Here is a 71,328-nt window from a genome sequence, read left to right on the forward strand (position 1 = left end):
GACTTCCACTAGACCTTGAGCTTCAGTATACGCTCACATCAGCAAGCTAAATGACACACCCACAGGCGCCATGACAGTTCCAAGATCAACCATAAGGATCAAAAAGTGGGCGGTGGCCCAATCCCCGGAAATCCCCGCCCCTTCCTGAAATAGCTGGAATGCTCCGCCCACTCATTAGCCTATGAAATTACCCACCACTATAAAAACTGACAACCCCCATACCCTGCTGCCTTTCTCACCTTCTGAGGTGGCCCACACTCTGTCTGTGGCGTGTGTTTCTCCCAAGGCCACTCTCGCCTTCTGAGATGGCCCATAATCTGTCTGTGGAGTATGTTTCTCTCTAAATAAATCCATTTCTTACCTATCACTTTGTCTCTCACTGAATTCTTTCTACAATGAGACATCAAGAATCTCAGCTTCGGGCTTCCCTGGTGGCGCAGCGGTTGAGAGCCCGCCTGCCGATGCAGAGGACACGGGTTCGTGCCCCGGTCCGGGAAGATCCCACGTGCCGCGGATCGGCTGATCCCATGAGCCATGGCCGCTGAGCTTGTGCATCCAGAGCCTGTGCTCCACACTGGGAGAGGCCACAACAGTGAGAGGCCTTCGTACTGAAAAAAAAAAAAAAAAAAGAACCTGAGCTTCATTAAGCCCTGAAACTGATCTCAGTTAGAAGGCTGTGGGTTTTGGCCAGGTTCAAGTCTTGGCTGTGTGGGTTCAGGTCCCAATCTGAGGTGCACGGTTTCAGAAAGTTTGACACTGTTGTCTGCTGTAATGCCAAAAAGTAGGAAACATACCTCATAAACATGATGATCTGACCAACCTGCCTCTAGTAAAATACAAAGAAGAGAGAGAAGCTAAAAAAAGGAACTTTTTTGGTTTTCAAGCAGAACGCAGAGGTTATGTAAAAGCCAGTGGTTTCTGGGTTTGAAAATAAAACTACTCACTCCCAGCTTCTCCAGAGGGCAAACTATTCTCAAATTAAAATGGTTTTCCAGCAAAGGATGAGCATTGCATCTTTTGTTAAGAGCTCAGAGAGGTTTAAGAAGGTACCTCATTAACCATTCCAAACAGACAAAATCCTTCTAAAGAGCTTAAGGGTGTGCCTTCCTATCTCCATAAACAACAGGATTTCTGAGATTCTTAAGGGCACTGTCCCACAGTGGTTTTGAAAAGGCATCCAAGGTAGAAAAGGACTTACAGGAGCCAAAAAGATTTGTGTCATGGTTTTTTTCCCCATGCAAGGAACTCCAGTAAAAATCATAAAAATCCTCAAAGTTTTTTTAGAATCAGTTTGAACGAAAAGAGAAGGAGATACATAACAATCTGATACATAGCTGTGAGTGCTGTAGGAACTAAGGCCCCCCACCCAGATGGCGGATGGTAACTACATGCTAAGACCCCAGGCTGGTCAGAACCTAAGGAATGATAATATTGACCTTTCCTGACCCTCGTGACTTCAATCAACTCAAGCTCTGTCAACCTTTGCCCCAATTCTAGGCTGAATTCTCTGCTCAAGCCCCTTCATGAATATGTATATACCCTTAGCTTAAAACTTCCCCAGTTTTGCCTTGGGGAAGATCCCAGGTGTTCTCCTTGCTTACTGCAAGTAATAAATCCTTCCTTCTCCCACTCTTTGACTTGGTTGTGTCATTTGGCTTCCACATCCACCAAGAGGTAAACCCAGTTTGCGGGTAACAGGCAGAGCTGCAGAGAAACATTGACTAGAACTGGACCCTAATCAAGGAACCCACAATACATTTACTGCAGCATTCAGATGCCTAGCCCACAGATGGATGTTAGGTATGGAAGACAGATAAGTTATCTTTTTACTTCACAGATACTCAGATCAATACTCATTCCTGGGCTTCCCCGTGGTACAGTGGTTAAGAATATGCCTGCCAATGCAGGGGACACGGGTTTGAGCCCTGGTCTGGGAAGATCCCACATGCCACAGAGCAACTAAGCCCATGAGCCACAACTACTGAGCCTGCATGCCACAACTACTGCAGCCTGTGCGCCTAGAGCCCGTGCTCCGAAACAAGAGGAGCCACTGCAATGAGAAGCCCACGCACCGCAACGAAGAGTAGCCCCTGCTCGCCACAACTGGAGAAAGCCCGCGCGCAGCAGCGAAGACCCAATGCAGCCAAAAATAAATAAATTATTTTTCTTAATTCATAAAAAAAAAAAGACTCATTCTTGAAGAGCTGTAACTAAGAAACCACACTCAAGGCACCTCCAGTCATACCTGGAAATGATACCAAAGACGAGATCCTGGACTTCAAGCCTGAACCTGATGGCATGAGAAGTTTGGGAGCATCTCGTGATGGAACAAGTTCATTTTGCTGAAAGAGGAAAAGAAATAATTTGTGGTCAGAAGCAGACTGGCAGTTTTTAAATATGGCCTCCAAATTCTTTGACGTTCATGGAATGTCTCCTTCCCCTCAATCTTGGCTTGATCCATAGAAAATAGCAGAAGTGGCCCTGTGCCCGTTTCTGGCCCAGGCCTTTAGAGATGAGCAGCTTCTACTTCCTTCCGTTTCCTTTTGGATCCCACCTATCACACTTTGAGGGAGCCCAGGCCACAGGGAGAGGCCAAGTGTATGTGTTCCAGCAGATAGTCCCAGGAAGATCCCAGTCAGCCTCAGGGGCCAGGCCTGAGGGTAAGAAACGCTTTAAGATGACTCCAGCCCTAGCTGATATCTGACCACAACCAGATGACAGACAGTGGGGGAGACACAACTAGCTGAGCCCAGTCAAGTCCCAGAACCACGTGAGGTAACAATTAAATGAATGTTTTGGAGTGATTTGTTACACAGCAATCGATAACCAGAACAAATACTTTCAGTAGTTTATATAATCTCAAATTGTTGGAATGTGTGACAATGAGCATAAATAACTTTAAAAATTATAAGGAGTCACTAAAATAAAAAAATAAATTAAAATTTACTATTAAAATGACACAAGGCTTTGGAATCAGCAAGAACTATGTTCAAATCCTGTTCGGCATCCGATGAGTTATATGACATTAGATAAGCTACCTAGCCTCTCTGATTCCCAGTTCCTTTCTCATTAAAATAGTTAGTTAAGAACACCTATCATATAAGGTTATTGTGAGGTTTAAAATCAGAGAATAAACATAAATCCCTTAGCCCAGTGCCTGGTAGTTGCTCAATAAACAGCTCTCATCATTGTTGCCAACATGATGGCTAGCAAGGTCTCTGGTGATGAACAGCCCACCTCTCATGTAAGAGCACTAAGAGCTCTTTTAAGCAGGCTGACCAAGTGCCAGTTTGCCTTGTGCAACACTGGCTGGATGACTGTGGAAATACGCATTCCAAATAGGGCTTAGGCATTTGTTTGGTTCCAGATGGAAATCCCTCTAGTACAGTTGCTGTTGGAAATAGGCTCACCTAGACTTGAGCATCAGTGGGTATGAAGTGAGAGGTGAGAGGAGAACAAGGTAAAGGAGATAGACTTCTATACCATGGACAAGACCAGCGCTGTACACAAGCAGTCAGTTTCTGAAGAGTGGATGGAGGATCTAGTTTGATTTCATGTTAGCTAGTCAATTCAGCTAGTTGAATGTTAATTAAAAACTGGCTTTCACAAAGACCTAAAGTTCATGCCACAGAACATCCAAAGCAAGAGGCGGTGAGGCTCATGACATAAGGAAGCTTGCGATCCAGTTAAGGATGTTAATTCGGTCATTCTTACACTTCTTCACTCATTCCACTACCAGAATGTCTTCCCCGAGCTGGTCTCTTTTTTTTTTTTTTTTTTTTTTTTTGCGGTACGCGGGCCTCTCACTGTTGTGGCCTCTCCCGTTGCGGAGCACAGGCTCCGGACGCGCAGGCTCAGCGGCCATGGCTCACGGGCCCAGCCACTCCGCGGCATGTGGGATCTTCCTGGGACGAACCCACGTCCCCTGCATCGGCAGGCGGACTCTCAACCACTGCGCCAATGGGGAAGCCCTGGTCTCTTTGCCTCTAGTCCCACCTAACTGCTATCTTTACCACAGCCCAAGTAAACTTTATAAAATGTGCTTCTAATCCTGACACTCTCAGGCTTTTAAATCTTTGGTGGGTCCCTGTTGTTCTTTGAACAAAGTCCAAACTCTTTAACATGGTTCAGAAAAAAAACTTTGTCTGGTTTAAAACCCTCCAATGGTATCACATTGCTTCTAGAATGGAATCCAAACTCTTCCCTGTGCCCTACTAAGCCTTGCATGAACTGGATCCTCTCTGACCTCACCTCTCCCCATGCTCTACCTCCCCTCCCTCATTCCACTCCAGGCACGCTGGCCATCTTCTTGTTTCCCCCAGCATGCCTCAGAGCCTTTGCACTTGCTCTCGCCTCTGCTTAGAGCACTCTTTCTTGAGTTCTTCGCACAGCTGATTCCTTCTTAAACCTCCCTAACCGTCCAATCTGTTACACACACATCAAAGAGTCAGTTGACTTTCTTAACAGCCCTTATCATAAGCTGTAATTGTCTCACTTCTTTATCTGTAGGCCCCATGAAAGCAGGAATCCTATCAGCCAGGGTCACTGCAATATCCTCAACTCACAGAACAGTGCCTAGTATACAGTGTGTGCTCAAACTTTGTTTTGAATGAATGACTCTCCATTTTGCAGACTTGGAATCCAAAGCTCAGACAGCTCAGGAGACTCGCTTAAGCAGCAGAGCTGAGTCTGACTGATTTTGAAGTCCATGCTCTAGACCAGCGCTGCTCAGAGCAGCTGGTCAGAGAACTGTCTGTTACCGGTCCAAGCCTAAGGCAGTGACGGATTGCACCAAAACAGGGAAGAATACAACGCTACTTTCATTGAGCATATCTTGCTATGAAAAAAAGAGCGGCTGAACTGCAGTGTGCCTAGTGATGTCGTGGACGTATTACGTTCTGTGGCAAGCTCCCTATCGAATGGGGAGCTAACCACAAACGGGTGGTGTCGGCACTCACCTGTGCCCCACGCTTAGATTAGCATTCGTCTGGCGACCACACCGTACTCCTTACTCTTCTTCATGCCTTAGCCGATGACTTCCTGTGAAGCACCTGCTTTATTCCTGGCTCCCTCTTCCTCTCTTCTGTGGGCTGGTGCACAGGAAGTATCTGATAATTTGTATTGCAGATGAAGAGAATACTGAGAAGGTTTTTTGCTTTTTTTTTTTAATGCAGTTTTTCAAAGCCAGCAAACAAACCTATTTTTTTTTTTATTATTCCCCGGTTTTGGAATTTTCATGAGGCTCCAAGCTCCAGAAAGCTATTCTTGCTGGCTAGTTGGCTAAGCTCTCAGTCAGAGTCCTGATTTCCAAAGCAGAACTGTGCAAACTATTTTTATTATACACACTGGCCTCACAGCCTAAGGCAGTGACAGCCTGAAAAATCCTGTGATGCTGCGGCCTGTCCTTATGTGCTCTTAATCTCTAATTATACTGGTGCAGAGCTCCCTAACCGGAATCTGCCCCCATTCTCCATCACCATGGGCTTTCTATCAGTGCTTTCACTTCTAACCTCACCAAATAGCCCCCCTAACACATACACGCACACACACACACACACACACACAAATACCCCATGCCAAGATAGCATGCTAGTAAGAAAGACTTGCTCAGTCATTCAAATATTCAATGAGAGCTTTCTCTGTGTCAGGAACTGTGCTAAGAGTTAAGGATTAAAAAACACAGTCCTTGTCCTCTGGGATCTTTCTGAGCTGAGTCAGGAAGTCAGACGAAATATGACGCAAACAGTGTCACGATGAATGCTATGAACAAAAGTCCTAAAGTTTTCTAAGATGTCAAACAGGCACCTTGCATACCATACGGTAGTGAGCGCAGAAGAGACATTTAAATGGCAGCTTGAATATCAGCGTGAATGCTTTGTCTCTGCAGGAGTCACCACCCGAGCTGTCATGGCCAGCGACTGTATCAAGCACTTTAGATGCGGGAAGTCATTTCGTCTTCACAAAGGCTGAAGGCATGGGAGCCATCTTTATCCTCATTTTACAGATGAGGAAACCAAGACCCAGAGAGGAAAAAGTACCACTCCAAAGCTTCACAATCAATCAGAGATCAGGACCTAGTTCTGCTGGATTGTGATGTCTAGCTTTTAACCATTGCACTCTGCTCTAATTTGGTCAAAACCTTTAAAAATAAATACACTTGCGTAGGTGTCCCAGGGCCAGGAAGAGGTCCATCTATAATTAGAGCTGTCCCCGATTAAACATGGTGTTAGGAAATACACGATGATTCCCGGGTGCTACACTCTTCAGTGTTACGCCCATAAAGTACAATGATTCTCTCCTACTAAATTGCCTTTGTTGTCAGTAATTATTGGTTTTGGAAGTTTCTAGAAGGATGAGTTTCCAGGTTGCCTCTGAAGGACTTGAACCCAAACTCATCCAATTTAATCATTTGTGAGCCAACTTCCTGGATCAGACCCCATGCTAGACTTGCGGATACCAAACAGAATAAGTCACAACCCTAGCCCTCAAAGAGTTCATCTGGTATTGAAAGAGACAGGTGAGTAAATGGACCGCTATGTTATGATGCAATGAGTGGTAAACATAGAAGCATGTACAGGGACCAGAAGTAGCATAGAGGAAAGGAAGTCTTTCCAGAGGAGGGGATTTCTGGGTTGGGTTTTAAAGTATAAATAGGCTTTCAATGGGAACTCAAGAAGAGAGGCTTACACATGCATAAGAGGTAACAGCAATGGGCAGTAGCATGTACTCGGTTTACTATAAGCAGTTTTGTCTTATCAGAGCATATAATGAAGGGTGCAGAGAGGCAAGAGATCCGGCTAAAGAGGTTCCCAGCATCCAATCACGATGGGTCTTATGTCCCAGGATGGGATTTTATCCTGAAGACAATACTGCAGGAGAGGCATGTTTCTAAGCCCTGGAAATGATACAGTCTGGTTTGCTTTTGAGAAAACTCACTCTGGCATCGGTAAGGAGGCCAGATGGGATAAAGTCAGCCAAGAGGCAGGAAGGACCTTTAAGAGTATAAATGTCAAATGCAGAGGCTGGTGCTCAGGAGAGAGCAGTGAGGTTAGACAGGAAGGAGTAGATGCGAGGATAACAACAAGAGGACCGGGTGACTGGCTGGATGTGGACTGTGAGGGGTCGAGAGGAGGCCAGGATGACTCCCAACTTTCTGTGTTGGGCGAGTGGGTGGGTGCTGGTACCATGAGCTGAGGCAGGGCCTTTAGGAAAGTGAGTGGGCAAGAGAAGAGGGGGTGGGAGGACGACGAGCTCCTATCTGGACTAGCTGAGGTTACTGAGCCAGGAGGTGGGGATCAGCGGGCAGGGCAGAGCGCCAGAGAGAGGCTCTTCTCTGTTCCCACAGGGGAATACCTGACAGGACTCATTCCTGGGCAGGGCAGGAGTATGTGACACCCAAGCTGTGGGTGCCTCTAAAATGCAAACCGTCAACTACTGAAACAAGCTGACTGCTATAACAAAGCATGCGTTGTGTCCCGCATCTGAGGAGAGGATGGCCCTAGAGCAGGGGTCCCCAGCCCCTGGGCCAAGGACCAGTACAGGTCCAAGGCCTGTTAGGAACCGGAGGTGAGCGGCGGCTGAGTGAGCAAAGCTTCATCTGCCGCCTGGACCATCCCCCTCCCCGCCCCAAACCGTGGAAAAACTGTCTTCCACGAAACCGGTCCCTGGTGCCAACAAGATTGGGGAGCGCTGCCCTAGAGGATCAGTAAGACCAAGGCAGAACCGTTGATGTCCCGCTTATTTATTCCCCATGCTCCCCTTCTTTGTAAGTGACACTACCGTACACCCTAGAGCTCAAGCCCAAACCCTACAACTTACCCTTCAAGCCTCCCTTTCCCTCCCCCCATCCACTTCATCTAATTCATCTTCAACCACCACTCTATCTCTCAAACACCCCATCACTCGTGATCCCTCATCCTGCGTTGTTATCTTCATAAGCATTTATGCTATCTACATATACTATCTAATTTATACTACTGAATATAATACTCTACGTCGGTCTACTTGCTTGCTGACTATGTCCCCATTGGAATATAAGCTCCAAGAGGATGGGGGCTTTGTCCTGTTCTTCGTCATACCCCTCATCCCTACAACAGTGCCTGGCGCACTGTAGGAGCTCCATAAGTGTTCCTTAAAGGACGTTCTGCATCTGAGCACTTCTCTCTCTCTCTCTGCTGCCACCACACGGATTCAAGCCCTCGCACAGTTCCCGGAGTGCTCCCAGCACACACTTGGCAACTGACGGCATGTGGGCCAGGACGGAGGGGAAGGAGCCTGAGGTGACTAGTCTTTACAAGTCCTGGTACCTCTCCAATCCACCCATTTTTCACGAAGCAGCCGGAGTAGCCCTCTAAGATCAGAGATCATCTCACTCCCCTGCTTAAAATCTTCCAGTGGTCCTCAAGGCCCAGCATGCCCACCTCTGCAACTCCACCTCCGATCACTTTACCCCTTGCTCTCTACTCCCCGTGCTCTGCTTCTGTCCCTCCACCCAACTGACCTTCAGTACCAGCCACACCTCTGTCCTCCCCAGCAATCTGCAGGGATCTCCGCTCATACACCGCCTCCTCAGAGAAGCCTTCTCTGACCATCCAAGCTGAAGTGCAGCCCTCCTCCTCTCCTGCAATCCCAGGCACCCTCCAGCACGTCAACCTGGTTACTTCCTTCACATCACTTAGCACAGCCTGTTCTCATTTACTGAATTGTTGACTACTGATTATTGTTTCTCTCTTTCTTACCTCTCTCTCCCCCGGCATGTATTCCAGTGTCCAGAACAGAGTCAAGGCTCAATTATTATTTGTTGGACAGAACTGTGTTTCCACTAGCGTGATGGTGATGGTGATGATGATGACGATGCCGAGGACGCTCATACTAATGACGCTCCCCACGATGAGACGCTGGTTTGATTCTGTGGATTCAAGGACTGACTGGAGCATGTTCTCGACCATCTAATTAGAGACAGAACCCATTGTTACCAGCTTGGTCTGGGCTTTGAAGCTAGAATGTGTGTGTGTTTGTGTGTGTGTGTTTTCTTCATACCAGGAGACCTCACCGTCATCAGTAGGTACAATCTACCACCTGTCTCCAGGGAGACCCACTCAGTAAAAGCAAAATGAGCAGGTGTCAGGTCTCCTCTGTCACTCTGCAAGATGGGGCGGATTAACTGTGTTTGGTAGACAATAAATATTGAGACAGGAAGTGCTCAGATCAAGAACTTCCCTTGGACCCTTTAGATGTTCTTTGCAGCTCCTGCACTCACTCTGCCGGAAGGATTCTGAGGACATGCTAGGGAAGAGAGAAAATGCAGTTCACCAGACAGTGCTGGAGGGAGGGATTAGGGCTGATAGCCAACCGGGGCTGCAGAAGAAAGATTCTGGCCAGAAACTGAAGCATGATGCCCTGTCAGTTTCAGTAACACTGGGGAAAACTTGAACTCATCTCCTACTGCTCCTAAAAAAGAGGCATACGTTAATGAACCTCAATTCAGAGATGGAAGAAATCTCAAACAATTGTTTCATTTTACAGATGTGTAACTTGAACTCAGAGTGGAGAAAGGACTTTCCCAGGGTCATACAGAAATTCCATGACTGATCTAAGGCTAGGATTCTCACTATTTGAAGGTCAGTGTTTTTCTCACACATGACAACACAGGTGCAAGCCTAACACTGAAGCTAAATTAAACTAAGTTATCCATGTATGGCCACAGAAACTAGCAAAAGCCTGTGTCCAAAACTTACCCAAGGGAATTCCCTGGTGTGGCGGTGCGGTGGTTAGGACTCCACGCTTTCACTGCTATGGGCCCAGGTTCAATCCCTGGTCAGGGAACTAAGATCCCACAAGCCGTGCCCCGCGGCCAAAAAAACGAAAACAAAAAACTTACCCAAATTCCTATGGCTCAGGCTTCCCTGGTGGCGCAGTGGTTGAGAGTCCACCTGCCGATGCAGGGGACACGGGTTCGTGCCCCGGTCCGGGAAGATCCCACATGCCACGGAGCAGCTGGGCCCGTGAGCCATGGCCGCTGAGCCTGCGCATCCGGAGCCTGTGCTCTGCAACGGGAGAGGCCACAACAGTGAGAGGCCCGCGTACCGCAAAAAAAAAAAAAAAAAAAAAAATTCCTATGGCTCTCATTTCCAGCTCACTTTCCTCTTGGTTCATGGCCAGCCTATTACAAGGCACAGGTATCCCTTCCCCTTTGACTTCCAAGCAGATGCTACCAAATGAGGCAGGAATATCTGTTGGTAGACAACAGGGTTGCACACGAGACTTAAGCAGCGGGTGAATCATATGAGATAGTGAACACTCTTTGAAGCCAAGTCAATCAGAAGTCATGGCTCTCACTCCAAAAAAACGTGGGAAAACAGGACCATTCAAGAATATCGAGTGTTCTGTGTGGGATGGAATGACTTGGGGAAAATAAGAGGAAAAGAAAGTTAAGTCTACCGCTCAGGGTTCTAAGTTATCAGGTCACATATCTGGGAGCTCAGAAGAATGTTTCTATAAAAAATATAAATAAAAATGTATTTCTAAATAACAAATGTGGAAACTGAGATCAAAATAACAAAAGGTAAGGAACCATAAAGCACCAATCAGACCTCAGGTCCAATCCTAAATAATGACCTTGGACAAACAGTCTAGATACTTAATCTTTTTCCCTTATCTTTACAGTAAGGATAACAATGGCAATAAAAACATAGCCATCACTTACTGATCACTATCTCTACGACAGGCAACGAGGTAAGCACTTTATATGCCTTCTTTCAACTCAATCTTCATCTCAATCCCACGAGATGTAGGCATCATCGTTCCCAATGAGAATCAGAGAGATGAAGTAATTTGCCCAAATTTATAACCAAATCGCAGAACCAAGATGTGAATTCAAGTTTAAGCTCTTAATCATTATATTTCAATCATTATATTTCAAGCTAGCTCTTTGTTCATGCTCCCTAAATGATCGTTTGTGTCCCTTCCGGTTCTTATTCACAATCCTTGTCATATCCTCCACAAAGAAGGTGCAATAAGGCTCAATCCTCCATTGCCAACTCTCAAACCATCTATTGCCAAAGTCACTAAATTCCTGGTCAGCTAATTGGGGGAGGGGAGGCCAGGAGAAGAGCTCCCAGTGCTGTCCCTTCCCATTCCAGCTAGAGAACTCAGAATCTAGCAGGCACAGGGAAAGGAGGGAGAACTGTAGCACCTAATTTTCTTTTCTGGGGATCAACTTCCCCTTTGGAAGGAGGGAGCTGGGCTACAGGGCCCCTGAGGGGACCAAGGAACTGCGGCAAAGGGCATGTGTTCCCAAGTGACTTCTCAGTTCCTGTCCCATCTTCAAAAGGAGTGATAGATAATAATTGCACGCACTTCACAAAGTTACTTAATTAAATCAAATAATTCCCCAAAAGAGCTCAGCAGAGTGCCTGGGACCTGGTAAGCATTCAATAAATGTTACCTATTATTGCTATTGCCATTACTATCATCATCATTCCAACTCCAGCACTCGCGGTGTCTCTATTAAGCAAGGGGATTCCTTCGTGAATGACTTTAATTTACAAATGTATTCACTGGTCTGTCTAAAGAGCGGCTCTAGAGCCCTGTATTTACCGCTTTCCCTGGCACACTGACCAGGTTTTCTGCCTCCAAAGTCTGCGACTTGCAGAACTGCCATGATAGTACCAGCAAAGACTTGCCTTCCCCTTCTCCCTCGGCGGCGGTGCGAGGCTTCAGCTCTAGGGTTCGGGAGCCCGCCCACATCAGCCACCATTGGTAGCCCCGTCGCTGGCGTGATTAAGGCCCCGCCCCCTTCTCTCTGGGACCACTCTGAGGCCATCTCCGAAAGCGGAGGGGCCTCGGAGGAGGGCCCGCGATGCGTCCTGGGTTTTGTAGTCCATCTGTAAGGCTGCAGCCTGAGAGCTGGGCCTTGCGACCCGGGGAACTACAATCCCCAGCAGCCGGGCGGAGAGCGAAGAGAGGGGGCCCTCGCGTCACGTGGGCGCTGGACCTGGGCGGGCTGCTTCTCAGTGCGGCGGCGGCGGCTCGGGGGACCGGGGCCTTTTGTTTGGAGCGGCGGCGGGGGGCCCCGGAGCGGCGAGGCCGGAATACCTCCGGAGTCTCCGCCGCAACCCTCTGCGCGCCGTACGCGAGGCTGCCTCTCGCCCCTCAGGCCGACGCCATGAAGATCAAGGATGCCAAGAAACCCTGTAAGATGGGCGCTTGGGCTCGTCGGGTGGGAGAGCAAGTTGGGCCACATCGGGAAGCCCCTTGTTGTGGTGGCCTGCTTCGAAGCCGGTCGCTCCCAGCCGTCGCCCAGCACGGGATGGGGGCGGAGGAACCTTTGCAGCACCCGGTTCGAGGCTCCCTCCCATCCCCCTACGCTCGGTTGACGAACGCTTGCCGCCCCCTAGCCTTTCCTCCTCGAAAGCTGGGAGGTGCAAGGGGGAATTTTTGTTCTGGGGTTTGGCAGGCAAGAGACCAGAGTTATCAGCTTCCTCTGAAGTCAAGTTGAAAATGGGTTGTCACAGATGTCAAGTTGCGCGGGGACATTTACCACTTTTTTTTTTTTTTAATTTTTTTAAACTGATTTCTGAGCTTTCTGCTTGTGTCTTTGAAATCCCGGTGGGTTCCTGGGAGTTGTCTCTGTTGTTATAATTAGAACTTTTAAACACGGCATGTAACCTACCGGTGGGTAAGTGCCGTGACTTGTTTAGAATAACAACTAGTTCATGTTTGTTTTTTAAAAAACATAAAAAGATCAAAGTCATCCGTATTCCCGCCACTGAGAGCTAAGCACTATTAATCTTTTGGTGACTACCCGTAGAGATTTTTCTACGACTATATATAACCTATACTTATAAAAAAAAAAACTTTCCATACTGAAAGAGAGTAGATCAACTTTTATTTGCTTCCTTTTATTTTTAGCCTTTTAAAAACCTTTTATTCCTGTGAATGGCTTATTTAATCACTCAGCCGTTGTGATTGTGATACTTGAAGTTCATTCTTCCAGAGCGACTAGGAATGCGGGATGCATGCTTCTGTCTTAGCATTGTATTGGTGTTTTGCCATTTTGCAGTGTTGTGTGATCCTCCCAACAGTTCTAGGAAATCTCTTGCTATAGAACGGGAGCACTGATACATTCTTTTCCCGCCCGCCCGTCCGGTCGTGAAAACCTCCACGGGGAGGCAACATACCAAAGCACTCCAGAAACTGTTGTTATTTAAATGTGAGATAATTTGGTTCTCATTTTACTGCTGAGGAAAACTGAACTTACTGAGCCCCAGAGTAACTTTTACAAGGCTGCATCTTGTACAACTTGTACACCTTTTACAACTCTGCTAACTGAGGTTCAGGGCCCTAAGTCACCTGACTCATAGTCCTGTGTTCTTTCTTTTGCACCTGTAGGGCGTAGTCTAAATACTTAGAGAAGCACAAACCTTTCTGATCTGGTAGTTTTATCTGCCAGTTAAAACATTGTTTTAAACAATGATTTAAAAAAAAAAAAAAGATAGCTAAAGAGTTCTCGTTCAGGAGTCTATGAAATACTGATGTGAAGTCTTAAAATGAGAGAGTAATATAGAAATACTACTATTTTACTGTACATTTGGTGAATTAAATGAATCTTGAACAGATGCAGTAATGTAGAACAGTTGGACATCTTCCCTCAACACATAGGTTTTCTCTGCTTGTGTTGGAATTTCCATTTAGTAGAATGAGTTTAACTATGACAAGCTCATATTCTGACCCTTATGGTATTATTTTATTTTTGCCTTGACAGCGATTTGATTACTTGGATTTGGGCAAACTTATAATCAGGTGTGAATACCATCTCTGGCAAAGGTGTTTCATATCTAGTAAAGATGATAATTAAGAGTTTATAAAATAAACTTTAGGTTGAGAAATAAAAGAACATCTATTTTTTAGAAGTAATTTGTTTATTAATATATTGGGGTACACTGTGAGACCATTAATGTTAAAAGAGTTATGCTGAAAAACCAGTCAGTTAATATGATTTAGAAGTCTGAAATAACATTTCCAGTTTCCTATATGTAAAAGATGACTTTACTGTCTACTCAGCTCTTTACAGTAAAAATAAAGAACATCTTGTTCTTTTGCATGTGGGAAAGAAAGTATTTCAACTATGAACTGTCATGGAAATATATATATATATTACTGGAAAGTATTATTTCTGATGTTTCAAACCACTCAGTTTAGCTAAAGACACACTTGTTTTTGAGTTCTTGCGTAGGGTTTCTTTTTTTTATAATCATAAATTTAGTGAGCACTTTGTATGTAAGCACTATCTTTACATGCATTGCGTCATTTAATCCTTAGAGCAGCACTAGTAACTAAAAACTGTATCTCATACTAGTTACACAAGTGACTTTGGCTTCACACATTTTCTTACAGTTACTCACCCAAGTGTTAGGAAACATTGCTTTTTGATACATCACTAGTATATACCAGCCTATAAACCAAATGCCTGTATTTAACCAGAAAATAAGAAAAGGAATTGGTTTCACCCTCTAAATTGTATAACTAAAAGATGAGCATTTGAAATTATGTGTTAATTCAACTCCAGGAGAAGAATGAAGTCAAACAATCTAATGAAAATTTTTTTTCTAGAACCCAAACAGTGGCAAATGTTTGTATTACCTTTACTTGTGTTTTTCACGCTACTTAAATAATAGTAAAAATCTAAGCAGTGGTGTTCCTCAGTACCTCAACTGACATGATTTTTTAAGGTAAGGGTCAGCCTCTGTTTTGCTTACCTGTAGAGCATGTAACATGATTAATAGAGTGATAATAAAGGATTTTAAAAATATACGTATATATATTTATTCATTTGGTGCAGTGTAGGTTTGGGTGTCTGCTTTGCTAACCCAAGCAGTAAGGTATGTGAAGTTTTTGTCAAGACCAGAGAGAGGTATGTAGCATATGTGTGCCGTTTGCTTCTATGTAACTGTTTGTAAATTGAGTCATTACTTAAGAATGATCACTTCCAGTGGGTAGTAAGGTGCAGTTGGAGGTGATAGTTTCTAATATTCTCTTAGATGTAACTAATTTACCAAAGGGGGGGAAAATCTTCTGAAGTTCTTCTGAGGAATTATAACACTGAAGGTGTGAATATGGTTTATTTTCTTAGTCTGTTTTAAAACAGCATTTTTATTCGGAATGATTATTGGGAAAAGTGAACTGTCTTTTATTCGGGAACTTGAACAGTATCTGGAATTGACCATTGCACATGCTCATTTTAGAATTCTGTTCCTTAAAATAATCCACCAATGTTTCTGAACATTTTCAGCATTTGGTTTCTCTTTCTGCTCAAGAACAATTAAATTCTAGTTTGGCATAGGATCCCTTTGGGCTAAAATCTGCATGGGGCCAGTAGCAATTAAATAGCTCCTGAAAGCTTCTCCGCTACCTCTTACCAACACTTAACAAGACACCAAACTTTTATAATGCAGTTCGTTAGAAATTAACAGTCTGCCCTTGTGGCTAAAGAGGTGATCAGGCATGTGGGTTTCTCCTTTTGCACACCTAATCTACCTGGTAGGAAAGATAATTTCTTGGTAGCACTCTGCTTATGCTGGTTCTGGATATTTTTGTTACTTATGGGGAACTAATGGCAGTTCTCTTAGGCTCTGGTGAGAAATAGAATAGGAGCTAATATTTTTTTGGAAGTCCACGTAAACATCATGAGAGATTCTAGGAAATGCTCAAAGTCTGTAGAAGGTAATGTTTATTTGCCATCATCAAAGTACTTATTTATATTTATGGAAGGTATGTGTTGTTCTTTAAATGTATTTTTGGTTCATTTTTCTCACCTTGACAGTGGAGAGTTTTATTCTCGAGAGAATGAGAAATGTTTAGGCTGTATGCAAGAAGTAGGATGCTTACGCACTGGTGACCTACTTTTAACCTGTCCCTTGGCCAGAAGCAGCAAAGCTATAGATTTAGATATTTGCCTGCTTTCTTTGGAAAGTGGTATTTTTCTTACCTCACGGAAGTATTAGTGGACCTCTGGCTGTCCTTAATAACTTTGTACTTCCATCACAAATCAATAAAGTTTGAGTGTTGTGCCCCCTCCCCTTCCCATTTTAGTGACAAAATAACAAGCATAAGTATTTGCTTTAATGCACTGGAAATTAGATCACTTGCTAAATCAAAGGAGTGGATCGTAATTAAGAATATGTGTCTTCTGTGTTCTTGTTGCCTCCCCATACTTTTTGAATGGTGATTATTTCTCTGGCATAAGGAAATGAATTCCAGAACTCAGCCGAGTTGAAAGGATCTCTGTGCAAAAGAAGGGACCTGTAATGTTCTAGTTTGGATATTAAGGTAACCAAGACGTTCATGGTCTGCAATATAGCATCTCCAGTTACTCTTCCTTTAAGAGCAGATACCCCTAAGAGAACAGACATAGACGTATCTAACAGGCTAGATGTGAGGTGAGTCTTGAATGGCCTCTCCTTTATTTTAAAAGTGTGTTACTGGGAATTCCCTTGCAGCCCCCGCTTTCACTCCCAGGGCGCAGGGCGCTAGTTCAGGGAACTAAGATCCCACAAGCCTCGGGGCGTGGCCAAAAAATATATATATCAATAAAAGTGTTTTATTTATTTAAGATGGCCTCCATTGCTAGCTGCCCAACAAAACTGAGAAAATTTAGTTTCTTCAGCATCTTAGTTGTTTATACAAATCTATAGGTGACAAAAGCATTGTGCCTGTATAGAGAAATGTACCGAATCTTTTCTCGTTGAATCGTATGTTTCCGGTTTCTAATGGTACACACATATCAAATAAGTAAAATATCAATATATGAGAAACAAAGGGAACTAAATTTCCTTGACAACTTATACATAATAAACTGTTAAATACATGTTGTTAGGCATTTTGTAATCTATGTATCTTAAGTATTAAATTATTTTTGAGTCTCTATCATAATGATTAAGATCCCAGAGAATAGAAACAGACCTTAAGGAAACTAAGATTTGAGAGGTTAATGGCTTTTCCTATGTCATATAGCCCAGTTAGTGAGAGAGCACCAAGTCCCAAACCCAGATGATGCTACCTCCCCAAATGTGCCTGTTTCCAAGTAGATTTACTTTCAGCGTTATCAACAGCTAATTTTATTAACCAGATGCACTAAAGAAGCCTAGTAAGTTTAATGAGCAAAGAAAAAAATGTTCTTTTTAAGGAGGTACTTTTCCCTTGGGTTACTTGAAGTGATTATAGGCCAATTTTATTACATTAAAATCTTAGAAACATTTTCAAGCCGTAGGTGATGACCTATTATTAAAACCAAATTGGTCCAAATTTTTCCTAATCTCCTGGGGCACATGATAAATATGTAATAAATGAAAAGGAATGCCTACCAGACCAGGAATTAAAAGGCCCTGGTCCAGCCGAAGGCATGCTGAGTTACGGGTTTTGAGAAAATACACAGAATAACACTTTGAAGGGAAAAGGGTGAGTTTCACATAGATTTGTCTTACCTCAAAAGTATTATTGACTGAATGCATGATTCAGGGTAAATGAAGCTTGTGGCTAATTAACTAGGTCCTAATTTGCATTTCTAAAATCAGGATATATATTTTTATTTATTTTTTATCCATAGCTTTCCCATGGTTTGGCATGGACATCGGCGGAACTCTGGTAAAGCTCTCATATTTTGAACCTATCGATATCACAGCAGAGGAAGAACAAGAAGAAGTTGAGAGCTTAAAAAGTATCCGGAAATATCTGACTTCTAATGTAGCCTATGGATCCACTGGTATTCGGGATGTACACCTTGAACTGAAAGATTTAACACTTTTTGGCCGGAGAGGGAACTTGCACTTTATCAGATTTCCAACCCAGGACCTGCCTACTTTTATCCAAATGGGAAGAGATAAAAACTTCTCAACATTACACACGGTGCTATGTGCTACAGGAGGTGGTGCTTACAAGTTTGAAAAAGATTTTCGCACAGTAGGTATTTCGCTCACAGGCAAAAATTGGTACCCATTCTCTTCAGTTTTTAAAGTATGAGGCTCGTTTTCTGTCTGATAATGTTTCTTAGACTAGTTCCCCCTGCTGATACAGGGGAAGTATGTATTCATGACTTACTTTTGATTGGAGCATTTAAACACCTTTATACAATCAGTAAAAACTGGCCAGAGTTGGGCCTGTCGTACATAATATGGAGTAAAACCTGCTAAGTTTAGGAACTGCTACAAAGCTACAGTAAAAGCAGACTTCAGTGAATTTGGCAGTGTGCAAAGCCAGATATAAATGGGGCTTGAAATATTTGCACTATTATGATCCTGTGTTTGCTTGTTTTTTTGAGTATTATCCAGCCATCTCTCCTAAGGCCACCATCTTCCCAAACCCTAACTGAAACCTGTACCTTTTGATTAATAGACACCTGAATGAAAGTCCCTATTAGCCCTTTTTCCTTGGATTTTATACCATCGACCCTACCATGTTTCTGTCTTGAAGGGGGTCATTTGGATGTGGCAGGCGGATTATGTAAGCGTCGGTTTCTGTGCTAGTAGGGGTTTGCCAAGTGTCCAGTCCTTCCCATTAGAATAAAGATTAAAAAGTTTAGGGCTTCCCTGGTGGCGCAGTGGTTGAGAGTCCGCCTGCTGATGCAGGGGACATGGGTTCCTGCCCCGGTCCGGGAGGATGCCACGTGCCACGGAACGGCTAGGCCCGTGAGCCATGGCCGCTGAGCCTGCGCGTCCAGAGCCTGTGCTCCGCAACGGGGGAGGCCACAACAGTGAGAGGCCCGCGAACCGCAAAAGAAAAAAAAAAGTTTATACTTGGATTTACTGCAATTTGTTTTTCTTGAAAATATGCATGTGGACCATTTAGTTTCTCAGATTCACATAAGAAAATCTAGAACATAAGTGATCACTTATATGGCTTACTGAAGTGAATACCTTGTAATTTGGGGTAGTTTTTATTAAAAAATTTTATGATGAGTAATACTGATTTGTATTCAGTTTATTGAGTAATCTGACCATAAATTCGAAACCAGTGTTTTTGGATGCGTGATATTTAGTGTTTGCCAAAAGCAGTGTCCTTGAAGCCAGCTCTCACCTGGCCATTGTTTGGAGACACTGGTATTCAAATTACGGGGTTCTAAGTTTTTTTTAAGAAGTATTGATATTTTCTAGTGACGAAGTTTTATAGTATTTGTTTTTGTTGGTGCTCAATCATTTATTAAGCTAATATTTGAACATTTAGTTTGTGTTAGGTATTGTGCTAGGCACTGAGAAGTCAGCTAGTAATAAGACACAGACTTAGCTCTCAAAGAGTGCAGTATCCTAGACCACACATTTAAGTGAACTATAAGTTCAGTGCATTGTAATTAAGAAGTACGATGCATTATAATTAATACTATTGCTATGAAAAGAGATGCCATGGGAACACAAGGGGGAGTGATACCTAATAAGTCCTTAGAGAATTGAAAAGCTTATCTAAGCTGAGATCTTTTATAGTAAATATTTTATAATATACTCTTTACTAACCTGAAATGAATTTAATAATTTCACATTAGTACCCAAACTATAATATAAAGACAGGAAATTAAGGTATTTATATATCAGTAGGTAGATTCTCTGGTATGATCACACAAGAGGGCATAGTGAAGTAGTCAGATTTAGATGTTTGTATGTACATAGATTGAACTTAATTTCTAAAGCCACAAATGCTAAGATTGATAAGGTATGTTTTATTGGAGAATCAAATACCGTAAGTGGTATTGCTGTTGTGACATAACTTTCGAAGATGCTAAACAACACAAGGTAAAGTTCCAAACAGTAAAAAGTACAACACTTCCTCACTTTATGTGGTGGTTGCGTTTCTAGCAAATTTAGTATGTATTAAAACCACGTAAAGAATACCTTGTGTCAGGCTTCCCTGGTGGCGCAGTGGTTGAGAGTCCGCCTGCCGATGCAGGGGACACGGGTTCGTGCCCCGGTCCGGGAAGATCCCACATGTCGCGGAGCAGCTGGGCCCGTGAGCCATGGCCACTGAGCCTGCGTGTCCCAAGCCTGTGCTCTGCAAGGGGAGAGGCCACAACAGTGAGAGGCCTGTGTACCGCAAAAAAAAAAAGAATACCTTGTGTCTATACACATACAGATAAAATACTTCCTGTTTACATAGGCTCAGATAATTATAAATGAATTTTCCTACTGCTGCCTACAAAAATGTCTGTCGTAATGTTCAAAGGTAATACAGGGAAGGGTTAACTCTTTTTTTGCATAACTGCCACACCCATTGCGGATGTGTGGCACCCCAAGTCCCTGCCTAGTAAATGTTAGTTTGATTCTCTCCTCCTCCCCATCTTTGTGAAAACTAAAAAGTCCCCACAGATTTCCAGAACACCTCTAGAAGTAATACCACCACCACTGAGAACCACAGGACTAAATGAAGTCCCTAAGAGATTTTGACACAAAAGAAAACAAGTGAAAATGTATGGGTTGTAAATGATTTTGAAGTTTTGTAAAGTACATGGAAATTATATGGCATAGTCGAGTCAAGTATTTTGAATGCGTTCCTTTGTTCACTTTATAAAACTCGCTTTGGTGTGTTTTTACAGATTGGAAACCTCCACCTGCACAAACTGGATGAACTTGACTGCCTTGTAAAGGGCTTGCTGTATATAGATTCTGTCAGTTTCAATGGACAAGCAGAGTGCTATTATTTTGCTAATGCCTCAGAACCTGAGAGATGCCAAAAGATGCCTTTCAACCTGGATGATCCCTATCCACTTCTGGTAGTAAACATTGGTTCGGGAGTCAGTATTTTAGCAGTCCATTCCAAAGACAACTATAAACGAGTAACTGGGACAAGGTAGTAACCTTTTTGTTCTTAAGGCAACATTCATATTGTTTTCTACACAGAAATTGTGAAATCTAATGTGTATTGTGCAACAGCTAAAAATGTAGATGTGTAAGTATAAGTTAAAGTGTTGCAGATAATACTTTTTTATAAGGCATGTGTGTAGACTCAAGCTAAAATCATTCAGTGTTTATATTTGGTTAGCATCATTTGGCATCAAAATTTCCATAATGAAAAGAGTGAATTTTTAGCTGGAGTGATTCCAATAACATTTTAATTTTCCAAAGCATTTTTCTCATTTTTATATAGATATATTTAAGCCTAAAGCTTGAAACATTCTTATTTGATTCACTTAAGTGGAGTATTCGGCAACGTTGTAATAAATTCATATAGGATGAATTTAACATGAACTCTTTTCTTTAATACCTGGAATATGAATGTGAAATGAGATTTAAAATTTTTCCTTATGATTCCAATATGTACTTTATCACCTTTTAAGGAAGCTGGAGGCTCCTGTTTACTTAATTGAGGAAGAAAGATTTTAGGATGCTTTAAATTAGATTGATTTGTGAGAAAAACTCTGGCCACGCTCTGCAGCATATGGGATCTTAGTTCCCAAACCAGGGATCAAACCTGTGCTCCCTGTGTTGGGAGCACAGACTCTTAACCATTGGACTGCCAGGGAAGTCCTGAAAAAAACTCATTTTAATTTTAATGTAGTACTCCTATTTGAATAATACTTAAATTTAATTAGTATTTTATTTCTGTGGTGGCTGAAAAGTCTACCTCCGTTGAAACTCTATGCCAAAGAATTACAGGGAAGTACTACCTACTTCAGTCAATTCAAAAAGACAGAAATTCAGTCTAAATTCCAACAGTGATTCAGGAATAGAACCTGTTAGAAATTTAGGTCAGACTAGGGAGCAAAGGTTTTGATTTTAGGGGCTAGAGTGGCATAATTTCATTTTGTGAGCATATCCAAAAGAATAATAGAACCAGGTTAATTTCTGTCTTTAACATGATGACCAACCTGACATAAACGTCCTCACTGTATTCACATTGGAGTCATGTAAATGTTAATGTATCACATTGAGTTGATTTCAGCCTTACCAGGCTAAGTAAATAGGCCTTTCACAAAATTGTTTCCTAGAAACCATTTAGAATTACAATTTTTCTCCTTTTAATTTGTACAGTATTAACTTTTAGCACTCCTTTTTCATGCCCACAAAAACATTTATTTTTAGCAATTACAAAGTGTTAAGGTATCAGGTGAAGATACTAGAAGATACAAAAGGTCTTCTGTGTCATGTTGTTTACACGATGACATTTTTTTTCCTTTGGTTTATTCTTTGATTTGACAAATTTGGTTTTGCTATGTACTTTTCTTAGGTTTAGCAATATCTATCCATGTGTTTATTGAATAAATGAGTGCTCCATCCTTTTACTTTGGAGAAAGAATACAGTGTGTAAATGCAACTTACCAAGTTTCTTTATTTTCTTTAGCCTTGGAGGGGGTACCTTTCTTGGTTTATGTAGTTTATTGACTGGCTGTGAAAGTTTTGAAGAGGCTCTTGAAATGGCATCCAAAGGTGACAGCACCCAAGCTGACAAGCTGGTCCGTGATATTTACGGAGGAGATTATGAAAGATTTGGTCTGCCTGGTTGGGCTGTAGCATCTAGGTAAGTTTAACATTTACATTGTAATTAAAGTTGCTTATTTAGGTTTTTTGGGTTTTTTTTTTTTCTTGCGGTACGCAGGCCTCTCACTGTTGTGGCCTCTCCCGTCGCGGAGCACAGGCTCCGGACGCACAGGCTCAGCGGCCATGGCTCACGGGCCCAGCTGCTCCGCGGCATGTGGGATCTTACCGGACCGGGGCACGAACCCGTGTCCCCTGCATCGGTAGGCGGACTCTCAACCACTGCGCCACCAGGGAAGCCTGCTTAGTTTTTAGAAAGCAGTGTATCAGGAAGTTGTAAGGGGCTTCCTCTTACCCAGTTTAGTTCTAAGTTCTGAACATTGATGTCGTTTTAAAATTAAATATACATCAAGAAGTCTCCCCTGAATGCACTATAGGAAACTGTTTTTATTAGTTCTTGAGTATCCTTCCAGTGTTTCTCTATACAAATACAAATAAATATCCTTATCCTCCCCTTACAGAAGGTAACTTTTAGAAGGTAACATTTATATACCATTATATAGTATACCGTATAGTCGGGTCTCCTTATCCATGGTTCCGCATCTACAGAGTCAACCATCCTTGGATTGAAAATATTTGGAAAAATAATAATTCCAGAAAGTTGCAAAAAGCAAAACTTGAATTTGCTGCACACAGGCAACTATTTACATAGTATTTACATTGTATTAAGTGTTATTAAGTAATCTGGAGATGATTTAAAGTATATACCTAGGTTATATGCAAATACTACATCATTTTACACAAGGGACCTGAGCATCTAGAGATTTTGGTGTCCAAGGAAGGTCCTGGAACCAATCCCCCATGGATAAGAGGGAGGACTGTATGTATAGTCTACAACAGCAGTATATCCTAGTCTGTTTGCCTGCCCGCCCCCTCTCTTTTTCCCCTCTTCCTTCCCTAATCCTTTCCCTCCCTACCCTCTGTCTTCCTCTTTTTCCTTCCTTTCCTCCCTCCCTCCTTCCTTCCTTTCCTCCCTCCCTCCCTCCTTCCTTTCTCCCCCCCCTTTTTTTTTTATTAACAGCTTCATGGTATTTCATTGTATGAATGTATTATAGTTTGATAGATGTTTGGGTGTTCCCAGTATTTTCCTACGTGCAGTTCATTGGGTCAGGAAGTAACCTTGTACATGTATACCTTATTTTATACATGTGTAGATTTATCTGTAGGCTGTATTCTCAAAATGTATGAAATGTTGTTTGTTATCAGCAGATTTGATTTTGTTTTTCATTTCTCTGCAGTTTTGGGAATATGATTTATAAGGAGAAGCGAGAATCTGTTAGTAAAGAAGATCTAGCAAGAGCTACATTAGTTACTATCACCAATAACATTGGTTCTGTGGCACGAATGTGTGCTGTTAATGAGGTAAAAAAAATTGTTTAATTATATGAAAAATGTGAGTTGGAGTTTTATGTACATGTAGCAGGCTTCTTCGTATTCCTTAAGGAGGCCTCATAGGATCGAGATCTCTTAATCCATTAAATCCCAAGATTCATTAATATATGTTACCTATCCAATTGTGATACTACCTTTAAAGAAAGTAGCAGATAATTCAAACCGGAAATAGGACAAAGAGATAATTTACATTTCATATTTATCCAGAAACCTTTTCAGAAATATACAACCTAAATATCTTTAAGTCGTCAAACAAAAATTCTATGTAAACAACAAGATGTTTTGAGGTAACTTACTACTGAAAGTGGGTGGGTATTTTTTTCCTGCTAGTGTTACCTTTGATTAGTTAAGTACTTGGAAGTTTTCTTACTGCCCTCGGCTTCTTTACAGTGCTGCCTTGTTGCATATGGATCAAGCAGCATTGTACAGGGCTATGAAGGCACTGAGACCGTTCTTCACATGAAATTTGAATGATGTATACTTATAAAAAGCATGTCCTGCTAGATTTACCTCATAATTGGGTTTATTTGAAGAAGACTGTATATACAGTTTTGCCTTTGTGTAATAGAGGTATTTGCCCATTTAATTTTTATAAATATCAAATACTTTATAAATGTGTTGGGAATTTTACTTTTTAAAGGAATTCTTCATTTGTTCACTCGTTCGTTTATTCATTGAGTAAATATTTACAGAGTACCATGTGCCAGGTATTGTTCTGAGCACTTGAGATAAATTAGTGAAGACAACAAAGATCCCTGACTTTGTGGAGCTTACAGCCATTCTAGTGTTGTAGTAAACAAGTAAATTATTCCGTATTAGGTGATAAATGCTGTTTTTAAAAAGGAGAAAATTAAACAAGATAAAGAGAATGGAGAGTAGACCAGAGAGTGGCAGAGGACAAATTACTGAGTAACTGGGTGTAGTTAAAGGAAGGCTTTGTTGAAAATGTGACTCTTAGGCAAAGATTTGATGGAGGTGAGAGAATCATGGGTGCAGATATTTGGGGAAAGGGAGGCTCCAGCAGAGAGAACAACTGTGCAAAGACTCGAATTAATCCTCTGTATTACTCTAAATTCAAAATTAGAATACTGTCTTTGAAGTTTCTTAATAACAGTGTAGTAAGTTAGTTGAGGGAGCCACTAGCAGGCATTTTAACCTAGTTTTGGGAAATATTTCACTTTGAGGGGGCAGACAGTAATCTGGGATCTTTTTTGTTACCCCTGTAGGTCCAGATTTTCACTGGCCAATTGACTTAACGGTAATTAAGGCCATAGTTTACGCTATTCAAACGCAGTGTGCAAAAATGTATACTCAGAAGTACGTACATTACTGTGAGAGTAGAAATAGGTTTTTTGGAGATTCAAAACAAATATTAGTTGCTCCATCTGGAAGCCCTAGGGGTTGGGTGGGCATGCCAGTATCCCAGTCAGTTTTGCTCTCCAGTGCTATAGATAAAGTCCACGGTTGCTGTGTCATTACTGAGCATAAACTGCAAGATGCTGACCAAGTTTACAGCTTGTTTTTAATCCTAAACACATTTAAAATACTTTTCCTTGGTTTGTCTCCTTTTATCTCATCAGTGATATTTCTCCAAATTACTTTCTTTGCTAAATGTATTACTTATTGGCCATTTTCAAAAACAAGTCTATCTATAATCATTTAACTAGGGTCTTTCCAGAACTTTTCTTTTTAAATTAGACGTTATTTTTTAGGGCAGTTGTAGGTTCACAGCAAAATTGAGTGGAAGGTACAGAGTTCACTGACCCCCTAGATGCACAGCCTCCCCTACTGTCAATATCCAGCACCAGTTTGGTACATTTGTTAAAATCGATGAGCCTACATTGACACATCATCACTCAGAGTCCATAGTTTACATTTGGGGTCACTCTTAGTGTATATTCTATGGGTTTTGACAAGTGTAGTGACATGTCCTAAACTAATTTTTAAATATTCAGGATTATGAAGGCATATACCAGGAATGTAGTAGGCACTAAAAAAAGGTAGTAGTTGTTTATATTTGTAAGTAGAGATCTTATAAACTGTATTGTATTGTAAAATCTACTTGATAATTAATTCTTTTTTCAAGTCATTTTCTTTGTTCTTTTCTTTTAGAAAATAAACAGAGTTGTCTTTGTTGGAAACTTCTTACGTGTCAATACTCTCTCGATGAAACTTTTGGCATATGCACTGGATTATTGGTCAAAAGGTCAACTGAAAGCATTGTTTCTAGAGCATGAGGTATGATACGAAAATAAAGTTTTGTGAATTTTAATAGCATGCTTTTAAATGCAGTTTCACATATTGTTCCTTGCCAGGTACTTTACAAGTGAAGTATAAAACTGCGAGTTACGTAAATAGTATATTGATTCCCTCACTTCAGTTTGAGTTAGGGGGTGGGCATTTCTGTAACCTGGCAGACATCCCATTAAGATGAGAAGCTCACAGTTCTTCGGAAAAAGAGAGAGCAGTATCAGGTCTGTGAGCTCATTAAATAATGGGGCTGCTTGTGTACTTAGTGGGTTTGTTTTGTTAAATTGTTTTCTTTTGTTTCTTTTGTTTGTTTGTTTTGTTTTTTATTGTTGTTTTTTGGCCGTGCCTCACGTGGGATATTAGTAGTAGCTCCCCAACCAGGGGTTGAACCCGGGCCCTTGTCAGTGAGAGCACAGAGTCCTAACCACTGGACCGCCAGGGAATTCCCTCTTTCTTTTTTTGTCCTCCCCTGAGAGAACAAATGTTAAATATGAACAATAAAAATATATATGATTTAGCAATGAAAATCTCCTTAATCCTCCCACCACAGCCTCACCCCCACCTCCAGTGGTAACCCCACTGTTAACATTTCGGAGTTTATTCTTTGATATTTTTTTTTTCCTATTCGATCACAATATCCAGTTAAATTCTGATTGGAGCAAGTATCCGTTCACAAAATGTTTTGGATTAAGTAAACTTAGCTTGAATTATTTGTGGTCAAGTGAATATTTTATTAAGCATTTTAATAATACAGATTCTGAGTATTCGTTCTGCTCTTACGAGCTTCCATGATGTGTCATTGTCACTGCTCTCACTGTAGAGGTCAGAATGTGTACTCTTGTGCAGCTCCACCTGGCGTGTCCTGTGCTGTGGGAATGGCAGGCAGAGCCAAAGGAATTTTCTTCAGGAAAGGGGAGGGGAGCCAGAATTGCAATAGTCCTAGAAGCTTTAGTGTCTAACAGCTACTCTTTATAAAAAAAAAAGGTATATATAATTAACTAGAAAATGCTTAGCTTCAATTATAATACAAAAACATATACATATATATGTATTGGGTTGGCCAGAAAGTTTGTTCAGGTTTTTCTGCAACATCTTAAGGAAAAACCTGAACAAACTTATTGGTCAACCCCAAATTTGTAATATATGAAGAATATACACTACCAGAAAACTTAGATTGTTTAAAGTAGACTGTTGATTGAAATATTGAGCAATTAAACATGGAATTCAGTTACAAAAAAAAAAGTTGTATATATTGAGAATACAGTTTAAAAAAAAAATTTTTTTTACCATAACTGATGACACAAATTGGTAGCTTTCTGAATCAATGTTCTTAAGTAGATTATACACAAGTATGTGTTCTTAATAGTGGTTAATATTACATGTTCATTTAGAAGCTGCACTGCATTAATAATTGCTTTTAAATTATGCAGGGATATTTTGGAGCAGTTGGTGCACTTCTTGGGCTGCCAAATTTCAGCTAAAGCATCGAGTTTCTCTCTGTTAATAACTGTCATTCAAGAGGAACTGAAAACCAGAGGTGTTATTACTGCATTATTTGTCACTGGGAACCAAAGGATGAAAGAGTAGCACTATTCCTGTTGATTTTTAAGTATCAGAATGGTAAGCTGCTATATGTTGCCATATTAAAAAGAGAGCTCCAGTAATGTGAAGTATTTCTAAGTGAAATGCTTTCCCTCCTGTATATAGCCAGTGTTAAATCCTTAAATGCAATACAGCCTCTGATTAATGAGCTTCCTCTGAAAAAGATTTTCTATTTATTTTATTTTATGTAGCCAACATTGCAGTACTGTATGTTCAAACATGAATCTTAAAGTCTCAGAAATGTCTATCTCATGAAAAGAATTGATTCTGAATATTTGTTACAAGTCTGTTCTATGTGTGTTTTGGTTACTAGTAAGTGGACAGTAACATACCCTGTATCGAAACTTACTGAAATGGCAATCAAAGATGATCATTTTTATATGATTTTAGAAATGTTAAAGCAATATTAATTATTCGTTACTGTTGTTTTCCAAACATATCTCCTCCCAAAAATCATGTTTATGTGCTCCTTCCCCAGAAGTGTAACCTTTTTCAAATGCCATAATTTAATTGAAATACTGTTGTTAAACATTAGCCTGAATTTTAAAATGAATCCTAGAAAATGCACATAATTGGTGATACTGCATTTTTTGTATTTTGAGTTTATCAGATAGTACATTTTAAAATGTTTTTTAATTGGAGGCTTAATTACTTATTTGAAAGTCCGTTCAGTGAGGTCCCAGGACTATTTGAATGGAGTATGGTTTATGTGTATTGGTAGGGTTCTGTGCTCTTCTCTCTATACCACATTTATCTTAGGCCCAAAGTTAGCCATTTCTGTTTAATTAGGTCTGAACCATCAAAGCTAAAGACTGTCTTCTACTGTGAACAGCAGCAAAATCATTTGTTCTAATGATTGTTATGGAAATTTAAAAGATGAGTTGTTTTGAAACTGGGAATCTGAGGCAGTATTGCAGAATTATAAAAGGATCAGTGTTTCGTACATTCTGGTAATAAAAGCATTATAGTTCCAAAATTTGTAAATCCTTTTGCCTTGGAATTTATTCTATATTTTGAAGTCATTTTTTATAATGTTATAAATTTTTTCAGACTTTCATTTTGGAGGTCCAATAGTTCAGCAAAGTTTTTTGAGAGTGTTACAGTTTAGGAAGTTGAAAGACGGGGAAAATTGGGAAAAACTGTTCACCTCCTTAAATTACAGTAAATCTGGATGTGCTTTGAAGAGCTTAAAACTTTTATATTACAGGAAGAGGTATTATGCTATCTTTTCACACGACAGTTTTGCTCCGTAGAGAACAATTTTCAATTGAATCTCAAGAGGGTGGTGCTTGATAAAGATATTTCTCCCTGTAGTTATGTTCAGAGGGAAAAGCATGTGAAGGTAATTTTTAGAATGTAGAATATTTAGAACTTTGAATTCATGTCAGTCAGTGGTCATTTTGAAAACCTACAGTGTTTAAACATTTTCTTACTAAATGTTTCCATTTTCGTGACTAGATATTTCAGCCAAAAGCTATATTTTTAATTTATTTTAGAATTGCATGATTGGGCATCTGTACAAGAAGGTTTTGCTTTTAAATGATAACTTCAAATTTTATACCTGTGGCAAACTGTACGTTAGCAGTTATAGGTTTGGGGCTGTCGTCAAGAAGGAAATGGAATGGTAAAAGTATATACAAGTTAATTTGATCAATACTTTGGTTAATTTGGGACTATGATTCATACTTTTTGTCTTTTGAAACTGAAGTTACCTGCTAAAATGCATATAAAGTGAGCAGCTATCTCACCACTGTGAGAAAAGCTCTTGGTTTTTCTCTTGTACAATCTAGAATTACTGGAGTAATTCTAATAAGTATTTCTAATAAGAACACAGAATTGGGATGAAGGCTGCCAAGATTCTAGTTTTTTTATTATGATCCCAGGAAAATGCTTGAATAAGCACAGAGTGGTAAATAGGTTTGGTTCTAATCCCAATCAGCTTCAGAGCTCTTATGTTCTTGAACAGTGCTGTCTAATAGAAATAAACGTAAGCAACATGTAATTTTGCGTTTTCTAGCAGACATATTTAAAAAGTAAACAGGTGAAATTCATTTAAATTATATATTTCTATTTAACCCAGTATAGCTGTGTTATCATTTCAACATGTAATCATTATAAAAAGTTATTTAGGGTTTTTTTTGGGTTGGGGGATTGTTGCTACCTAGTCTTCAAAATCAGTATCTATTTTACACTTTCAGCACAACTCAATTTAACCACATTTCAGGTTCTCAGTAGCCACGTTTGGGTAGTGGTTACTGTATTAGTGTAGTTTCTAGAACTAGCTCTTAAAAATGAACACTATCATATATTCATTAAAACTTAAATTTGAATCTGGACTTTTTAAAGAATGTTAGAGAGGGAACACGTGAGAACCTTATTTTTTAAATACGTAAAGAGGGATAAGAAATACCTCATTTGGCCTAGTTTATTTTATTCAGACAAACTGTATTTCTGACCATTCCAAAAAACATCTTACATTGCATCCTGCCATCTCATTGTAGCAGGTATCGTTTTTCTAATGATACTAATAAAGTTGCCCAAGACATCCTGAGCATCCACGTCAGTCTTCAGAATGTATATTTCCTTTGCTGCAGTAAATTTGATGATTCCAAAGACTTAACCCCACACACACACCTTATCTAATTGAACTTTGAGAAGCCAATTCTCAAGGACTAAAAAGAAACCTTTTTAATTCTTCATTGAGTTCTGTACACGCAAGGAGAATCTTGTTTATAACTTGGTGGATTTAATTTTCATTTTAAAAAATAACATTTTCAAACGCAAGGATCACTATCAGTTTGCTTGGGCCAGTTGGTAAAGAACACAAGGTCTAGAACTTTCCACCACCACTACCACCATCCGTACCCCCAGAAGACTGCCTTTTAACCAGAGAGACTTTGAGAACTAATGGCCTTCAATTCTACACCCCAACTTCTCCAAAGACAAAAGTACTAGTAGACTTCCTTGCCTATTGACAAGGGCGTTCCTTGCTCAGCTACTCTGGTTTAAATAGGTGGACTCTTCGTTTAGGTAAAGTTAGCGCTATTGCCAGTAATATATGTGGCGTCTTGACAGTCCTTCTAGAGGTTCAGATTGTTTGCCAAATATTAGACTGTGAAGATTCCTGAGTTTTTTACCTTTGCGTGCAGATGTGATTGTTGTATTCTCAGTACCAGTTCCTGAAAGTCCACTTCTGTAAGAAAAATGAGGCAGCTCAAAGGGAAAAGGTTTTCCTCTATGTCCAGCGGTACTCCTGCCTTCTAAGAGCAGTCCATCTTGCCTTGAATCAAGGCATCTTGCCTTGATTTCTAAGGTCGCGTGTTTGGGTGGAAAGCTTAGCAAGGCAGTAGTTTCCAAATGTCCTTTATAACCACTCTGCTTGTTATATGCAAAATGTTTCATATTTTAATATTTTGTTTTTTCTCTATTGAGCACTTTATGCTTTTTAGTCTGTTGCATTTGAGAATGTAGTTTAGAAACTTTTTCTCTTCTAAAGCCATGTAAAAACTGGATGATGACCGGAAAAATGAGTACGTGTTATTTTGCATTTAACTTACTGTTTTGTGGTATGTATAAACAAAATATTAGAAACATACTGCACTTTTGTAACAATACCCTTTGACCTTATTTAACATGATTTGCCATGAAATGTCAATGATCTATTTTCCCAATAAGCTTGTTTATTTTAGGGTGTTTTATTCTAATAGAGAAGGAATTCAGCCAACTTTGTTTCTGTCATCAGATAATCTCAGAAAGTAATGTTCTTTATCTATATTACTGCCTGTTTTCAATATTTGAGACCGTAGCTTTATATTTCTACTGAGCCTAGTAACTGATGAGCAAAGACCCCAAAAAGTGAGTAATTATTTTTCTTCCTTTGAGGTATTTTAATAGCCTATTGAAAACAGGGGTTCCATGAAAAGCAGACTGTCCCAAAATACAGTTAGTTGCTCCATTCATGGCAGCATTTGAAGTGACAGAAACAATTTGTTCAGATATGTGGCATCATGTTTTAGAGTTCATTTTATTTGTGTTGATATATGTTGAGAGGTACTAGCTTTTGGATTCTCACCATAGAATGGTATTAGTTATTCTCTCATAATGTTTTGTTATTGCCTGTAATGGCCAAGTAGTAGATATACCTTAAAGTAATATGAAGGGTGTGTGTGTGTGTGTGTGTGTGTGTGTGTGTGTGTGTGTGCGCGCGTGCGCTTTAATCTGTAAAGCTATCTGGAATTTTTATTGTGCTATAACTTCAAAATTATATGGGCATTATAACTTTTCCATTGTACAAAAAGAAACATACCACTAAATTTATGGATGTTTGAATGTTAGATATATTTGGGATTTTTTTAATAGCCCTTTTCTTTAAGCTGTTTCTTATTTCTGATCATTGTGAGTTGGGATAGATGTGGGATAAACCCCTCCTAGAATTATTGCCTTTGTCTAACACAATTCATAGTGGGATTTATAAAACACAACTTTAATTCTCTCTAAGTGAGTTGAAATATCATGAATTGTAGTCATCTACATCAAGTATGGTAAAGACCTAAAATACCTTTATCCTTAGGATTGCCTGAGAATAATCCGATTGTACATGCGTCTGATACTTCCAGCTTAATAAATGTAGCAGTGAGTTGATGTTGGGACTTCAGGTACTACAGTTGGTACTGAATGGTGTGTTTGAGAGGAAATCAGTTTTCTTTTTCCTTAAGAAAAAAAACAGAATCTTTACATTCTGGCTCTTTGTGTAGTCAAAAAACTAGTTTCTCTTTTTAGATTTTCAGTCTTTTTGCTGTAGCGGCCAGTAATTTTGTGTTTAAAAGAACTAATGAGGAATGTATTTTTCAAAGGAGTGAATAAAGTTAAAATCCAAGGTTTTGAATTGTATAAATGTGCAACTAAATTTCAAGTCTAAGATAGTGCTGATTTTTTTTCTATTTCTCAACATCTTTCATACATTGCAGTACCTACAGTTCCAGTAGCTTTCAAAGAAAACATTTCAGTTTTGTATAATTGGTAAAATATACATAAATAATGCAGCTAGTTTGAGATCATTTTAGCTTTATGTTGTGTCTCTGAATCATACGGATCTCATACTTGGCACAGTTGATAGCTGTCACAAGTATTAAGCCATTTTGAAATCTGCCACTTTTTTCCTGAGGTGCCCTTTTTAGTTTACATTTAGAAACAAAAGATAACTTTATAGACCTAACATTAATATTCTGGTCTCCTTGTCTTAAATACGATTAATGGAACATGGATGTAAGTCAGGTTAAGATGGTTTTATCATTTTTTTAATACATTGTGTGCTTTGACTTTTTATTTGAACTACAGTGAAGCTTTGACTTTTTAACTGAAATTGAGTGGCATTTGTCTTAATTCTGCCCAGTTACAGATCAAATCATACCTAGAAAATGTTTGTGTTAATTTTACTTATACAAGCCATCTCCGTTTAAGTTGCCTTATTCTATCTATTGCATTGTTCTTGCCAAGTCTGAGCTCTGTCATGTTGGAATTATTCTAACACTGAATCTGTGATGTAAAAATGTATGATGTGCTACAAATTTTATTCATAATAAACTAAGTTATAGCCTATTATAACCTATAAAACATTTCTTGTAAATTGTCTAATTTATTTTTCATTTATGTACAGTTTCTTATGTAAATTTTTTAAATACTTGTGGTCTGTTCTATAAACATTCCTGTTCTCTTTTCCTTAAGGCTTATTTGCATGAAAGAAACTTGGTTTTTGCTTGTTTGTATTATATGGCCACTGAGCCAACTTCAGTACTCTCTACCTTTTCTGTAGTTTTAACTTTTTCTAGTTTTGTTCATATTCTAAATAAATGTTAAAATCATGATTTTTATTTCCTACTTTGCAAATAAATTCTGTTAAGTTGTTTACTGTGTTATCTTTTTATTGTTTATATATTGTATTCCCACATTTCCACTTCAAATAAATACGTTTTAAGGAAGTCAACTATAGTAGAACGTGTAAACTGAGAGAAAGGACATCGTAAAGTCTTGCTCACCTCTGTATTCCCAGTACTTGGCACAGAGAAGGCATTCAGTAAAAAATACTTATTGAGTGGATTAACTCTAGAGGAAGTGTCTTTATCTATCTAGTCTCCCTTTATAAGATGTAATTGAAGTTTTTCCCCACTTTCCTCTCCCCAGCCTTAGAAAGCACAAATGTAAGTTTAGCAGAGGTGCAGTGCAAACCTTCCTGAAATTTAAGCCTTACGTTTATTAACATGTGAAAAGCTTTGCTTTTCCTTGAACCGAGGCCATGGTGTCCTATGCCAGAAATGGATGTTGACAGCAGAGTGGCCCTTAGATGCGCTCCCAGCAGAGATGCCAGAACATGTGCGGTACTTTCTTACCACAGTTTGTTAAGGGTTATGTCACACACGCTTTTCTCTAAACCAAAACTTCGTTTCTTTGCTTTTAATAGACAACGTCTGTTAGCGTTGTTCTAAAAGCTTCGATGGTGTTCCGTAATATGTGAGGAATTAAGTTGGAAAATTGACTTCTGAGTTTTCAAACTGATTGTCTAGACTCCGGGCATATAGGAATGGTTGAAAACATGAAGATGACCAGGTAACTTGTGAAGGTACATACCCTTTGTTTTAAAAAAAAATTTTCAGTAGGATGAAAAAAGTGTGAGACAGTGACTAAGGGAAAAATTACGAGTTTGGTGTGGAAATATTAGATTTGAGCTATACTTTAGCTCTCCACGTGCATTGCAAGCGATTGGAAATAAGCTACTGAAGAGCAAAAGTACAGTTGACCCTTGAGCTACACGGGTTGAACTGTGCGGGTCCACATACACGCAGATTTTTTTCTGTAGTAAATACTGCAGTACTACATGATCCGAGATTGGTTGAATCCGCAGGTGCAGAGGAACCGAACCGGATACAGAGGGCCAACTCTTAAGTTATATGTGGATTTTCAACTGTGCGAAGGATCAGGCCCCCCAAACTCCCCAGGATGTTCAAGGGTCAACCGTAATTGAAGGCTACATGCGTAGTTTAAGTGCTTCATTCAAAAGAAATTTATAGTTAGCTAGTGGGAAGCAGCCGCTTAGCACAGGGAGATCAGCTCGGGGCTTTGTGAACACCTAGAGGGGTGGGATAGGGAGGTGGGAGGGAGACGTAACAGGGAGGGGATATGGGGATATGTGTATACGTATGGCTGAGTCACTTTGTTGTACAACAGAAACTAACAGTGTTGTGAAGCAATTATACTCCAACAAAGATCTATTTTAAAAAATAATAATAAAAATAAACTTATTCCAGGAGGGAAAGAAAAGGGCTTATATTGACTTCTATACACAGAGCTGGTGTATACATTTTGAAAGGAAGACGTCTCTTTTCTATTGACATGTTCTTCAGTGGAGTGTATTGTGTATTGAACAAGCATTGTTAATGTTTCTGCACCTGAAGTCTTATCTCCTCCTATGCAAAAAGCTTTATAAACTATTTTAAGATATTCCTATGCTTCTGATTTTGAGAGTTTTTAAGTTTTGTTTTTGTTTCTGTTTTCTAAAATAAACTTGGAAAACCTGACTCATCTCTGGGATTGCATCTCCTTCTTTACATAAAAAATTGGTATTTAATGTTGCTTTTCCCAGAGGTGAGCAATACACCAGTACAGTTACTTACTTTTAGGTAAGTAAGTGCACATCTCCAGCCAGGGCTATAAAAGTGACCTTTACAGTTTCTAGAAACAGTAACAAAAATTATCAAAACCATGAAGGCATGTTCTTTTGGACTGAAGAGCCCACTTTGCTCATTTTTCTCTAGCTAGAGTTTGGAGTCTGCTACCCCCAATTTCTTTGGTGGGGGAAAATCCAACTTTTATCATATATTAAACATGCCATTCAGGAAATTCAAGGCCCTGAACTTGAAAAAGTTAAGGAATATGTGTTATGTAGGTTTTTGTTTTTGTTTTTGTTTTCTTTTGGTTTCAGGTATCATATTTTAACAATTTGAATAAAGAATCCTGATACCTTGTGTTTTCAGATTTCCTAGAACACCTCGTCTGGTTTTCAGGACATCTGTTTAATTCCTCAAAAAAAAAAAAAGATTTCAGTGAATTTGTAACTGCTACTACTGATTTTTGTTTACTTTTGGTTTTGGACCTCTTTATTTTTTGTAATCAACTTTATTGAGGTATGGTTTTAAGAACAATAATATTTCATGGTATATTTAAGTAAATATGTTTATACACCCAGGTAACCACCCTTCCAAGATATTTCCATCATTCCAAAAAGTTCCCTTGGCCTCCACCCTAGGCTGTCCCTTCCCAGCCCCATCCCATGTCAACCAATGCTTCCTGTCACTAGATTCAATTTATTTTTTCTACAGTTGTCATTGTAAGTGGGCTCATACAGTAGATACCCTTCTTTTCATTTCCCAGTCCTCCATCCCTCCCAGCTTTAAGGCTTTCTAGAGCTACTACAGGCATACCTCAGAGAGATTTCGGGCTTGTTCCAGGCCACTGCAGTAAAGCGAGTTACATGAGTTTTTTTGTTTTCCCAGTGCATGTAAGGGTTAGGTTTATACCATACTGTAGTCTGTTAAGTGTGCCATATCATTATGTCAAAAAATGTACATACCTTCATTTTAAACTTTTGCTGAAAAATGCTAACCATCATGATCTGGGCTTTCAGGGAGTCGTAATCTCTCGCTGGTGGAAGGTCTTGCCTCCATGTTGATGGCTGCTGACTGATCAGGGTGGTGGTTCCTGAAGGCTGGGGTGGCTGTGGAAATTTCTTAAAATTAGACGACAATGAAGTTTACTGCATTAGTTGAGTCATCCTTTCACAGTGATTTCTCTGTAGCGTCAGTGCTGTTCGGTAGCACTTTACCCACAGTGGAACTTCTTTTGAAATTGGAGTCAGTCCTCTCAAACCATGCCAGTGTTTTATCAACTGAGTTTAAGTAATATTTTAAATGCTTTGTTGTTTGAATAATCTTCACCAGGTGTAGATTCCATCTCAAGAAACCACTCTCTCCTCATCCATAAGAAGCAACTCCGCATGCATTAACATTTTATCATGAGATTGCAGCAATTCATTCACATCTTCAGGCTCCACTTCTAATGCAGTTACTTCCTTCACTGGAGTCCTGAGCCCCTCAAAGTCATCCCTAAAGATGGGAATCAACTTCTTCCAAACTCCTGTTGATGTCGATATTTCGACCTCTTCCCAGGAATCACAAATGTTCCTAATGGCATCTAGAATGGTGGACACAATAGCCACTCACACTTCTGTCAACATATCCTATTCGCTCTCCTGACTCTGATTATGAAATTTATAGTTCAAGCAATTCTAGACACTTAAGAAAACTAAATTACTAACATTCTGTTTTTTTCCTGGGTTCCTTTCCATAATACTGCTTTTGTCTGACATTTTCCCAGTGCTGTGAATAAAGGAAGGCTATCTTGAATCTTAAACACATCATAATAAAGCTGGGGAAAAAAATTTAATTAAAAAAAAAAGAAACCTCTTAGTCTAAGAGCAAACTTCAGATTAGAGATGTCCTAGGATCTTTCACACACCAAGAGCCAAGTTTGGGCATCGAGAATTCAAGAAAGGAGACTTAAGTTTGCCAATTAAAGGAGATTGTCTGGTTTAAAAGGAAAACAACACCTGTATGCTTTTTGTAATAGATGTTAAAGTAAAAGGACCTGGACAGTTTGAAATCAGAAGGATTAAAAAAGGTCAGGCAAACACTAACCAAAAGAAAACTTATGTAGCTATATTAAGACAAGCAAAATAAACTTGAAAACAAAAGTCATCATTAGGAATGGGGTCATTATGTAATCATAAAGCGAACCAAGAAGACATCACAGTTTAAAATATATATGCAAGTAATGAAATAGCTAAATAAATAGAAAATAAATCTACAAGTGATGAAACTTTAAGGCATGAAATTATCATCACAGTGAGAGATTTCGACACCTCACTCAAGTATTGACAGTTCAAGCAAACAGAAAATCAGCAGAATAGGTTTGAACACCATGGTTAAGCTTGACCTAATGGACATACATTGAATTCTGTATCCAGCAATGAGAGGGTGCATGTTATTCTCAAGCACACATGGAGTATGTACAAAAGTTGATCATGTACAAGATCATAGAATAAGTCAATCAATTTCAAAAAATAAGGCCACATTCTCAAAGCATAACAATTAAGTTACATGACAATGACGCAAAAATCTATTTGCTGGGCTTCCCTGGTGGTCCGCTGGTTAAGACTCAGCACTGCCAATGCAGGGGGCGCGGGTTCGACCCCCGATCAGGGAGCTAAGGTCCCACAAGCCACGTGGCGTGGCCAAAAAAATTCTTTGCTAATGGCTTGGGAGGCAGTGTAGAGTAGTGATTAAAAGCAAGTATTCTGGAGCATGGTTTCAAATTCTGCCCTTAGTCACTAGGCATATGATCTCAGGCAAATTTGTTTCCTTCCTTCCTTCCTCCCTCCCTTCCTTCCCCGCTTGGCAGGTAGGATCTTAGTTCCCCAACCAGGGATCGAATCTGTGCCCCCTGCAGTGTAAGTACAGATCCCTAATCACTGGACTGCAAGGGAAGTCCCTGAGGAAAATTTCTCACCCCACAAGTGATGATGATCTTGTGTTCATCATTCATGTTGTTCAGCAGAGATCTTTATTCCACCTTTCCAACACAGTAGGATTGTACTTCCAGGCTCCCTCGTGGTTGAAAAGGTTCATATGACTGGTTCTGGCCAACTGGTGAGTGAGTTGTGGTTGGAACTACCATGTCATGGCTAGAACATTTCATCACCTGAGACTTTCCGGAGCCATCTTTTCCCTCTTGACAGCCAGCAGCATTCAAGATGGTGGCTACTCTGTTAGCCTGGATCCCTAAATGACTAAAATTAACAGAGGCCCCTCTCCCTCAACCACCCACAAAATAATGAAGGTAGTATAGTGTGAGGAAGAAAACTTCATTTAGGCACAGACTTTGGGAGTTTGTTACCACCGCCTAACCCGTCTGATATACCCATCCCAACTGATACAGACGTTGGTACCAGCAATGGATGCAGCAATGGATGCCGCTGAAAAATAGAAACCTAAATAATGAGGCCCTGGATTAGGGACTGGCAGCAGGTGCTATCAGAGGATGGAAGGATTCATGTTATGGAGAAGTGCAACTTCAGTCACCTGACAACTTGGAAGGTAGGTCATGTGCCAATGGATGTGTGGCCTTAGGAGAAGTAGCAAAGTGGTGTTAGTAGCATGTACTGGAGGCTGTTTCCATTTGACAATTTATATACGAAACACATGGGGGGCTTCCCTGGTGACGCAGGGAACGTCCGCCTGCCAATGCAGGGGACACAGGCTCCAGCGCTGGCCCGGGAAGATCCCACGTGCCGCAGAGCAACTAAGCCCGTGGACCACAACTACTGAGCCTGCGCTCTAGAGCCCACGAGCCACAAATACTGAAGCCCGGGTGCCTAGAGCCTGTGCTCTGCAGCAAAGAGTAGCCCCCGCTCGCCGCCAACTAGAGAAAGCCCACATGCAGCAACAAAGACCCAACGCAGCCAATAAATAAATCTTAAAAAAGAGAAAAAAAGCTCTCTAAAAAAAAAAATCATGTGTGACTGATTTCTCAGGCCTGACCACAGGCGATTAGGAAGGCTTCAAGAAGCACAGCTGGTGGGACTAGGAGAAGCTGCCCTCCACACCAGACCTGGGGCACAGCCGGCGTTCGGTTTCTGAAGGGGCTTGCGGTCAAGGACTCAGGGCCCTCGGCAGGTAAATTTACATTCCTACCCGTCACCTTCATTCCACAGGTTTGTTTTGTGTGTGTGTGTTTGTGTGTTTGGCTGTGTGCGGCATGCAGGATCTTAGTTCCCCAACCAGGGAAACCCGTGCCCCCGGCAGGGGAAGCACGGAGTCTTACCACTGGACCACCAGGGAAGTCCTCCATAGGTTTTGATCTGAGGACCTCTGCCTCCTTGTGGGGGAGGGGAGAACCTTGAAGACTTTTCCACCCCCAGCCTTCCCCGTTCGTCCCCTCACCAGCAGCCTCAGGGTCCGTAAAATGTTGGAGCCTTTTTTTCAAGGGTGCCTTCAGCAGTAAGACATCCCCAAGGAGCTCTGATCCGCCGACCCTCACTGGGGCGCCTTTCCATGTGAAAATATGGAACAGGGGAGTTGGCGCTTTCTCCAGCTTTAGCCTTTTGCTTATTCCATCACAGTAAATGATTAAAGACTGAACTCTCATTTTCAGCTCCTTCAATCTTGAGCTCCTCCCACACCTGGCAGCTCAGCTCTCTCTCCCAGCTCAGCTGAGCTCCTTACAAACAAGATCCGTGGGCAGCACTCAATCAGGGACCAAAGAGGCAGGAATACCAGTAACTTTGTCTTCAGTCACAGACTTCAACCCTCCTTCTCTTAGGAATCTCAGGGGGCATCCTGGGCTGTCCCAGAGACCCTGCAGAAAAGCTCAGCTGTCATCTTCCAGTTATTCAAAGTACTGTCCTAAATCTGCCTTTCCCAATCAACAGCAAGAGTGGTGTGGGGTTTTAAATAGTGGTGTCAGCCCTGGATGCACATTAGAATCACCTGGGGGACTTACCAAAAACACCAATGCCAGGCCTTCCCCCTAGAGCGTCTGGTTTTAATTTCACCCATTTAGAGAATGAATACGTACAGTTCTGCTCCAGGACACCCCAGATCTTCCATTCTCCAGCTCCATCACACCTTGGGTGATTCCTGTCACTTTCCTGAGCCTCAGTTTCCTCATCTGTGCTATCAGGGAGGATAACACTTGCCTCCCAGGGGGTGTTATGGGAATTAAGTGAAACAAGGTGTCTGGAGGCACCTGAACATACTACGTGCACGGTAAATGTTGTCTCCCTCAGAACGTGAATCAAGAGGAATTTCCTGTGAGCCCAAGAGCCAGGAAGACTACTTGGAAGAGTTAGACTGGCCTCCTTAAGGAGGAACACTGAGATTTGGTTGACTGGACGGGCCAAGGGGCCACTCTCAGACCTGGTCAGCCAGGGCCCCTGCCCTGGGCCCCGCACCTACAGGGCTGCACTCTGGCCTTCCTCTGCCTGCACCTTGCCCCATGGGGCAAGGAGTCCATACCGGCCGAGGGCCGTGCCCCCACGAGCCCACACCACCACCTTCTAGATCCTGCACTGGGCACCGGGCGCCCAGCCTGAACAGCCCAAGTCCGCTTCCATCAATCTTCCCCAGGCCAGTCCTCCCAAGAAGGGACCACACTCCCAGTTTACAACTCCAGTCCCAAGGGGCTTAAAGGAGGCTGTTTGAAGAGCAGGGGGTCGGATCTTGGATTTTAGGACTGGGAGTCTACAGACATGCGTGTGAGCCCCTTCAGGAGGTGGGAAGAGAAAGGGGCAGGGCACTGGCCAGGGGTCTCACGTGCTCTCTCGCTCCAGGCCACACAGACATTTCCGGCAGCTCTGACGCCGGTGTGCATTTTACAGCAAATGTTAACCTGAACATTTACGTTTCAGTATCTTCTGCTATGTTTGTTCCCATTATTAATTTAAGAACAACACTTTTTGCAATCAAATAAATGCTTATCTCTATGCCTGGGACATCGTAAGTGCTTGACAAATACGAGTGTTGCAGAGTCCAAACATACTCACTGCGGCTCCGATGTGGTTAAAGCATCTTGCTTGGTAGCAGGACTGCAGCCGGGAGGGAAACTGCCAGTTGAAAAGAAGTTGGTTTCTTCCAGTTTAAAACAGTCCCTTTTGTTTTCTTTTCCCTCCCCGTTCTTCCTCCCCTTATCCCAAGGGGCATCGGGGTGGAGGAGGCTGAGGGACATCACGGGCGGGGGTGAGGGCAGGCAGTAGGTGGGATCTGTGTGTTCTTCCCACTGGTTCCTGCTGACGCTCTTTGAGTCAGGGTCCATCTCACCCTGTCTTTGAGCATCAGCCTCCAGCCTCACTGCACCTGCTGGGCTGGGCTCAACCGTGGCTCTTGTCAGGCTGCTGATTCTCTGAAACTCAGCAGCAAATTCCACCCAGCTGAACCAATTCCCAGGTTGAACCAATCCTCTCAGAAGCTCAACTAAGTTCCCTCCCCATCACTCCTCACCCCACCCACCACCCGCTCCAACCCACGGCCTCTATGTTAACTGTTAATTCTCGGGTATTTTACACTGACAATAAGAGGAAAGTTGGGAGAAAGGGATAACACTCAGAGCTTTGTGCAGGAACTTCAGTTGCACATTGCTTTCCCCAGTCACTTTCCAAAAGCCAGCAAGATGGGCATTTTAGCTGAAAGCTCCCATCCAGCCCTAGTGTTTTGGGCTGAATTGTATTCCCCCAAATCAAAATGTTGAAGCTCTAACTCTCAAATATGACTGTATTTGGAGGTAGGGCCTTTAAGGAGGTAATTAAGGTTCCGGGAGGTCATAAGGGTGGGGCTGTAAATTGAGAGGGCTGGAGTGCTTCTAAGAAGAGGAAGAGACCAGCAATCTCTCTCTCCTCCCCTCTCTCTCTCAGTCTCTCTCTCCTTGTGCACGCAGAGAAAAGGCCATGTGTGGACCCAGGGAGAAGGCAGCCATGGACAAGCCAAGGAGAGAGGCTTCACCAGAAACCAACCCTGCTGGTACCTTGACCCTGGACTTCCAGGCTCCAGGACTGTGAGAAGGTAAATGTCTATTGCCTAAGGCATGCAGACTGGTATTTTGTTAGGGTAGCCGCAGCAGTCTAAGATGCCTAGGGACCCCAATTTGATGCCTCTGGGAACCCAAGCAGGTCAGGTGCCCGGTGTCACTGCTACGTATGTCCTGAACCTCACTGCCCACTGGAATTACAGTCCCATACTTCCCCCGCCCCCATCCTCCAAAACCAGGTTTCAGCTTCCTTCCTATATTCCCTTAGTCCTTATACCTATGTTTCTCCTGGGACTTACCATGTTGTTCCATTGGCCCAGGAACCCGTCTGCAGCTCAGAGACATTCTTCAAGAGGTTTTTTTCATGCCATGTCTCCATTGACGTTCCTACTTCAAGCAGCTTCAAACGTGGACTATAAATTTTCTCTGTGTGTATGTGGGAATGCTCACAGCAAGGAAAGAGGCCAAGTTTCCCCTGCCATGTCCCAGATCTGGAGGGACAGACACCTTGTAAGGAGGCTCCAAGAGCTCCTTATTGAGACTGAGCTGCCTCTGAGGAAGGACTGGACCCTTTAAGATTCCAGAAGGAAACATCCTGTTTCCTGGGAGTCCATTCCCAGCCTCAGGGTTTCATCCCAGCAATGAATCAATTAGCCTAGGACTGGAGAGAAGGCTTTTCAAAGTAAGGGAGCCAGCACAGACCTCAGTGGAAAGGCCATAGATTTTGGAGTCAGACTCCTGTGGGTTTGGTTTCTGGCTGTGAGACTTACTGGGGGATCTTAAGCAAGTCATGTCATCTCTCCGAACTGCAGTTTCCTCCTCTGTTATATAGGAATAATGATCCTCGCTTTGCAGGGTTTTAATGAAGATCTCACGTTGTTTGTGGAAATGCCTGGTTCGGGATTTTGCAGACGTTTACTCCGTTCACCCTCTTCTTCCTGAGTCAGTCTGGCCAGCAAATCTGAACTGTAGCTCTCCCCCTGCATTGTATGGAATAGCTTTTGTGTGTGCATTATGGGAAGGGGAGGGGAGGAGTAGAAGGGGTGGCTGCCCTTTAGAAATCTGATTTATCTTCTTATTGTATGAAGGAAGTATGCCCTCAGAAAACGCAAACTAACCATAACCTCTATCCAAGCACATCTTCAGAAAGGTAGACCCACTCTCCAAATGACGGATTAGGGAGCAGTCATTCCTGGATGCAATGTCGATGACGTTGGCAATTGGCATTGGGGATTTCCTGAGTGGATAAGTGAATGAATAAATGAAAGGCCTTTTTGAGTCTTGGTTTTGGAACATTGCCAGCTCTCCTGGGATTGTTCTCTCTCCTGCTCCCTTTGGACTGCTTTTGAGAGCCAGAATTGAATGGACTGGGATTCAGGGCCTGCAGGAAGTGCCCTTCAGAGACAGATACTTTCTGGGAGTCATTTTCCTGGTTATTTCTGAGACACTTGGTGATGCCACTTTGGGTGTGTTATGCCTTGTGGTGGGAATACTTTTTTTTTTTTTTCTTTTGGCGGTACGCGGGCCTCTCACTGTTGTGGCCTCTCCCGTTGCGGAGCACAGGCTCCGGGCGTGCAGGCTCAGCGGCCATGGCTCACGGGCCTAGCCGCTCCGCGGCATGTGGGATCTTCCTGGACCGGGGCACGAACCCGTGTCCCCTGCATCGGCAGGCGGACTCTCAACCACTGTGCCACCAGGGAAGCCCTGGGAATACTTTTTGAGGTGGACTCACATCCTCCCTGCCTTGTTTTGTTATTTTGAAATCTAAGAAAAGGGTGGCACAGGGAGGCAGAGAAAGGACACAGAGAAGCCAGAGGGCCCTGCTCTGTGTGTGTGTCCTTGTGTTAGGACTTGTGGTCTGTTTAGCGTGGGCCATGTTGGGGAGAGGTAAGATCCCATTAGTGTACAGGAAATGGCAGTGAATCTAGAGGCGCAAAGACTGGCAGTTAAGTTCTACCTCCCTACTGGCTGTGCAACCAGTTTACCTTCAGAAGCTCTGTGGCTTCCCCTGTAAAAGGGTAATGGTAACAAAGCCATCTTGGAGCTGGTGTGTTGATTACACATACTAGGGAATGCAAAAGGGCTTCCTTGAAAAGTAAAGTACTAAATATATATTATGGTTAGGACTCTGGCTTGGAGTCAGACAGATTGGGTGTGTTAGACTATACTACTGTCCATCAATATCCAATGCTACTCCCTGGAGTCAGGCTTGGTCCCGTGACATGGTCAATGTGCAAGAAGTGTCCCCTCAGTTCTAAAGGGGATTTTATAAGCTCATTATTTTCCCAGCTCTCTTCCCCTGCCCCCGTGACGAGTGAAGAGGGGCCCCGAAGAGTCAGGACCCTGAGTGATTAGAGTAAGCACAGTCTCCAGGCTGATCCTTTATGGACCCCTATCACCTTTTATCTTGGCTTTTTAGAGTTTGGGGGATTTGGAGATTTGGGGATAACTGAGTCTGGCCTCACTGATACACCTGGGTACTGTTTCTTTATGCCATTTAATAGAAAAGCGGTGCACAAAGAAAACACACATATAGTAACACTGAACACAGCACAGTCTTAGGCATTATCTCAGGGACAGCCCGAGCTGGGTTGCTACTTGTTGGCACTCTTGGGAAGGGGCCGATAGACCCCGACGACCACAGCGTGGTCCCTCTCGTAGGGCTCCAGGGTCAGCTGCTCTTGAGGCTTCAAATTCTCCTGCTGCAACTTCCTCACCTCAGAAGCAAACACCGCCTCCGCAGAGGCGGTGGAGTCGATGCAATTGGCCTTGATGGAAATGAGGAAGTGGCCCCCGTTGCGCAGGAAGGTGTGGGCATTCAGAGCCACGATGCGGGACTGGTCTGGCTGGGCCACATCGGCAAAGATCACGTCCACCATCCCGATGAGCATGCGGTACTTGAGGGGGTGCCGGGCGTCTTCGAGGACTGGGATGATGTTGGTTCTCTTCTTGGCCACGTTGACCAGATCGCGGCCGGCGCGGTGGGAGAACTCGACCGCGTAGACTAGGCCATCAGGGCCGATGATGTCGGAGACGTGGGAGACGGTGGTCCCCGAGGCGGCACCCAGGTAGAGCACTTTGGACTTGGGCTTGATGTGAATCTGGTCGACCCCGCCCAGTATGGCCGCGGCCAGCTTGGAGCGGAAGGGGTTCCACGTGCGGTACTCCTGTTTCACGCCGCCCTCGGTTACCGTGACCCGCCGCTCGCCGTACACCGACTGGCCGGGCACCATGTTCAGTGTGACCAGAGCGTCCTCCGCCCCGCGGTAGATAAATACCCCCTCGTGCCGGTGTGGTTCCACGGATACCGTGGTGACGCCCTTCCTGCGGCGGTTCTTGCTCTTGGCCACGCCACGCCGCTGCCCGCCGCCTCCGCGGTCCCTGCCGTCTCCGCCACCGCGCCCCCGGCCCCTGCCGCCTCCGAAGCCACGCGTCCGCGCTCCGAAGCCGCCCTTGCCCCCCTGGCCGCCGCCATCGCCTCCCGGTCCTTTGCCCCCGCCTCCTCCTTTGCCCCCGCCTCCTCCTCCGCCTCCTCGCCCCCCGCCCCAGCAGCCACCTCCGCGGCCGCCAGATACCCCACCGCGCGCGCTCACCGCTGACTTCATGGCGCGCGCCGGGGGTGGGTGGGGGCTGGGTGGTGGCTGACGGCGGTTGTCAGGGGTTACTGGTGGCTCGGAGTGGTTGTCAGGGACCGCCGGTACCCGGGGGCGGTTGTCAGGGTCGCCGGTGGCTGAGAGATGTTGTCGGGGTCGCTGGTGGCTCCGGGGCGGTGGTCCTAACTCTGGACGAAGGTTAGCGGCAGCGGTTGCCTGCCGGGTTAGCCGCGGTGGGCAGCAGGGGCGAGGTGGGCGGCGTTGGGGACCAGCTCTACTGCAGTCCCCGCATCCCGGGAGCCGCCCTTTGACGCAGCGACGGGCGTGATTGCATCACACCCGCTATGGCGACCCTGCAGCTCCGGAAGCCCCCGCTTCCCAGCACGCGCGCAGACGCAGCCTTCTCCCTTACCTCTTCCCCATCTTCTGCTTTCTCAGGGACCCCTGGCAGTTCTTCTTGGCAGGAGAGGGGGAGACAAACATCGCTTTCAGTACTTGCTGCGCCACTCGCTTGCTGTGTGGTCTCAGAAAGCTTACCTGACCTTCTCCGAGGGTCTTGTCTGAACTTGGGCAAGTTTCTTGACCTGTGTCTCATTATTCCATCTGAAAACAGAACGTACCACAAAGGTTTGTTTTAAAGCCCCACATACACTTGCCCAGCCATGGTGCATGCTAAGTGCTCTGTAAGCATTCGCTTTTTTCTTTATGTTTTTTACTTACTTAATTGATTGATGGATTGATTAATTTTGGCTTGCAGGATCTCAGTTTCCCCGCCAGGGATTGAACCCAGGTCACGCCAGTGAAAGTGCCGAATTCTAACTGCTAGACCACCAGGGAGCTCCCTGTTTAGTTTTTTAATGTATTTCTTTTGGTCAATCTTTAATTGAAATGTATCGCTGATAGCTCTTTTGCCACCTGAAAGTGTCTCTGGTCCTCTTTTACAAGGTTGGTGGAAATGCACCTTGGTACAGATATTCTATCAAACCCTTAAACAACGTACCTATACTTCCACTTAGTTATTCCACTTTGAAATTTTTATCCTAAAGGGATGATCCCAGCCAGAAATAATGGTAATTAGAAGAGTGAAGGTAGTGATGGTAGTAGTGGTGATGATCATCATTGTCGGAAGTGTTGTCAGAGGTGAGGTGAAGTAGCCTAATCTAAGAGCTACTTAGAAGATAGAATCCACAAGACTTTATGCGAGGTTGGACACAGGAAGTCAAAAAGAGGAAAATTCCAAGCCAGGGGTTTCCAAAGGATAGTGACTCCCCTGATGTGGTTAATAGCCTGCAACCTTCAGCCCTGGTTGCTCTCTATTTAGCTCTGCTCTTTTCCATCAACTGTGCTAAATCCTAGAACCTGTTCTGGGAATATGGGGCAGCAAGAAAATATTGATTCTTCAGTTTGAATGGGGACACATACACCAGAGCACTAAATCCTATAACACACATCAGCAAGAGCCCAAATCTCATGTTTGTCATTGAATTCTAGTCTACGTTTCAAAAACCTGCTCTTTCAATATGCAGCATCTTCCTGAGCATAAAAAAAGAATGACTGGACTTCCCTGGTTGCGCAGTGGTTAAGAATCCGCCTGCCACTGCAGGGGACATGGGTTCGAGCCCTGGTCTGGGAAGATCCCACATTGCCATGAAACAACAAAGCCTGTGCGCCACAACTACTGAGTCTGCTCTGTAGAGCCCGTGAGCCACAACTACTGAGCCTGGGTGCCACAACTACTGAAGCCCACACACCTAGAGCCCATGCTCTGCAGCCAGAGAAGCCACTGCAATGAGAAGCAGGCGCACCACAGTGCAGAGTAGCCCCCACTCACCGCAACTAGAGAAAGCCCGTGCACAGCAATGAAGACCCAACGCAGCCAAAAATAAATAAAATAAATTTATTTTAAAAAAAATTATTAGGCAGCACCATGGACAGCAAAACAGGTGTCAACGCAGAGGCTTGCTCCTTCTGTCAGAACCACGGACAGCAACACCAATGGGGGCCGGTTAAGCTGCTGGCGCTTGCTTTGGGCTCAACCAGGAGCAACGCAAGATGGTGTAGGTAGGTGGTGCAAGCAATCGGTGGACCTCCCTATTAGTGGGACTAAGTGCCTAGTCCAGAGAGGGACCAAATGTAACTGAATATTAGGGCAAATGTCTGGCAGAGTCCACACAGCAAAACTTTCATTCCATCCTGGACCAGGAGTCTTTCTGTCTCAAATTCATGGACAGCAACACCAGGTCTGGTTTTCCCTTCTGGCCAAAATGCCTCCTTAATGTGGGCCAGAGCCTATGTGTTGGAACGTGGACAAGGGGTCAGAGAGTGCGCGTATGGTTCCTGAGGTGTATGGTCCACATAAAACGCTCTCCTTAGAGGTTTCTACTCTCGTTACAAGGGGCGCTTCTCCAAATTGATGAGCTATGCTTGGTGCCTTGGTTTGGATTGCCCCCAAATCGGACCCTGTGATGGTTAATTTTGTGTGTCAACTAGACTGGACCACGGGATGCCCAGATATTTGGTTAAATGTTATCCTATTTTGTGAGGGTATTTTGGGATAAAATTAACATATAAACTAGTAGACTGAGTAAAGCAGATTGCCCTCTATAATGTGGGTGGGCCTCATCCATTCAGCTGAAGTCCTGAATATAACAAAACGCTGACTTTCCCCTGAGTAATAGAGAATTCTCCTGCCCGACAGCCATTGCACTGCCGTATTGACTCTTCCTGGGCCGGTAGCAGCCTGCCTGCTTTTGTCCTTGAACTGCAACATTTGCTCTGCAGATTTTAGACTTGCTAGCCTCCATAATCACGTGAGCCATTTCCTTATAATCTTTCTATATAGATATAGATGTGGATGCAGATATAGGTATATAGCTATAGACGTGGAGTTATACGTATGGATATAGAGAAATAGATTGATCTATCTATCCTACTGGTTCTATTTCTCAGGAGAAACCTGACTAATACAGACCCTCATACAGGGACTTGGGTCCAGGTGATCCCAGGAAGCACATGTGGGTGTGGGGGAAATGAGACAGGGCAGGTAGAAAGGCTAAGAAACAGTGCATTAATGAGCAGATTAGCACGGTGCATGATTAGGGCTCAATTGTTCTTTTTATAATTTATTTGGTTGCACAGGGTGTTACTTGCAGCAGGCGGGCTCCTTAGTTGCGGCACATGGGCTCCTTAGTTGTGGCGTGCAGGCTCCTTAGTTGTGGCATGCAAACTCTTAGTTGCGGCATGCATGTGGGATCTTGTTCCCTGACCAGGGATCGAACCTGGGGCCCCCTGCACTGGGAGTACGGAGTCTTATCCACTGTGCCACCAGGGAAGTCCCAGGGCTTAACTGTTCTGATTACTCTCTGAGAAACTGTGTAGAGGGCATCTCAGAATTGTACCACTGCAGGCTGGGAGGCTGGGGCAGTAATCCAGCATTCTCCCTTCCCAACCATCAGGAATTGTTTCTGGAACTTTTTTTTCCTTCAAATGTTTATGTATTTATTTTTGGCTGTGTTGGGTCTTTGTTGCTGCGTGTGAGCTTTCTCTAGTTGCAGCGAGTGGGAGCTACTCTTCGTTGCAGTGCACGGGCTTCTCACTGCGTTGGCTTCTCTTGCTGCGGAGCATGGCCTCTAGGTGCGCGGGCTTCAGTAGCCGTGGCACGTGGGCTCAGTAGTTGTGGCTCATGGGCTTAGTTCCTCTTCCTGGACCAGGGATTGAACCCGTGTCCCCTGCATTGGCAGGTGGATTCTTAACCACTGCGCCACCAGGGAAACCCTGTTTCTGGAACATTAACTGTCTTATCCTTTGAGTTGCTCCTGTGTGTGGCTCAGCAAATTCCCCTGATGCTTCAGACAGCTCTCAGGCAGAGAAGCAGGCACTTGGAATGGGGAGCTGCAAGCTCTTTACCACAGCTGCAGGTGAACTCAGAGGTGAGTCTAGGGGATATTAGATAGGGCATCAATGGTGCCTGCTTTAGTTGGCCACTACATCTCAAATACAGCCCGAACTTTGTTGTGCAAACAGAACTTGGAAAAAGTACGTGACTCATAAGGCTTATTACATCAGGTAATAAAGTCATACTATAAATGTACTAATACTACCTGTATTACAGGTAGTATTTAACTGTATTTAACTTCGCAGTACAAAACTCTCATCAATAAGCATTCATATTTTTCCCTCTGGTGCACGGTATCATGGAGGTCTGAAGTTACATTTGAATACCTTATTCCTTTTTTGATTTTATCCAGGGTACTAAAGCCCAATCCTCCACAATGAACCCTCTCCACTATGCCACCAGGCTACTGAAGGAGATCAGAATCCAACAGCAAGAGATCCGCCAAACTTTACCTTAAATAGTTTAGATAATTCTGTTTGCCACTCTACGTATAAGTCTTAGAGGGCACACCTACTGACACATTTTGACCTTTTTCTTATCACTTTCTGTTATGTTGTCATTAATTCTCCTTCACCACGATACCAGTATCTCTGAGGCCCTTGTTCACAGCCTCTGTTTTAAGTGGACAACTGTGGCCTTTCCAGTGCACTTGCTGCTCATTTCAGAACTGATACTGTCAAGCAATTCATGCCTTCCCCTGTGATTCCACTAAATGGAATCCATTGGGAGGGATGGCTAGTGATTACAAATTCTAAACATAATGAGCAGTACCTTCATGAATTTAGAATTGTTCTGCAGGAGTAATTACTGTAAACTAGCAGTAGGAGTGTGCCACCTTGCTGGGGGTGCCTACTTCCCCAGGTTTTGGTGGCCCGCCCTACGCACTAGATCCCATACCAGGGCTTGAAGCAGCCTCCACCACGCTCTAGCAGTGACAGTTTCTCCAGATATCTTCCCACCCCTGCCCCTAGTGGCCCATCAGTTTCTTCACATTACTGATGTCCTCTGCAATAATCTGCTAAGGCTTCCAACATCCCTCTCCGTCCAGGTCTGCAAGCCAAAGGCGCATTTCTCAGGCTTTTTCCCACTGCCTCATTGCTGTTGACAGCTTTGGAATCAGTACAAACCAACTTTGCACATCTTGTTTCTGATCAGAGGCAACCTTTCCCAGCACGACGTTTGATGACTCCCACAGAGGCCTTTTCTGTCTCCCGCCTTTGATTCCTACCTTGCATAGCCATTTGCTACAGGCTCTCTGTTGGGATGCTCTAGCCTGGGAGCACCCATCACCAACTAGACTTTCAGTCCAGTGGAACATGTACCCCCTCTCCTGTGCATGACCCCAGAATGCAACCAAGGCAGGGACTCATGCCAAGTATTGGCATCATAAAGAGATTGAGGTGTCAAAAAAAACCTCTGCCACTCAAATTTTCATCTGGGGTCACTTACAACATTAAAATCAGTCTCATTTTCAAAGATTCTTTAGCAGTGTGACTCATCTGCTCAAGAAGTTTCTTAAAGGGATAAGTTGGCATTGTGATCCAGACACTTCTGTCTGACAGCCAATAAGAACAACTATGGTCACTTCAACTTTTGCTTACAATTGACTTATTATTCCATAATGTATGCCCTCACATGATGTTCATAATTATATCTGTGACTGGGCTTCAGTAGTAACATGGAGTACATCAGTCCTACCCATAGACTTCACAAGATACATGAAACTTTTCCCTGTTACTCTCATATACCATTCCAGAAAATTGCCTAAGGAGTGACTAGTCATGATTTAGGTAAAACCAGCTGGAAGGCTGTGCAACCTCATCCCCAGTCTAATTAGCATTTAAACGTTCACTCCTGAAGAGGCTTCCCCAACCTGTTTTCTATAAGCCGTGGTCTACTTCCAAAGGTGACTCCAGGGATTTGCCTCTCTACCCCTAGTGACAGCCACAGTTGTATTTGGTCAGGATGGACTGGGCTATGATGCAGTAACATATTACAACCCTCAAATCTCAATGGATTAATACAACTACGTTTCCCACTTGCTTACATTTAATGTCCATTGAAGATCTGTGGGAGGTTCGCTCCACATAGACACTGCACGGCTCACACACCAACATCTTGTGGCTGTAACATGAGAAACAAGAGGGCTCCCATTGTTGCCATGCGGGAAGAAAGGGCATGGAGAACTCACTTTCCTTTTTCTCTGTTGTGGCCTAAGGTTTGACACAGTCATTTCTACTCACAACCCATTGGCCGGGACTAGTCACATGCCCTGTCTAACTGAAAGGCAGCTGGGAAATGTGGGTGGGATCATTGGTGAACAGTAAATGTTTTTGTCACAGGTATCTACTGCATAATGTCAGTCTGGCACACCTGGATCAGTATACCTACATAAACATCACAGATAAAATTTACTGTTCAGTGTGCATATATTTCAATTTATTCCTCAAGACAAAACAGAATACCTTTTTACTAACACATGACTAAAGCCCAGAGTAATAATCAGTTCTCAATCACATGTCTAATATGGCATGTTAAGTAAAAAAGAGAACTGTCTCTCCTTTTCTAATATCTGGGCCTTGGAGAATAGTTCAAGTCCCTTAATTGGGATTCCATTGACATTTGCCCACTACCTCACTGGGTGTGGCACTTCTTCTCGGGGGTGGCTCAGACTCTCACTCCATTTTACCCTGTAGAATTAGTGACTGACACTTAGTAAATCCTCAAAAAGCTTAGATGGCTGCATACGTCAGGGTCTTCCAGAGAAACAGAAATTTATTTCTCACAGTTCTGGAGGATGGAAGTTCAAGATCAGGTTGCTAGCATGGTTGATGGTCGGTTTCTGGTGATAGCTGTCCCTTTCTGGCTTGTACATGGCCACCTTCTCACTGTGACCTCACCTGGTAGGGAGAGAAAGTAACGTCTCTGGCATCTCTCTCTCTCTTTTTTAAAATTTATTTTATTAAAGTATAGTTAATTTACAATGTTGTGTTAATTTCTGCTATATAGCAAAGTGATTCAGTTATACACATATATACATATATTCCTTTCCACTATGGTTTATCAGAGGATATTGAATATAGTTCCCTGTGCTCTATAGTAGAACCTTGTTGTTTATCCATTCTATATGTAATAGTTTGCATCTGCTAACCCCAAACTCCCAATCTTTCTCTTTCCCCTCCCCGCTCCCCCTTGGCAACCACAAGTCTGTTCTCTATGTCTGTGAATCTGTTTCTTAGTTAGGTTCATTTGTGTCATATTTTAGATTCCACATATAAGTGATATCATATGGTATTTGTCATCCTTTTTCTGACTTCCTTCACTTAGTATGATAATCTCTAGGTCCATCCATGTTGCTGTAAATGGCAGTATTTCATTCTCCTTTATGGCTGAATAGTATTCCATTGTATATATGTACCACATCTTCTTTATCCATTCATCTGCTGGTGGACATTTAGGTTGTTTCCATGTCTTGGTTATTGTAAATAGTGTTTCAATGAACATTGGGATACATGTATCTTTTCAAATTATAATTTTGTCCAGATAGATGCCTAGGAGTGGGATTGCTGGATCACATGGCAACCAGGAGTTCCTTTTTTTTTTTGCGGTACGCGGGCCTCTCACTGTTGTGGCCTCTCCCATTGTGGAGCACAGGCTCTGGACATGCAGGCTCAGCGGCCATGGCTCATGGGCCCAGCCGCTCCGGGGCATGTGGGATCTTCCTGGACCAGGGTACAAACCCGCGTCCCCTGCATCGGCAGGTGGACTCTCAACCACTGTGCCACCAGGGAAGCCCAGGAGTTCCTTTTTAATGGCTGAATAATATTCCATTCTGTGTGTGTGTGTGTGCATGCATGTGCGCGTGCACTTGTGTGTATAACTTCTTTATCCATTCATCCATTGATGAACACTTAGTTCCCATGTCTTTGCTAATGTAAATAATGCTCTAATGAATGTGGATGTGCAGATATCTCTTCAAGACATTACCAAACCAAACTTGGGTCTATTTGCCTGCAGCAAAGCCAATCTACTGACACGGGGTTTTGGTGAAGAAAAGTTCAACATTTATCGCAGGGTAACAAGCAAGGAGAACAAGCAGCTAATGCTCAGAAAACTTGAACTCCCTGATGGCTTTTAGGAAATGGCTTTTTCTTTCTTTCTTTCTTCCTTCCTTCCTTTCCTTCCTTTCTTCCTTTCTCTTTCTTTCCCTTTCTTTCTTTCTCTCTCTCTCTTCCTTTCTTTCCCACATCACACAGCATGTGGGATCTTAGATCCCTGACCAGGGATCAAACTCGTACCCCCTGCAATGGAAGCACGGAGTCTTAACCATTGAACTGCCAGGGAAGTCCCTAGGGAAGGGTTTTAAAAGACAAAGTGAGGGAAAGGGTTGTAGAGTATGTGATCAGCTCACACACAATTTTCTTATTGGTGGGTGGTGAGGCAACAAGATGAGGTCACAGAGGTCAGCATTATCAATCTTCACGCTCCAGCTCATCTGGGGGCTACATGCTAGTGGTCAGCATGCAGTCAACTTCTTCCATCTGGTGGGGGTTTTAATATCTGAAAAACAACTCAAAGATTTGGATCAGGATATTATCTATAGCCTCTGAGGAGGAATTAAAGGTCATTGACTTTGTTTTATGGTTAAACTATTATTATTTTGTCTTGCTTGATTGCTTTCCTTTGTTTCTGTATTTCTGATTATATTTGCTCTTTGGAAGGCCTAGGAGGCTAAAGTGTTTTTTAAAATAAGAGATGGAGGACACAGGTTGGGTGTCTTTCCCCAGGAAGACCCTGTAGGGTCCTGCTCAGTTTCAAAGATAGTGATTTCATTTTCTTCAGGTATATATCCAAAAGTAGAACTGTTGGATCATATAGTTGTTCTATTTTTAATTTTTTGAGGAATTGCCATACTGTTTTCCATAGTGGCTTCACCAATTTACATTCCCATCAACAAGTGAGCAAGAGTCCCCTATTTTCCACATATTCACCAGCACTTAGCTCTTGTCTTTTTGGTAATAGCTATTCTAACAAGTGTGAGGTGATATCTCATTTTAGTTTTGAAATGCATTTTCCTGATGATTAGTCATGCTGTGCACCTTTTCAGGTACCTGTTGGCCATGTGAATATCTTTTGGAAAAATGTCTATTCATCTATTCCGACCCTTTGCCCATTTAAAAAAAATTTATTTATTTGGTTGCACTGGGTCTTAGTTGTGGCAGGCATGCTCCTTAGTTGCAGCTCCCAGGCTCCTTAGTTGTGGCTCTCCGGCTCCTTGGTTGTGGCACATGAGCTCCTTAGTTGTGGCAGGCGAACTCTTAGTTGCAGCATGCATGTGGGATCTAGTTCCATGACCAGGGATTGAACCCAGGCCCCCTGCATTGGGAGTGCAGAGTCTTAACCACTGCACCACCAGGGAAGTCCCTGCCCTTTTTTTGTTTTTTTCCTGCCCATTTTTTAATTGGATTATTTGGGTGGGAATATATATATATTTTTTTTTTGGCTGTTGAGTTGTATGAGTTCCCTATATATTTTGGATATCAACCCCCTATTAGATATGTAGTTTACAAATATTTTCTGCCATTACATAGGTTGCCTTTTCATATCGTTGATTGCTTCTTGACTATACACAAATTTTTCAGTTTGATATAGTCTCACTTGTTTATTTTCACTTTTGTTGCTTGTGCTTTTGGTGTCATATCTAAAAAAATAATTATTGCCAAGCCCAGTGTCAAGGAGATTTTCCCCTATGTTTTCTTCTAGGAGTTTTATGGTTTCTGATCTTACATTTAGGTCTTTAATCCACTTTGAGTTAATTTTTGTAATTCACGTAAGATAGGGGTCCAATTTCATTCTTTTGCATGTGAATATCCAGCTTTCCCAGCACTGTTTATTGAGAGACTATCTTTTCCCTGTTGAGTATACTTGTCTCCTTTAGGTCAAAGATAAAAAATAATCTTAACTGTTAAAACATTGGTCTGTATGCAGTGCTCCTGTCTCTTCATAGTACCTTAATTGAACTCACTCAGTTCCCTTGGTCACAATATGAAATTGCTTTAGCCAAAAATATTCAAGTTCGCTAATTATACTATTTAAAAACACAGTGCCTTTAATATTTCCTTTATACTTCCTAGCAAGGCTGAGCCCTCTTCACTGAAGTACCTCTTTTTCTTCAATGACTCAGAGACTCAGAAATATGTAAGGGGTCTCAGCTTCCAGGTTCCTGCACATCTTGGTGTGCTACTCAGAGCTCTGTGCCCTACAAAGAAAGAGCAGCTGGCATCCCTCTCAGTCCGCCAGGTGCAGGGCCATGGGAACAGGAGATCTTAAAGCCATGGGGATCGGTGATGCACCTGGTATGGGTACAAAGGCTGGCCTGAAATCCGGGTGGGCTAGAAGGAAAAGGCAGGAATCTGAGAAGTACTAGAGGAGAAAGAGGAGAGGAAGAGAGAGAAAGTACACAAGGAAAAACATGTACTTCAAGGCAAACAGACATGAGTCCCAGTCCTGGCTCTGAATTGTTATCTCTTCTGAATAGCTATGTCTTCATTGGAATAATCAGGTTGTTGGAAGGATTATAGAGTCTTACAATAGGTGCTCAGTAATGAGTAGTTCTTATCAAAGTTATTATGCCAGAGCAGGTGCAGAGGGGCTTATGATGTTGGCAGAGTGCCTTTGCTGCTAGATATTGGCACATCTTTATTAAACGATACTTGCAACCCCTTAAAAAGCCATTAGGTATTAACTAAGCAAGAACATAGGGAGAAAGAGTTTCCTTCTTCTCCACCTAATCCCTACTCTTATTTCGGTCTCCTAGATTGGCACCTCAGCCTTCCTATGATTTTTTGCCGTCAGCCAGGCAAACCCAGTGACAGGCACCTGAACATCAGGCCAAAAGAGTTGATGTTTGGAAAGAATAATTTTTCCAGAAAGGAGGATAAAGGGTAAAGATGTAGTTTCACCAGCTCTTGCTGATTCAGCCCCTGATCTTAGAGTTCTTCACAAAAGAAACTGAGTTGTTTATTATCAGGCATTATGCATTATTTTTCTGAAGTCGGTTTCTAAAATATTCCTAAAGGAAGAAAACTTCCTTCTATATTTCTGGTACTGAGCTGATGGTTTCATTTCCTATAATCCTCACACTAATCCTAGGAAATGGGTATTTTTAGTTCCGTTGAACAGATGGGGAAGCTAATGATTGGAGAGAGGGTGTAACTTTTCTAAGCCAAGTTAAACAGCTTGTAAGTGGTAATTAACATTTGTTAAGTGTCTACCCAGAGCCATCTCAATGATTATTATAATCAGTAGTAGTAATAGCACTGGCAGTGACAACCGCTTTTGAACCCTGTATTTATTAACTGTATATATATTATAGTTATTAGTTTATATATATATATTTGTGTCTAGTTGGGGAGGCTAAATAAGAACACATATATATATATTCTCATTTATATATTACTTATAATACAAATGTAAATGAGAATATGATAAATTCAGTCCAGATACTCATCCTCACGGCTGGCAGGCAAGGTTAAGGCAAAGAGGGTCAATAACTCTTCCAGAGCCAAACAGCAGGGAAGTAAGTGGTTCAGCCAGGAAAAACCTGGCCCATATTCTGTGAATTCCTTCAGAACCAGGACATATACTTCTCTGTGTTTTAACACAGAGTTAGGGTGCAGTGATTTCAGGCTGATTAATTTTCTCAGTACTAAGCTAGTGTTGCCAAACCTGTCAAACTCAATATCCAATATTGACAAGGATTTAGGACATGGAGTTTTCATGCATTGCTGCTGGGACTGTGACGTGCTTCCCTCCCTGTCAAGCCATTTGTTAATTGTGCTGAAGTCTTTACCAGGCGTGTACCTTCTGACTCCACAATTCCACCTCTTGGTGTTTACTAGAAGGAGAATGATCATGGATCTGTGCCAAGATTTATACCCAAGAGTCTTCACTGCAGTATCACCTGAAAAAGCATAAGTTAAGAAATAAGCTCTGTGTTCAACAATACAAGATTGATTTAAATTGTAGTATATCCATAAAATGGAATATAATTTGCTACTAAAACTGATGTTTTTTTTAACTGTTTCTAATATTCTCCAATTATCTTTTATTTTTTAAAATTTTATTTATTTTACTATTTATTTGTTTGCTATGGGTCTTAGTTGCAGCAGGTGCACTCCTTAGTCGCAGCTCGTGGGCTCCTTAGTTGCGGCTCGCCGGCTCCTTAGTTGTGGCATGCGAACTCTTAGTTGCGGCATGCATGTGGGATCTAGTTCCCTGACCAGGGATCGAACCCGGGCCCCCTGCATTGGGAGCACAGAGTCTTAACCACTGTGCCATCAGGGGAGTCCTAAAACTGATGTTTTGAAAGAATATGCAAAGCCATGGACCAATGTCCATATTAACTGAAAAAAAAATCTAGTTAAAATATGACCCTTTCCCATTATATATGTACACACATGCGTGTGTTTGTACACAAAAGGAACAAAACACTACAGTATTTATAAATGGGCATTTGGATTATTTGTAACTTTTGTTTTATTTTTCTTCTTAATTCAGTTTCTGAAGTTAGTTCTGTGGTGGGAGTTCCCTGGCAGTCCAGTGGTTAAGACTCTATGCTTTCACTGCAGGAGGCACAGGTTCGGTCCCTGGTTGGGGAACTAGGATCCTGCAAGCCATGTCACGTGGCCAAATAAGTACATAAATAAATAAAAGTAAAGTCAGTTCTGTGGCAAGGGGGAAAAACATTATTTTTAAAAAGAATAACTGTAATACTGGCTCTGAATCTAATTTTGATTAAAACCATTTGGATATCCATAGGAATGAAGGGAATGTGAGGAGGGTAATAACAGAAAATTAATTTACATTCTAGCTTCAAAAAAATAGGTTCCATTTTTTTTCTCTGATACACTGTCTAGGGGAGAGGCCTAGTCAGGAAACACCAAACAGGGTTCAAATAGGATGCAATACTGAGCCTCTGTTTTTCCAATTAAAAGCCAACTAACTATTTATTTGGAAAAAAAAAAAAGACACTCTCAAAAGTTGGAAATTTCTTGAATGGTTGACTCCAACTCTCTACTGGGTTTGCCCTGAATATTTGGCAAATACTCTATTCAAAACAAACGAAGGAGATTATTGCTGGTCTAGGGATTCAAGGAGGTCAAGGTGAGCAAAGAGCTCTCATACAGTTCCTCAAAAAAAAGACTATTTTTTAGAGCAGTTTTAGGTTCACAACAAATTTGAGCAGGAAGTACAGAGTTCCCATATACTCTGAGCCCCCCACCCCACAGGCTCCCCCAGTATAGATGTCCCACACCAGTGCTACATTGTTCCCATGATGAACTTTCGTTGACACGTCATCATCACCCAAAGTCCATAGTTTCTATCTGGTCTCACTCTTGGTGTTATACCCTCTATGGGTTTTGACAAACACAATTTATTTCTATTACGGGACTAAATTTATTAAAGTTAATTTCATAATTACAGCTAGAGCTCACTGGGAAAGGTAGAAACAATGCTGAAAGGGCCAGTCGGGAAGGAAAGGACTAATGGATCAGTGCCTCTCTTCAAAGGGTAGCAATCCTCACCAAACAAGGGTCTCCTAGAGGGTGGTCTAGGACAAGCCCCTCTGTAGCCAGTCTGCAAAGGGCACTCACACAGAATTTCTGGACTCCTGTCTCAGTCAGACCAACACAGGAGACTTGGCCTGACACTCCTTGTAGCATGGTAGCCTCTCAGTCCACTGAGGTCCCTGTTGGCCATCTAACCTCTATGCTCAGTGAAGAATTCCCTGGGGTGGAGTCTGCCCTTCCCCTTCCCTTGCAGAATACAGGTAGAAATGCTGGATGGCCTTTTTAATACCCCAAACCTCCCTCCCTTGACAAACTAGAAGCAACTCAAATTTTCTGATATTTATAAAAATGTTTGTCTATGGTAACCTTTGGCTCCCTACTAGGTTAGCTGTATGAAATTTGTCCCATTGATCCCCCTTCAAGCCTCTAGTTTCCATGGATGCATCTGTCCCATTTCATACCACCACACTGGAGGCTCTTTGCTCCTTTCTTTTTTAGTTTTTATTTTATTTTATTTTATTACTTATTTATTTAGCTGCATTGGGTCTTTGTTGCTGCGCGTGGGCTTTCTCTATTTGCAGCGAGCGGGGGCTACACTTTGTTGCAGTGCATAGGCTCTCATTGTGGTGGCTTCTCTTGTTGCGGAGCACAGGCTCTAGGCACATAGGCTTCAGTAGTTGTGGCATGCAGGCTCAGTAGTTGTGGCTCACGGGCTCTAGAGCACAGGCTCAGTAGTTGTGGTGCATGGGCTTAGTTGCTCTGCGGCATGTGGGATCTTCCAGGACCAGGGATCGAACCTGTGTCCCCTGCATTGGCAGGTGGATTCTTAACCACTGCGCCACCAGGGAAGTCCTGCTCCTTTCTAAAGTGAAAAATTCTTGTTCTGACCTATTCTGAAGAAAAGTAGGTTGGGGAGTACTTCAACTGCACCCTAGACTTCATGATTAGAGCCTGAGACCTTTTTTGTGTGTGTGGTACGCGGGCCTCTCACTATTGCGGCCCCTCCCGCTGCGGAGCACAGGCTCCGGACGCGCAGGCCCAGCGGCCATGGCCCACGGGCCCAGCCGCTCTGCGGCACGTGGGATCCTCCCGGACCGGGGCACGAACCCGCGCGCCTTGCATCGGCAGGCGGACCCCCAACCACTGCACCACCAGGGAAGCCCCCTGAGACCTTTTAAAGTAACGCAACTCACTAACTTTATTCATATCTAATCTGTTTCTTAAAAACATTCCTATAATGAGTGAGCCTGAATACTGTGAGATATAATTGAGGCTTCTCACCCTGGGGCTTCCTGGTACCTTTACCCATGCCATGCCCCCTTTTTACCCCCATTTTAGCTGGGGGCTCCTTGATGTCTGAGGCACTGTGTTATCCTGGGCCTAGAAGGAAGCCTGGTAGGGAGTAGGTGATCTGTTGATGTTTGTTGGCTATGCTTGAGTGGACCCAGCCAAAGCAGAGAAATGAGGCAAAATCACTTCCCTTAAACTGTCTTTCACTAAGGAGGGGGCTACAATTTGCAAGTTCATTTGCAGCAGCTCTGAGCTGTCCTGGTGTAGAAGAGCATTCAGAAATAAGGAACCCAAGGCTTTGTAAGCATGGGCCCTTTGTCCAAGGTACACAGCAGAGCTGGAAACAGACCAGATTCTTGGCTCCTGGTAACTTCTCTGGCCTCTTTAGAGGTGTGTCACTCTACCCAGGCTCAGCTGGATTGTGAACCCTCAGGTGCAAGCCCGGAAGTCTCACAGGACTCTGAGTAAGAGCTTGCTGCCCACAAAGCACATGGACAAACAAGACTAGGTGTGGTAGGTGAAAAATGTTCCTTAAAAATATCAGATCCTAATTCCTCAAACCTGTAAATGTTACCTTATATGGGAAAAGAGTCTCTGCATATGTACTTAAGGATCTTGATATGAGGAGATTATCCTGAATTATCTGGGTGGACCCTGAAGGCAATCATATGTAACTTTATAGGCAGAAGGGGATTTCACAGAAGAGAAAGTGATGTGATCACAGGGGCAGAAATTGGAATGATGTGGCCAAGTCAAGTAATGTTGTCAGCCATTGGAAGCTGAAATAGGCAATAATACCTTGATTTTGTCCCAGTGATATGATTTTGGACTTCTGCTTCCAGAATTGTGAAAGAATAAATTTCTATTATTTCAAGCCACCAAGTTAGTGGAAATTTGTTATAACAGCAGTAGCAAACTAACACTAAACAACATAAAAGGAATGATTGCCCCATAGAGCAGAAACTATGAGCTGGTCACCCAGCAGCATTCCCATTCCCCCACCCCCTTTTTTATTTTTGGCCACACTGTGCAGCTTGTGGGATCTTTGTTCAAGCCGAGTCCTAGCCACTGGACCACCCCCCACCCCAATTCACACCGCAACGAAGAGTAGTTCCCACTCGCTGCAACTAGAGAAAGCCCGCACACAGTGACAAAGACCCAATGCAGCCAAAAACAAAAATAAATAAAAATAAAATAAATAAAATACAGTAGTGTGTGTGTTTGGGAAATTTAGGGCTGCATGGGCTCATTGGAGATAATACAGTATTTAAAGACATTACAGAGGCTTCCCTGGTGGCACAGTGGTTGAGAATCCGCCTGCCAACACACGGGACATGTGTTCGAGCCCTGGTCCGGGAAGATCCCACATGCCGCGGACAAATTAAGCCCATGTGACACAACTATTGAGCCTGCACTCTAAAGCCCGTGAGTCACAACTACTGAGCCTGCACGCCACAACTGCTGAAGCCTGCGTGCCTAGAGCCCGTGCTCCACAACAAGAGAAGCCACCACAATGAGAAGCCCGCACACCACAATGAAGAATAGCCCCCGCTTGCCGCAGCTACAGAAAGCCCGTGCAGCAATGAAGACCCAATACACCCAAAAATAAAATAAAATAAATAAATTTATAAAAATAAATAAATAAAAGCTCTAAAAAAAAAATACATTACAGGATGAGAGAAAATCAAGTCACCGGCAAGATAACAGTTTGTTCTCCCTATTCATGGATTCCATATTTGTGAGTTTAACAGCTTGCTAACATTTATTTGTAACCCCCAAATTGATACTCGTAGAGTGTTTGCAATCATTCATGGCTATGCACAGAGCAGTGAAAAATTTGAGTCACCCAATGAACACATTACCAGCTCAGGTTGAACAAGGTGCTGTTCTGCCATCTTGTTTCAGTTCACATACTGTAAAAAAATGGTCCTTTTCGTGGCCTATTTAGTGACACTTTTGTGCTTTTTGTTGGTGATCTTGCTGTTTAAAATTGTCCAAGAAGGCTATGATGTGCCTTTGAAAGAAAATAAGTGTGTTACATAAGCTTTGTTCAGGCATGAGTTATAGTGCTGTCGTCTGTGAGTTTTCACATTAATCAATCAACAATACATATTAAATTTTTTAATTTGATTTAAAAATTTATTGAAATATAGTTGATTTACAATTGTTAGTTTCTGGTGTAAAGTGATTCAGTTATACATATATAAAAATATACTTTTTTTTTACACTCTCTTCCATTATAGATTGTTACAAGATATTGAGTAGAGTTCTCTGTGCTATACTGTAGGTTCTTGTTGGTTATCTATTTTATATATAGTAGTGTGTATATTTTAATTCCAAACTCCTAAGTTATCCTTCCCCCCTCCTTCCCTTTGGTAACCATAAGTTTGTTTTCTGTACCTGTGAGTCTATTTCTGTTTTGTAAATAAGCTCATTTGTAACCTTTTTTTAGATTCCACATATAAGTAATATCATATGATATTTGTCTTTGTCTGGCTTACTTCACTTAGTATGATAATCTCTAGGTCCATTCATGTTGCTCCAAATGGCATTATTTCATTCTCTTTTTTATGGCTGAGTAATACTGCATTGTATATATATCTGCCATATCTTTATCTATTCATCTGTTGATGGACACTTAGGTTGTTTCCATGTCTTGACTCTTGTAAATAGTGCTGCTATTTAATTAATTGATTAATATGATGTATTACTTTGATTTATTTTCAAGTGTTGAACCATCCTTACATTCCTGGGTAAGTCTCATTTGCTCATGATGAGCTTTCTATTTTTTCTTGGTTCCTCCTTATAGTTTCTAGTTCCTTTTTACAGTAATCTGCATTTCTGCCAATAGCCTTTCTTAATTCCTTCAGTATTTTCATTATCTCCTTTTTGTCTATTAGACTGAAGAGGTCTGTTTAATTGTTTGTTGTTTCAGGGGAATTCTCTTGATCTTTTTATTGGCAATGGTTCCTCTGCTTCTTCATTTTACTTATATTTCTCTTGCTCTGAGTTTAGGAAAAAGAGTTATCTACTGTGGTCCTGGAGGGCTATACTAATGTGGGAGCGTCCCTTTGTAGCCTACGTGGGTTTAACACTTTTGGCGCAGGGGCTGTTTTTAGTATGGATGGCTGCCACCTCTTTCCTCAGTGTATGCTGGCCATTATCCCCTTGATAGAAGGTGTGAGTGGTGTTGTGGTGGCCAGAGCCTGCACTGGATGTTGAGTGGGGTCTCCTCTTTGCTCTGTGGTTGTCACTGCCCTGTCAGGGGCAGGGTCTGCTACCTACCTAGATGTTGGAGTAGACGTCCCCAGATCTGTTTCTGAGCTGCATTACTGAGCTGTGGTGTGAGGTAGGTGGGACTGGAGCACTCCCACTGGGAGGGGAGCCACTGAGTATTCCTCTGCTGGAGCTGTTCACTGGTGAGTGTGCTCTGATGTGTCACCTTTCACCCATTGTCCAGGCTCACAAAGTACACTGGTTTGGCACTGCCCTTGGCCCTGCCTCAACCATGGGTATGCCGGCCATTCACGCACGTGTCTCAAGGACACCAGCACAGAGCCACTGAAGTCAGGTCCCAGGACAGCACAAGTCCCACACCTGGACTTGCTGTGGGAGCTATATAGAGGTAGCTTAGACCCTGGCATGGCCCAGTCCCTGCATGCATGCACCCACAAAGCCCACAGCTATTAAGGCCAGACCCGTCCCAGCTGCGGGAGCACCTGCTATCTGTTCGGATGTCCCACAGGCACTGAATTTTCAGCCCTGCTTCCTAAGTCGTGTGGCCCCTGGGGCTCAGCTGTGCTTTTGGCCCTACCTCTGAATGTGCGCAAACTGCTGGTGTCTGCTCCCGAGGCTGCAGTTGGCCTTGGAGCCTGCCTAGGTGGCATCTGGGGCCTGCAAGACTGCCCAGGTGGGAGCTGGCCGAGGCGGGGTGGCTGGGACGTGCTCTCCCGGAGCCTGCGTGAGCAGGGGCTAGCACATGGAGGAAGAGGCTGTAACGGCAGCCCCCCCTCGCCGCTTCGTGCACCACTTAACAACGGTGCTTCGTTTCTACAGTGGGCCTGGCTTCTTGCCCTGGTTGTGGCCGTACCACACTCCAGCCCCTTCAGTCTCTCTCTGAGCAGCCAACACCAGTCCTCTCCCCAGGTTTGTACGCTAAACCCCTTGTTTCAGCACCCGGCCCCCACCTGTACCAGCGGATGCGCGTTAGGCTGGGGGTACAGGGCGGTGGCTCGGACCATCTGTGTAGGTCTCTGTGTTCTGCCTGCCACAAACCAGTTGCCATGCCCTCCTCTGAGCCTCTGAAGCTCCTTTTCTGTCCCAGCTGATCTCCCTGCAGGTGAGGGGGCTTCCCAGGGTGCGGGAATCTTTCCTTTCTTCAGCTCCCTCCCAGCGGTGCAGGTCCTGTCCCTTATTTTTCTTCCCTTTCATCCTACCCAGTTATGTGGAGATATTTCTCATCCTTTCAGGTGTTTTAGGATTTCTGCTGGTGTTCAGTAGGTGTTCTATAAGAACTGTTCCATTTGTAGATGTATTTTTGGGAGGAGGGGAGTTCCACATCCTACTGCTCTGCCATCTTGATTGGAGCCTCTCATTTGCTCATGATGTATTAATTGTTTTAATATTGTTAAATTTGATTTGCTAGTACTTTTGATGTTTTCATCTATATACATATGGAATGTCGATCTATGCTTTTCTTATCTTGTGATGTCTTTTTTTTTGGTATCAGGGTAATAATGGCCTCACAGAATGAGTTAGGCAGTGATTCCTTTCTTTTTTAGAAGACTTTGAGAAGAATTGATATTAATTCTCCTTTACAGGTTTGGTAGAATTCACCAGAGAAGCCATCTGGTCCTGGAGTTTTCCTTATTGGAATTTTTTTGGTATAACTGATTCAATCTCTTTACTTGTTTGAGGCCTATTCAGATTTTCTATTTCTTCTTCAATCAGCTTTGGTAGTTTGTGTGTTTCTAAGAATTTTTAAAATTTCATCTAAGTTGTCTAAATTTTTTGGCATGCAACTGTACATAGTCGTCTCTTACATTTTATTCCGTAAGGTTAGTAGTAATATCCCCACTTTCATTCCTGATTTTAGTAATTTGAGCTCTCGTCAGTCTAGCTATAGACGTTTCGTTTGTCAAATTTATTGATTTCAAAGAGCCAAATTTTGGTTTGATTTTCTCCATTGTTTTCCTATTCTCTATTTCATACATCTCCACTCTAGTCTTTATTATTTTCTTCCTTCTGCCTTCAAAATGTTAACTAATTAGGGAAATGCAAAGCACAACCGAGACACCACCTCACACCCAACAGGATGGCTACTATCAAAAAGAGTGTTGACGAGGATGGAGAAATTGTAACCCTTGTGCACTGCTGCTGGGAATGTAAAATGGTACAGTTTCTGTGGGAAACGCGGCAGTTCCTCGAAAAATTAAAAATAATTACCATTTGATCCAGCTATTCTGCCCCTGAGCATATATGCAAAAGAACTGAAAGCAGGGTCCTGAAGAAAACTTGAACACTCATGATCATTAGCAGCATTATTCATAATAGCTAAAACGTGGACGCAACCCGAGTGCCCATCAACAAACGGACCAGGAAAATATGGTATATACATACCATAGATATTATTCAACTTAAAAAGGAATAGGTATTTCTAAACATTTCCCTTGTAATTTCTTTTACTTTATATTTTTTAGTTATTTTCTTAGTGATTGCCCTGGGGATAATAAGTAACATCTAAATTTAGTTTGTAACAACCTAGTTTAGACAACTTTAGTTTGTAACAACTTCATATCAACAGTGTACAAAATCTTTGTTCCTATATAGCTCCATCCCCCACTTCCTATGTTTTCTGTAGTTGTCAATCCTACTAAGAGGCGTCCCCAACCCCTGGGCTGTGGACCAAGGAGAAGACTGGCACTTAATTATTGCATTTTCTTTTGCTTTTGAGTGTGTGTTTGTGTGTGGGGGGATTTATATTACTCAGTGACTTCTGCTCCCTAACTTTTCTCAGAGATATGTTTAAAGTGCTTCTTTGGGGGAATTTTCTCATTTATAGGAAGTTTTAGTCCTAGTTTCTGATTGCTTCAGTTGAAACTGTCTACAAACACAATGGGAAATTGGGGCTTCATACCGTCCACCTCTACCCCAAATGTTGAGAATTAAAAAGAACAAACCTGGTAAAATCCTGGAGACCAAAAGCATGCTAGACAGGGTGGGTGTCAGTGGGGAGCAGCAGCCCCAGGACGCCTCCCTCCTCCCTTGGTGGTTGAATCAGAGGGATGTAGACAGGCTGAGTGTGGTCCGAAGTAAAGGGTTTAAACTCTTTCATTCCTTAGCGGTTCTCACTCAGTGACACAGACAACTGATGAAGGCGAAATAACTGAACGTTAGGAACCGGGCCACACGGCAGGAGGTGAGCAGCTGGCAAGCGAGCAAAGCTTCACCTATTGCTCCCCATCGCTCGCATTACCGCCTGAACCATTACCCTCCACCCCCCGTCTGTGGAAAAATTGTTGCTGAAATTGGGGACCGCTGCTATTGAGGATCCCTTGCATGTGATTTGAGTAGCTTCTCTCCTGTTGCTTTCAAGATTTCCAATTTGTCTGTCTTTCAACAGTTTACATATTTCAAAAAGGATCTCTGAGTTTATCCCATTTGGAGTTTATTAAGCTTCTTCTATATGTAGATTAACGTTTTTCATCAAATTTGAGAAATTTTTAGCTATTATTTCTTCAAATATTTTATGCTTCTTTCTCTCCTCTCATCTGGGACTCCCATTATACTTGATGGTGTCCTGTAGGTCATCTCTTAGGCTCTGTTCATTTTTAAAAAATTTCATTCTAAGCATTAACATAATTCTTTCTCAGACTGTATAATTTCAATTTGGCCTACCTTTTAAGTTCTTTCATCTATCTGCTCAAATCTGCTGTTGGGCCCCTCTAGCAAATCTTTCATTTCAGTTATACTTTTCAACTCCAGAACTTCTACTTGGCTTCTGTTTAATAATTTGTCTTCTCATTGCTATTAGCTTTAGTTAGATATTTATTCTCAATTTATCCTTTATTCTGTGGACATGGGCTCTGTGCATACCAGTCGTAAATGGTAGTTATTGTCATAACTCATTAAGATCATATCTAAGGCTCCTTTGAGCTTGGAGACCCTTGGAAACAGCATGGTACAATACCATTCATGTTTATTAAGCATTTGTTTTTTCAGAATAAATGGTAATGAAGGTTGTGTTCTCAGGGACTATAGTAGGGCTCAATAAATGGGATTCCTTATTTAATTAAAATTAGAGAAAGTATTTTTCTTTTCAGAAGCCTAGTTGTGAGAGATAAAGAACCACATGTTCTGTAGATAGCTGACAAATTTCTTTTACTTGTTTTTGTATCCACATGATTGATGATTGTGAAAAAGCAAACAATGCTAATGGCCACTTTGGTAAAAACACACAGTGTTCAAACCTAAGGAGGATTACATTCTTTGGACAGGCTTTATTCCCAGGATATCAAACCCCTTGGCCATGACAGCAGCTACTGCTTCACATAGCAGCATACGCCACATGTTCACCTTCAATACTTCTCCTGAGAACATAGAAAAAGACAGTAAATTTTCTTTTTACAAATCACTATTAAAGAATCTATGTTACTTCTGGATTTTACTGAGAAGTGAATAGCCCAACCCATAGATGTTTTGGGGCTTTAATTAGAATCACCTTTACCTTAAACTATAAGGGGAAACAATCTGAGAAATAGAAGTGTTCTGTTCAAGAAATCTGTTTTCAACTGATGATAAAAGAGATACAAGGCCTGCATTGATTAGATTGTATTTTATCTTTCTTTTTAGAGTTCTTTCCTAGGCCTCATGGTCTGAATTAACTATAAACTTTAACACCATAATGGTGAGATATTTTTCCTAATGAAGTTTTAGTTCTCAGGCATGACTCTCAGAAATGCCTACTTGCCATGTAACACATTAATTCAGTCTACTTCATTAACTCTGTAACAGGGTAGCGCAAAAAGCCTACAAAAGGTATCATTTTTTTCCCCCAAGGGTAGTTTTCGTTATCAAGAACCACAAAGATTCATCCTGGGACCCTTAGTCACACTGCTTTTGTTGGAAATATCCTATTCCTAGTGGCCTCCTAATTATTTTTCTTTAGAGTCTTATGGTTCCATCCCATGAGCCTGAGGGTGGGGAAACTAGTCAGTTTGGGAATGGGAAGAATTCCGTTTATGCTTTTATTAGAGCTAGCTCATTTTGTCTTGTGTATATGATATGGATTAATGTGTAACTGGGGGAAAAATGGGGGGGAGGTGGTTTCCATAAATAAAATAAATTGAAAACCACCTACATCCAACTCAAATAAATGCCCTGTTGGTGCCCAATCCCCAAAATGACTATTGGATGAACCACTCACCAGTTTGTCGATCTTTCTCCACACAATAGCAGCTATCATAGAATTCTGTGAAAGTAGTTGCCAGCTCATAGATATAATCACAGAGAGTGTGGAGAAATAAGTCATCTAAAATCTTCTGCAGAACCTCAGGGAACCGCAAAATGCACCGGCCTAGTTTCCATTCCTTCTCATGGTCCAAAATGATCTTGGTCTCTCGAGCAGCTTTCTGGAGCATTTCTTCATCAATACTGGCCAGACGCGCAATTGACCTGAAAAATCAGGTAACAGCCATCATTCCCCTTTGTTAAGTACATTCTTTTCCATTGAAACATGTAATAAGGAGTGACTGATATAAACAAGAAATGATCATCATTTGATTCAAAATAAAACAAGGTTGTACCCACAATTACCTGATTCTAGTGAAGGCATACAACAAGTAAGCCGCTGTATTTCCTCTATCATCCAGCATTTTGTCAAAGGAGAAGATATAGTCATTCAACCGGTTATGGGAAAGATCAGCATATTTGATACAGCCATAAGCAACAGATGTCTGAGCTGCCTTCAATTCCTCTGTGGTTAAGACCTTTTGGAAAAAGAAAAAAATACTTCATAATCCTGTCTCATAGACAAAAGATGGGCGTAAGGAGCATCTAATGGTGCTTTTTAATCAGTAAACTTTAATAAATATCAACACTGAGGTAGGAAAACATGGACCAATCTACAAAGAAGTGAACAATGAAAATACAATTCATCAGCTCTGCATAACGAAGAATGTTTCCATGAGAAACTTGATTTGTAAATTATGAAGTGTCCGCTTGAATACGTTACTCAGTAAGTGAGAAACGGAAAGCACCAATTATTAGTTTATATCCGCTTCATTCCATCAAAGATTCTGAGGTAGCTTACAGGAAGCAAGTACAGTAAAATAAAAACAAAAATTAGGGTTAGGTAATTAACTGGAATTAAAATAGGGTGTCAAGAACTGGAGATCTAATATTGTTTTGCTAAATTTGGTCATACATTCTGAAGCATTATTAGGTCACAAGTAAGTAAGTAAGGATTTCTGTTCTGGACATGATGCAGTAGCTTGAAGTAGACTAACCCTTCCAGCAAAATCAACTACTTAAAAGCTGAATAAATTATATGAAACAACCGTTTGAAGTCAGCAGAGAGCATCAACACAAGGACACCATTAAGACAACCAGCCGGCATGCTATCTGTTGGCCAGAAAACCTAACTAGGATGATGATATTATCTAGAACCGTTATAATTTTTCATCCACAATGTCAGATGAAATGACTAAAAACCAAGAGGTGAGGTAGGGGGAGGGAGAAACAAGACAACAGAAACAACAAAAACAAGTCAACAGCAACTTTAAAGTCTGGAATTGTTTAAAGAATACTTATTAGCTACAAAGAAGAAAAATAGTAACTTTACAGTGGAGAAACTGATAATATCACCTTAACAAAGTGATCAAAATTATTAACAATCATGAGAAATATCAACATCATGTGCCTCCTGAAATAAAAAAGTGAGAAGAACTATCTTCCCAAGACTGCATAACTGGAATTTAATCATGAGGAAATACCAGATAAATCCAGCTGAGGGACATTCCACAAAAAACCTGACCCTTCGTAAGTGTCAAGATCATGAAAGTCAAAGAAAGAGCAAGGAACTGCCCAGATTAAAAAAGAATAAGGAGACATGAAAACTAAATGCAACATGTGATCTTGGACTAGAAAAAGGACGTCTGTAAGACAAATGGCAAAACTTGACTAAGGTCCGCAGATTAGTGTATTGTATTGCAGCGATGTTAATTTCCTGATTTTGATAATCATACTACAGCTGTAAGATGTTAATGTTTGGGGAAGCTAATATGCGAATTCTTTGTACCATTTTACAATTTTTGGTATGTCTGAAATTATTTCAAAATGAAAAGCTAGAAGAAAAATTTCAAAATGAAAAGCTAAAAAGAAAACTATGATTAAGGTATTCAAATAATTAGAGAGACAAAATTGTATGAAAAGCAAAATTTCAATAGACACTTGGAATACAGAACAGCAAAATATCTGAAGTAGATAAATATTCAAAATAAAGCACGGAGAGAAGAAAAGTGGAAAAAAAAGTGAAAGACACTTTGGGAGACCATCAAAGTTCTAACATAATATATGTACTTAGAATTCCAGAA

General features: G+C 42.3%; 3 protein-coding genes and 1 long non-coding RNA gene across 6 annotated transcripts in view; 1 reads left to right on the forward strand and 3 right to left on the reverse strand.

Annotated features, from left to right (window-relative positions):
• Positions 1-2,245: 2,245 nt before the first annotated feature.
• Positions 2,246-9,917, reverse strand: LOC112405105 (uncharacterized). 2 transcript variants are annotated; one of them, XR_003004266.1, is made up of 4 exons: positions 9,881-9,917; positions 8,739-8,948; positions 4,959-5,108; positions 2,246-2,342 (listed from the first exon to the last, which is right to left on the reverse strand). It is a non-coding gene; the product is annotated as an uncharacterized LOC112405105 (long non-coding RNA). The 2 variants fall into 2 exon arrangements; XR_003004265.1 differs by lacking the exon at positions 9,881-9,917 and having other exon boundaries at positions 8,739-9,558.
• A 2,170-nt stretch (positions 9,918-12,087) lies between these two features.
• PANK3 (pantothenate kinase 3) lies at positions 12,088-33,622 on the forward strand. The gene is made up of 7 exons (XM_024753356.1): positions 12,088-12,194; positions 17,606-17,958; positions 20,576-20,829; positions 22,321-22,497; positions 23,753-23,876; positions 26,019-26,144; positions 27,587-33,622. The coding sequence occupies exons 1-7, from the start codon at positions 12,167-12,169 to the stop codon at positions 27,635-27,637; spliced, it is 1,113 nt and encodes a 370-aa protein (XP_024609124.1). The 5' UTR covers positions 12,088-12,166; the 3' UTR covers positions 27,638-33,622.
• Positions 33,623-44,872: 11,250 nt separating this feature from the next.
• FBLL1 (fibrillarin like rRNA 2'-O-methyltransferase 1) lies at positions 44,873-46,345 on the reverse strand. The gene has a single exon (XM_024753377.1). The coding sequence runs from the start codon at positions 45,989-45,991 to the stop codon at positions 44,981-44,983; it is 1,011 nt and encodes a 336-aa protein (XP_024609145.1). The 5' UTR covers positions 45,992-46,345; the 3' UTR covers positions 44,873-44,980.
• Positions 46,346-68,096: 21,751 nt separating this feature from the next.
• The window catches only part of RARS1 (arginyl-tRNA synthetase 1), a 23,140-nt gene continuing 19,908 nt past the window's right edge, over positions 68,097-71,328 (reverse strand). Inside the window, exons 13-15 of one of the 2 annotated variants that reach the window (XM_024753375.1) lie at positions 69,551-69,723; positions 69,162-69,409; positions 68,097-68,325 (exon numbers count right to left, since the gene is read on the reverse strand). In XM_024753375.1, coding sequence (XP_024609143.1) covers positions 68,216-68,325; positions 69,162-69,409; positions 69,551-69,723 — 531 coding nt within the window. In that variant the 3' untranslated portion in view covers positions 68,097-68,215. The remainder of the gene's footprint in view (positions 68,326-69,161; positions 69,410-69,550; positions 69,724-71,328) is intronic. The other variant, XM_024753376.1, reaches the window with a different exon arrangement.

The sequence above is a fragment of the Neophocaena asiaeorientalis genome, unplaced genomic scaffold (genome assembly GCF_003031525.2).
Source record: "Neophocaena asiaeorientalis asiaeorientalis breed wild unplaced genomic scaffold, Neophocaena_asiaeorientalis_V1.1 scaffold268, whole genome shotgun sequence".
Classification (NCBI taxonomy): domain Eukaryota; kingdom Metazoa; phylum Chordata; class Mammalia; order Artiodactyla; family Phocoenidae; genus Neophocaena; species Neophocaena asiaeorientalis.

What these genes read in the sequence shown, in the direction of transcription:
- PANK3 (XM_024753356.1), top strand. Translation starts at nt 12,167, where the DNA reads ATGAAGATCAAGGATGCCAAGAAACCCT. An exon ending in GGTTGGGCTGTAGCATCTAG is followed by an intron (nt 22,498 to 23,752) that starts GTAAGTTTAACA and finishes ATTTCTCTGCAG; the next exon opens with TTTTGGGAATATGATTTATA. An exon ending in GAATGTGTGCTGTTAATGAG is followed by an intron (nt 23,877 to 26,018) that starts GTAAAAAAAATT and finishes CTTTTCTTTTAG; the next exon opens with AAAATAAACAGAGTTGTCTT.
- FBLL1 (XM_024753377.1), bottom strand. Translation starts at nt 45,991, where the DNA reads ATGAAGTCAGCGGTGAGCGCGCGCGGTGGGGTATCTGGCGGCCGCGGA.